At 29.3% G+C, this 72,089-nt stretch overlaps 1 protein-coding gene across 1 annotated transcript; it reads right to left on the bottom strand.

Moving 5' to 3' along the window:
• Positions 1 to 20,161: 20,161 nt before the first annotated feature.
• Positions 20,162 to 71,309, bottom strand: wgn (wengen). Its single transcript, XM_065509068.1, has 5 exons — positions 70,738 to 71,309; positions 37,359 to 38,041; positions 37,013 to 37,229; positions 26,539 to 26,703; positions 20,162 to 20,823 (listed from the first exon to the last, which is right to left on the bottom strand). The coding sequence occupies exons 2-5, from the start codon at positions 37,980 to 37,982 to the stop codon at positions 20,711 to 20,713; spliced, it is 1,119 nt and encodes a 372-aa protein (XP_065365140.1). The 5' UTR covers positions 37,983 to 38,041; positions 70,738 to 71,309; the 3' UTR covers positions 20,162 to 20,710.
• Between the last annotated feature and the right edge of the window lie 780 nt (positions 71,310 to 72,089).

Below are 72,089 nucleotides of genomic sequence, written 5' to 3'. Positions count from 1 at the left end.
ATCTAACTCGTTCGCAACCGTATAATCATCCATCGTCGGATTGTTAGTCATGTTAGCTTTTTAACCAAAGTTGCAGTTTAAATTATCACTGTTCAGTCGTGGTTCCCCCTCGGGGCATGTTTGGTCATCTTGGTTATGCCTAAAGGGAATATATGGAGCGACACCGGGGTTTCCGATTATCTAGTACTACGGCAGTTAATAGCCCCAGTACTTGTCCTCACTGGCTTTGATGAGGTCACTTAGTTGAACACCTGGTTGCTGAGGTTTAAAACCCAAATCGGGTAGAAGATCGTTGGTTAAATGATATTTGTACTATTGACGAATGTCGGGCAACCAATTGTATCTTACTAATTCCTGTTGCTGAATCAACAGGGACATTAAAAGTAGCTGTGCTCAGGAAACGTATTGGAGTGGTGGCATTCGTGATATACTGATCGTTGGGCTTGGTTCTCGGTCGAGGTATATTGTGTGGGAAGTCAGAACTACACTCTTTGACTTTTATCGACCGGGAGCTTTTCAAGTCAGATATTACCAGTCCGGATGTTGCTGCTTTGATAAATACTCTCGAGCAAGCAAGTCAATGTGTGTTCCTTGCAAGTCAAACAATGGCGGCGATAGTGTTAAGAACGAGGTGCGGTTATGACTACGGAGCGATCCATGTTCCCTGTTTTCAGTTTTGTATTATCTGTTCTTTAGTATATATTTCTTCAAATGATTTCATTCTTTTAACGTACAAAATTCACCAAGTTTTTTTTCTCAGTAAATAAAAATGTTTTATTCATGATATTTGTTTGGATAGTGATTTTATAGTTTTCAATTATTTGAATTGGTCAATTGAATTGGCTGTTTGGTTGGTACACATTTGCATTATAATTTGGTAATACGTAATGTACAAATTCATAAACACATACAGGCAGACAGACATATGAGGTAATTCTAATAAAGAAAATATTTTTGAGTGTGTATTTGAGTAAATTTCATTCATTTGATAAACGACTTCTGTTTGGGAATTGTACGTTTGTAAAAAATATTGAGAATGTAATGGAAAAAAGTTTGTTACCATAATCGTACTTTTAGTAAAAGCGAGGGAGGTGTTTGAAGTATTTGGTAGAGAGTGAATTATTAAGCTTAGAAAGTCCATATGTTGTCTTTTCACAAGTCTTTAAGCTTCTGTTTTTTAAGTCTTGCTACTTCTTATGTTGAGGTTCGACTATCTCAATTATCTGGCTTAAATTCGAGAACTATTAATAATTTATTTTAAACCAAATTTTCATTAAATTTAAGATATCTGAAAAGGCTTATAACTCCTTCTTTGTTGATATTTTAAGTTTTGAACAGATCGGAAGACTTGTTTAGAATTTCTGTATTATTATTTATTTTCAAAAAGAGCCAATTGTTAAAAGCAATATCATGATCATCCAAAAAAGATCAACTTAGAAACAACAAAGGGAATTATTTCTTTTGATAGTCGAAGGACCAAAATTATTTCATATCAATATTTAACTCCCACACCACCCTCCTATTTGTTTACTATATTATACTAATTTAAATAAAATACTTTATATTTAAAACTGTTAAATTTATTCCTACTGCTACTGGTTTTCATTTATTTTATTTATTACAATATTTTTGTATGCAAATAAATTTATAAATATGTAAATATTTCTTATTACATTGTAATCAATAAAGGTCTTAAGCTGGGTTATAGTATAGATAGTTATAATATGAATTGTTATTATTATAACCAACGCATTTAAACTTTTTCACGGCTTCTATTATTTTATGAACATTAAGAGGAAATCGTTTTTACCATAATTGGAAACCTTAAAATTGTAATTATATTGAATTTTACGATTTAATTTAGTTTGATGTTTAGGCCCCCAACATGTTGTGATCATGTATGATAATTTTGAAAACGTCACGAAATTGTTGATTATAAATTAATTTCAATAAAATTTATAACGATTTTGTTGTTTTCTATTGTGTTTTATGACATTGAGGAAGTCCTAAAGACCAAAATATTTTCACAGCACAACAAAAGAAATTCAAATAGCTGATCCTTAAGTATTTTCCTCTGCTTGTGACGATGGCGTCATTAGTTTTTCCCTACCAGCTCTAGTTTTAAATATTGTTCCGGCTGCTTGCAACATTCACTATGTTTATAAATATTTCCAGTAATCTACTTATCAACAATGTTGATAACACGCTGTTATTAATATTGTTTATAAGTATAACAACAATAGCTCTAGAAGTAGAACATCCTAATTTTTTCCTTTAGATAGATGATTCATGAAACTACTAGAAAATGGCACTGTATATACATATAGTAACAGCGAGATACAGATAGTTAGTTGATCATAGACGCTGTTAGAATTAACTAACATCAACTGCATTACCAGTTGTTGTGTAAATTTAAATAAATAGATGTTATAATTTTTAAACTACTGAACGCTTTTATTTGCAATTAAAAGAGTACGGTTTATTTAAATAAATAAACCACAGTTTTTTAAAGGTTATAACGTAACAATATATAGTGAGATTTATTATTTCAATAATTTACACCATTTTTTATATTATTCTGTCAGTGTTTCAAACCTTAAAATACTTTCCGGTTTACTAATCTGCACAAAAAAATCTCTTTCAGTTGAGTAGAGTCACTTTATTGAATATATCATTATATCTTACTGTTATTGCAAGGATGTTAAAATTCTTGTGTTTTTGGTTTAGTACTTAAAACTTTTTTATTGTATGTAAATTTTCTGAAATCAAAATATATTATTGTCCGCTGATTACTAATATAAATTTAGTTTTTTTCTACCACCTCATGTTTTAGAGATATTGTGCATAAATTTAAAAAAAAAATACTTTTAGTTTCCCTTTTTAACTCCATTCAAAATAATTTGGTTTTTATGTACAATTTTTCATTAATAACATATTTATACCCTTCACCACCATAGTGGGTGAAGGGTACCATCCTTAAAGTATACCGATCGACTTAGAATCACTTTCTGAGTCGATTAAACGATGTCCGTCCGTCCGTCCGTCTGGTCGGCTGGCTGGCTGTCCATGTAAACCTTGTGCGCAGAGTACAGGTCGCAATTTTGAAGATATTTCGATGAAATTTGGTAAATATTATTTTTTCGGCTCAAGGACCAAGCCTATTGAAACTGGCTGAAATCGGTCCATTATTTCACCTAGCCCCCATACAAATGTCCTCCCGAAATTGGACTTTATCGGTCATAAATGTTTAATTTATATATGTATCTCCACAAATTCCACTCCAAATAAGTTTTATATACACAAAATTCATGTCAATAAATTTTGTTACGATCGGTCCATAATTAGTCATAGCTCTCATATATGCCCGTTTCCGAAAATCACTTTAACGTGTATAAATCGCTTAAAAATGTTGGTATACACACAAAATTCAACATAGTTAACTTTAATATAGACATAAATCACACGACCTAATTTCATGGTGATCGGTCCATAATTGGTCATAGCCCCCATATAACCCCACTTCCGAAAATCACTCAAAAATATAAATTATTGAAATTTTAAAAGAAAAATGTTTTTGCTCTTTTACTTAGTGTAGGGTATTATATGGTCGGGCTTGATCGACCATACTTTCTTACATGTTTTATTGTATGTAAATTTTCTGAAATCACCGATTGCTCACCAAAGCTTATGATGAGTTTCATCGGTTTTAACGTGCGAGAGATGGTTCGGTTCAGATTGTGACACGGAAGACAAAGATCGCACAGGCCAGCCAACAAAACTTTGTAGACCAGGAATTGGAGGCATTACTCCATGAAAATTGTTGTAAAACTCAACAAGAGCTAGCAAAATCATTGGGAGCTACTCAAGCAGCAATTTCAAAATGTTTTCGAGCAGCAGGATTCATCCAAAAGCAGGGAAATTTTGTTTTGTTTACTGTAATCATATATATGGTTGATACAATCATGTTACCACAATCATGTAAATAGTTACTGTGACTATAATATAGTTAAAAAACTTGTAACAATATTGAAATGGTTACAGTAATCATGCCCAAGAATATTTTTTCTCTGCGTGTTACGAGATAGCTTCAAACACGATTTTGTATGTCTGAAATTCTGTTTGAACGCTATAAAAGTAAATAAGATAGTATGTGAATCCCGGCCAACCAGCCGAATCGACACCAAAGCCAAATATCCATGCCACGAAGGTAATTCTCTGTATTTGGTGGGACCAAAAGGGTTCTATCTATTATGAGCTGCTGAAATCTAACCAGACTATCACAGGGAACCTGTACCTAACGCAACTGATCTGTTTGAAGCGAGCATTGACCGAAGAATATTAGGCCAGACATGAATCCGTAATATTCCATCATGACAACGCTAGGCCACATGTTGCAATACCTATTAAAAAGTATTTAGAATGAAGTGGTTGGGAGTTTTTCCTCACTTTATAGCCCAGACCATGCCCCGTCCGACTACTATTTCTTTGTTGTTGGGAAATTTTGCCTTTTAATCCAGATCGATGCAGAATGCTCTCTCTGAGATACGCTTCATTTTGGAACAGAGTATCCGATACTGGCTTGATTCGTTCTCGGCCTCAAACGATGAGCTGTTCTTTTGGTTCGGAATCCATATGTTGCCAGAAAGATGGGAAAAGTTTGCAATACTTTGAATTAATGTATATTGTACAAATGTTTCAAAATAAAAGCTAAAAAAAGCTAATAAATATAACCATAAATTCCCGTTTTTAAAATAAACTAATAAACTATTTTAATTTCACACAAGAATTTTGAAAATGTTCTTCTGCCCCAAAGATCATGGCCACAATAGGATTGATCACTATAATTTAAACTTCTAGCGCCATTTATTACAAATATTCCAACAATAAAATTGTTTAAAAATAAACCCAACCCAACACAACCACAAAAGTGGAAGTACTTAAAAATGCAGCAAAAACGTAAATTTTAAATTTATTTTATGGTAAAATACTCAATTAAATTGTTCCTCTTGCGTCTTGCGCCATCCTTTCTCTTATCGCGATGCTTCATTTCAAGTCTTAACATAAATCTACTTAAACAGCGATGACTGATTAAATTTTCAAATACTTTAACATTATGCTACTTGAGAGTAGCCGTTTAATTGTTTTCTATGTTTTTGTGTTTTCATAATTAATTCAAAAATACATATTTTCCTGCTCTTCGGGTTTAATCATTATCTTTTCTTTATTCCGAAATGTGTTTACCACTTTAGTGTAGCAAGTTTGAGAGGCAACAACCGGCAGACAGTAGCAAATGGAGGGGGGAAACACTTATTGAGCATTTCCTTCCGGTTTGTTTAAATCGTTTAAAATTTCAACTTCGTTGTTGTTGTTGTTTTTGTGATTTTCATCATCAATACTTTGAATCAATTGACAACAAGAATAGACTTATCACTGGCATATAGCAAACATACGTATTAATAGGATTGTGTGTATGTTCGTTCATTCATTGGTCTACACGAGCAGTTGTAATAAAGATGCTCATAAATTTAAAGTTATATGGATGTTGCATGTTGCACCTAGTTGCATTTTTCGTTTTATAGCTACTTCTTCTTTTTATATGAATGTATTTGAATGTTTGTATTTAGTAATTTTGTCTCTGAGTGTTAAAAATAACTTTTTAATACTTTAAATTTTTGTTGCTCTTCATTAAGTTACATGTGTTGTGTGTTGTTGTTGCTGCTGCTTGGTTGCCACCGCTCAATTTTCTTTGACACTCACACTGACTGTAACATATACAACATACATCCGCAGTGTAAAAACAGACAGAATTCCAGCATCTGTCAACTTTTTATAGTGGCAACCAGCTGCTTGGGCATGTAAATGAAAATGTGAAAGAAATGGTAAATTAAAAACACTTTTTTTCTCCGGTTTATTTTGCATTTTTTGCAAGCACTATGGCTGGATTGAGTTTAATCACATCAAATTGATTTTAAATCCTTTTCATTAAACGAATTTATACTCTGTTTCGCATTCGCCGAACTAGTTCTCAAAAGTGATAATTACAATTAAAATTCTTAGTTTAGTGAATTGTTTGCAGGAAACGTTGCACTGCTGCTAGCTACGTAATTCATTCGTATAACTAAATAGTTCCAAAGTCTACAATTTCTAGGAAATCAGTGATCCAACACCAAAATAATAATTTTTACTGACCCTATTGAAACTATTTTTAGCTAAACAAATTTTTAGCTTTTATTTTGAAACATTTGTTCAATATAAATTTATTCAATGTATTATTAGTCATTGTTAGCTATGACATTTTCCCATCTTTCTGGCAACATATGGATTCCGAGCCAAAAGAACTGCTCATCGTTTGAGGCCACTAACGAATCAATATTACAGTTTCATGTCTGGCAGCTATTCTGGGCATTTTTCGGCCAAGTTGTGTTCGATACAGGTTCCCTGTGATGGTCTGTTTAGATTTCAGCAGCTCATAATATATAGGACCCTTTTAGCCCCACCAAATACATAGCATTACCTTAGCGCCATGGATATTTGGCTTTCGTGTCGATTCGTCTGGTTGGAAGGGATTCGGTGCAAGAATGATTTTTTAAAGCGCTCAAGCATCATTATAGTTCTAAAGAATCTGTACACAGAAAAAACTATTTCTTAAACCGTTTCAATTCAAATATTTGTCACATATTGAACTGGTTTCAATTATTTCATAATTAAATCAAGTATTCATTTGCTCAAAAACAAAATTTCTTGATATTTTCTATTGAATTTTGAGTTTTGAATTTGATTATTTTGACAATTGAATATACAATTTTCGTTATTGGTTGAATTTCAAATACAAAAATTATTGAATAGATAATTTTCGTAATTGAAAACACATTTTTGTTATTTTTTGTGTTTCAATTACGAAAATTATCTATTCAATAATTTTTGTATTTGAAATTCAACCAATAACGAAAATTGTATATTCAATTGTCAAAATAATCAAATTCAAAACTCAAAATTCAATAGAAAATATCAAGAAATTTTGTTTTTGAGCAAATGAATACTTGATTTAATTATGAAATAATTGAAACCAGTTCAATATGTGACAAATATTTGAATTTAAATATAATTTTTTCTGTGTATAGAGCAAACACACCTTTTTATGAACCGTTCTAGAACTAAGTCATTCATCAGTGATATTTTCCTTCAGTAACGAGTTATTGAACAAGTACAAGGAGTCTTTAATTATGTCCATCAAACTGGTATCTAATTGCAAGAATAGGCATATAAATATCACACTCTTACTTTCTAAATGTTTTTTTTTAAATTTACACAAGATTTGTATTAAATAGAAAACACAGTTTTCTTCTTCTTTATATTGTTCATCAAAGCCTTGAAGGTTATTAACGCAATGTGCTATTCCATGATCATCTTGCATAAATTATGCACAATTTCTTTGATTAGTCTGCTTTAATGTTCGTGGGATTTTGGGCATATACCTTTGACTTCAAATTATTTTATCAAAAGAAATTCAATGATGTTAAGTCACATGGTTTGGGGGCCAACTCGTATCAACAAATGGCAATATATGAATTCCGAGCCAAAAGAACTGCTCATCGTTTGAGGCCACTAACGAATCAAGCCAATATGGGATACTCTGTTCCAAAATGAAGCGTTTCTCAAAGAGAGCGGACGACTCAAGGTCTGGAGGGTGAGGCAAAACTTCCCAACCACTTCATTCTCAATACTTTTTAACAGGTATTGCAATATGTAGCCGAGAGTTTTCATAATGGAATTTTATGGTTTCATATCTGGCATTTTTTTGGAATTTTTCGGGCAATGTTCGCTTCAAACGAATCAGTTGCGTTCGGTAGAAGTTCCCTCTGATTGTCTGGCCAGATTTCAGCATTACCTTAGCGCCATGGATATTTGGCTTTGGTCGATCTCTTACACTTCGTGTTATCGTAATGGATCCATTTTTCATCGCCAGTAATGATTCGGTGCAAAAATGATTTTCATTTATAGCGTTCACATACACATTGACAACAGTCTTCCTGGAGTAATGCCTCCAATTATTGGTATTTTCTCGTCTTTCTGGCAACATATGGTTCCGAACCAAACGAACCAACAGCTCATCCTTTGAGACCAATCCAAACTCGGATACTCCGTTCCAAAGTAAAGCGTATCTCAGAGAGAGCGTTCTCAATCGATGGTAGTCTGGACTGACACAAAATTCCCAAACATGGCCTAGCGTTGTCATGATGGAATATTACGGATTCATGTCTGGCCACATTATCCGGGGGTTTTTCGGTCAATGCTCGCTTCATGGATATTTGGCTTTGGTGTCGATTCGGCATGTTGGTCAGGCTTTACATACGATCTCTTACGCTTCGGGTTATCCATAGCGTTCAAGCATCATTTCAGACATGCAAAATCATATTTCAAGGTATCTCGGCTTCAATTTATATGGTACCCAATTTTCCTGCTTTTGAATGAATCCTGCTGCTCGCAAACGTTTCAAGATTGCTGCTTGAGTAGCTCCCAATGATTTTGCAAGCTCTTCTTGAGTTTTACAACAATCTTCATTTACTAATGCCTCCAATTCTTGGTCTTCTTTTTGATTGGTCTTCCGTGTCAAAATCACCACTTCTGAACCTAACAAACCATCTCTCGCACGTTAAAACAAATGAAACACATTCACCATAAGCATCGGTGAGCAATCAGTACGCTTCACCGGCACTTTTGCTCAGAATCATTACTTGCGTTGAAAAGTGGATCCATTGCGATAATCCGAAGCGTAAGAGATCGTATGTGAAGCCTGGCCAACCAGCCGGTGGGACTAAAACGGTAATATCTATTATAAGCTGCTGAACCTGTACCAAACGCAACTGATTCATTTGAAGCGAGCATTGGCCGAAAAACGTCCAGAATATTCTGTCAGACATTAAATCGTAATACATAGATGACAACTAGATCGATAACTGAGAGCCAAAATCCTATGTATGTTGTCCAATTCAGCCTTAAGAATGTATTGCCATGTATTTTGTTATTGTATTACCCGTATGTGTGAAAAGAGAGTTTGATATTTCTCTCTCCTTCCGTTCTATGTGTCTATTATATGTCGTAATATTCCATCATGACAACGATCACCCACATATTGCAATACCTATTAAAAAGTATTTAGAATAAAGTGGTTGGAAAGTTTTGCCTCAACCGCTTTATTGTCCAGACCGTGCCCCGTCCGACTACTATTTGTTTCGATCGATGCAGAACGCTCTCTATGGTATACGCTTCACTTAGGAACAGAGTATCCGATATTCGTTCTTGGCCTTAAAATATGAGCATTTACTTTGGCTCGGAATCGATAAGTTGCCAGAAAAATGGTAAAAGGTCATAGCTAACAATGGCCAATACTCTGAATAAATTTGTATTGAACAAATGTTACAAAACTGCCAAATTGTTTTTTCGTTTTTGGTTGGCAACATTAAGTGGCTTAAGTGGCGGCAAATTAAAATAATGCTTCAATTTTTCACACCATTTATTTACAATATTCCTCTTACTCATTTTATAAACAAATTTAAATTTTTATCACCCACATTTGCTCCTTTTTAAGCCATAGTGCATGAAAACCTTGATCTAAAAATAAAGATTTCAATTTCCAACAAAAATAAAACAAATCAATGCAATTCTTCTTGCAACATTGTCATTTGATTGATGGACATCTTAACATTGACCCCCGAAGTCCTTTTTTAATTTTTTTGTTGGATTAGTATGTATTCCTTGTAAACAATAAACAAGAACAACAATCTAAATCATTAATACTAAAAACAACAATAAAATACATTGTTGTTGTGTTCATACATCAATAGACTCATACATCTACACGCAACTCTCCTCATACTTATATTGCAACACATTTTAAGCATAAATTAATGTTGCATATGTGACTTTTGCCTGTGTTGTTGGTTGTTAGTTGTTGTTAAATAAAATCTATTTCCACATTGTATTAAAGAAAATCGTTTTTTTAACTTTTTCCATATGAACTGTTGTTTTTTTCTTTAAAAAATAATTTTTTCCTTTTTTTCCATATTTAAACCGCGTGAAATTGCAAATGTTTGTTTGGCTCGTTTGCATTTTAAATTGGTTTGTGCCTCCACATTTAGTGCGCAAAGTGCGCAAACGACATACTGCAACAGCAATAATAACAACAACTGCATTTGCCTCTATATTAGTGGTACGATCGATCGATGGATGATCCAGTATGTACGAGTTGTTAGTTGCAGTTAGTTGTACGCAGTGCACTATTGAACGAGTACATCCATCCATACCCAGGCCCATACATTGTAGGCTGTATGGCTGAACTGAGCTGAGCTGTATCGATGGAACATTAGATTTTCTGTCGTAGTTGTTGTTGTACAAACTACGCATGTGTTTTTGTAATATAGGAAAAACAACTACAACAACTATATGATGTGGTGTTAGTATTGTTGTTGTAGAAATAGTCTCTCTGTTCAAGTATGAACACGTGCCTGGAATACCAAACTGACTTGTGTAAATTGTAAAATTGACTTTAACAAAAACAACACCAGCAGCAGCAGCAGCAACAACAACAAAACCAGCATGGTATTGGTAATAAATGTGGTTGTTGGTAAAAAAAAAGGTTGCTGTTGTTGGTTCTCTTGTCTATTTTAAACAAAAATTATAAATTATTGTGGAAAATTTCAAAATACAGGGTGTTTGTTTTAGAGTTAAATTAATGTTGCACACACATGTTCTTGTACAACTCTTTCTGCACTACACTGGTTAACACAACATCAATTGAATCGTTTATTTCAAAAACCAGCCAAGCAACAAATTATTGATTTTGAGTAAATCAAAGAGAACTTCATAGCAACCTTGAAATTATTTTCACATAGATTTATGAGAATACATAGATTAGGGCCTAGTATTACATATTATAAAGCGAGTTATGCTTTGTCACTTGACTTCTTTCTACACTACCGTGTTTCTAGGCTTTGCTTCACCATAATATGGGGGCATTATTTAATTTGTTTTGCATTAAATGATGCATTTACCTTTACAAAATAGTAATCACCCAGTAACTCAATTTTGGGTTTTTTGTTGCTTGACTGGTTTTTGAAATAAACGATACAATTTACAAATAAAATAATGAAAAATCTTTTTATGGCAAGGTAAAAAACTTATAAAGGGTGTTTTTTAAGCACGATATATCTTGAAATTGTAAAATATTACACAAAAAAGTAAATTTTAGTCAAACAACATTTTTTATTCCAAAGATCAATTACATGGCATTGACATTTGTAAATGATTTGGACTGATCTTGACGAAGCGTATTCTGGACGTCTAATTTTGGGCCACTTTTTCGAAAGTTACGGCCATGTCACGAATAACACGATTGTTGCTGGTTTATCAGCATAAGTCAGTAAGTTCATGTGGCCGCACAGGAAATAATCATCCATAAAAAATCATTGATCATAGCGTGAGCTCCGGCATTTTTCAAGAGAAAAGACCGATGATGCCACCAACAGCGTAGGGTTCCTATGCGAGACAAATTTCCCGACAATATTTTTTTGTAACTTTCAGAACATTTTTGTCCGGAATTTTTTATAAGAATGAATCACATTGAAATTGTATGTTCTTAAAGCAATTATAAAGGTGCCTAACATTACAACTTCTTAGAGAAAATAATGACAATAATTTTACAATTTTATTTGAAAAATGTCTCTTTCGAAACGAACTACACATGTTTTCAAGATTTAAAAAAGTCGGTGTTGTTAAGTTTTTTTAAATATAGTTATTTTATACTTCTTTTAAAATGCTTTAATTTGGTATTAAACGGCAATGAAACGATTTTTAATTTCCTCCCGGGAAGGGAAATAGTCCGGGAAATTAGGAACCCTACATCAGCGTGTAAACAGCACAAAACTGTTCATTTTTCAGGGTGGAGTCTGTAAGCAGTGTTGCCAGGAGCTGGCGAAAAAAGAAGCTATATTGGCTTCAAAAAAAGGCCAGAAAAAGCTAAACCGCTTTAGAAAAAAAGCCAAAAAAAAGCTAAAATATTATAAATTAAGAATTTTGGTTTATATTTATTTTTAAATAAAAAATTAGAAAATATGTTCATAAAATTCATCTGCTTTACTTAAAGGAAGTACTAAAAAGTTAAATACTAGATTAACCATGTCAGAAAATGGACATTGTTGGTTCTATATTTGTCCATTTGTAGTTTAATATATTCTGCCCCTGAGCCTTAAGCTTCGTAATTTTATTAGCACTTTAATTTTTCACTATCAATATGACATAATATATTTTTTTTGGTTTTACTACTTTATTATCAACGGGAAAAAAATTGATTTTGCTTAGAGTTTTCATATGGTAATCTTTGTCGCAATTGCTCAATTAGTTTAATTTGTCGTATTATTTTTGTCATAATCTTCACTAATTAAAACGTTCTTTATTTTATCTCTCATTCATCAAACTAGTATGAAAAATGTGTCAAAAACATTAAACAATTTTCAATTGGCGACGATAATGAATCAAATTCCTTGAATTTTAAATCAGAAAACAGCAAATGATTTATTTACTTTTTGTACTTTGTGCAATACTGGTTTTAAAAAAAGATGGTACGCCAAATTAGAATTGCTGGTTTGACGAAATTAAAACAAAATGGGTTTTAACTCGAAGCATAGATCCACAAGACGTTTAACGGCTATTGATCGCCATCGAGTATCACAAGCCTTCAAGAGTTTGTGCGGCTCTTGTCCATTATATAATGATGAATATAATGTGTAATAACAATTTTGTCTTGAAAGAGAATTTGCTAGACATTTAAGCTTTCAGATATAAAATACTCTATTTCATTTTGAACCACTTGACATTGGCAATTGTTATTTGTTCTTTTAATACTGCACAATTCTTGAGTATGTTGAAAAGCTAAATGAAAATCAGTAATGAATTAAAATGAAAATGGTTCACAAATATAAATTTAGCCTTTTTATTTACTCTTTAGTCTCGAAATTTTTAGCCTTTTTTAATTTCAAAAAAGGCTATTTTGAAATTAAGATAAGGCTAGAAAAAAGCCACGAAGCTAAAACCAAAATTTCGAGGCTAAAGAGTAAATAAAAAGGCTAAATTTAGCCTCAAAATGGCTAAACTGGCAACACTGTCTGTAAGGTATGTTGTGGATTGGTCTCATTCCATATGGCAATTGTGCTTATTAACAAACCCAAAAAGATGAATTAAAAATGCGGAATTTACAATACATGGTATTTACAGTGTAAACAACAACGTATTTTTGCTCCGAAAATCCCCAACTCATATGCGGAATGTTCTGAATCTGTTTTCTCTGTGTATCATACACAGAGAAAACAGATTCGTGATAGCAACCGAATTTGTTGCCAATCGAATGATTCTACCTTAATGACCGAATTTTACAGTTGTGACTACCAAATTTTAGAAGGGGTAACAAAAGTTTGCTTGCTTCAAGCGAAATTCTTCTTTGTCAACTGACTTTCTGTTGATAGAACCGAAAAATTCTATGTATGCAACCGAATCATTTGATTAGCAACAAATTCGGTTGCTACTACGAATCTGTTTTCTACGAATCTGTTTTCTGTATGAATTAAAACTGAGAGAAAATCATTTTTGCAATGAATATTCATTTGCGATTAAAACTCCATGATACATTACGATAATCCGAAGCATAAGAAATAGTAGGTGAAGCTCGTCCAACCAGCCGAATCGACACCAAAGCCAAATATCCATAGGAAATTCTCTGTATATGGTGGAAGCAAAAGGGTCCATTCTATTACGAGCTGCTGAAATCTGACCAGACCATCGCAGGGAACCTGTACCGAATGCAACTGATTCGTTTGAAGCTAGAATTGGCCGAAAAACGCCCAGATATGAAACCGTAATATTTCATCATGACAACGTTCAGCCACATTATGCAATACCTGTTAAAAACTATTTAGAATGAAGTGGTTGGGAAGTTTTGCCTCACCCGCATTATAGTCCAGGCCTTGCCCCGTCCGGCACTCTCTCTGGGATACGCTTCACTTCAGAACAGAATATCCAATATTGGCTTGATTCGTTCTTGGTCTCAAAAGATGAGCACTTATTTTGGCTCGGAATCCATATGTTGCCAGAAAGATGGGAAAAGTTCATAGCTAATAATGGCTAATACTTTTGAAAAATTTATGCCATGCTCCCAATATTTTATTATTCGAGGAATCGGTTTAAAAGTTGTTCGATTATTTAAACAAATAACTAGTAGAAACTATTATTCGAACAATTTAATAAAATACATTGTTACGTTTTCACCTTTTAAAAACGGTGGTTTATTTCCTTTAAATAAACCGGAGTTATAGTTAAAATTCGTAGTTCCAGTCTGGATAAGCTGATTCTGTGGAACGTGGTTTCGTTTAGTCTAATTTTTTTGTAAATTTCCTAAATTTCTACAGTTATAAATAAAAACACATTTTTCTATATCTTTGTTTTTTCAGATTTTAATAGTCTCTTTATTTATTATTATTTTTTTTAATAATAATCATCAATTATTGTTACAGTTTTACGAGTACGAGTAGTGTGTTGTAGTACATTAAATAATACTTAAAAAAATATTATTTATTTAAATCCATTTAAAAAAAATAAAATTATAAAATTACAAAACAAATGAAATGTATAACATTTTATTTAAGGTTTTGAATTAAAATTTATAATTTTTATGATGTTTATTCTTAATAATTTCATTAAATAATAGTAATTATTTATTTAAAATAATGTGATGACAAAATGATGTTCTTCAACTGTAAAGTTTGGGGGGGGGATACAGATGGCAGCAACACCTTCTTAAACGTTAAACGTTTGGGGTTTTTTTCAGTTTTTTTTCTGGTTTTCAAATCTTGTTTTTTTTTTGTTTTAAATTTATAATATTAATAATTATTTAGCAAATATTTACATTAAGTAAAATTATTTGTGTTTTTTTCTGTGTTGTTTAAGATTAAATATGCTTTAATGTTAATAATAATTTGTTAAAATAATTTAAAAGTAATATTTAGACATTAAAGAAAGTTAATTAATTAAATGTTTTGAGGAAATCGGGTAGGCTCAAAACGGAAACCAAAACGATTTTAATGAATTCTTCAAGTATTTTTAAGCTAAATATATTAAGCTTAATATATTTATTAAGATATGTTTATTTACACTTAGATAGTTTTTGTCAACGATTTTTTTCTGATAAAATTTTCGATTTTTTTTTTAAATTTTTTGAATAATTTTTAATATTATTTTTTATTTATTCTTTATAAGAAAATAAACAAAAGAAATGAAAGAACAGCAAGAAAATAGTACAACAAGACAACAAAGTTTATTTATTAAATACAATAAATTAAGAGAGTTTTATAAGGGTGTGTTTTGCAGATGTAAGGCTAAGCTTTAGAAGTTTAAGCTATATTTATTATTATTTAACTAGCTCTTAACAAAATGGCGAATTAATCAAAAGTAAACTAAAGACATCAGCTGATATATCAGAACTTTTAAACAATTTGTTAATTGTTTTATCTATGTTCGTTTAATTTTTCTTTAATCATAATTTAACACTCCGTTAGTCGGAATCATTTTCAATAGAGACTAGTCGCAATGTATGAAATTGATATCAATAAAAAAAGCGCGTTTCAAAAATAATCTCTTCACTTTTTATTTCGAAAACATAACAACATTAAATGCAATTTATTTAAAAGAGTAATACAAAAAAAATTGCAGTAAAAATATTATTTTATCAAAAAATAGCTTAAAATTTCGGGAGTTTAAAAAAATTTAAATGTTTGCCTGTATCAATAGATAAGTTGCGAGTAACGGAGGTTTAGATAGAAATATTACTTACAATTGCTGGGCAATTAATTTTGTATTTAATTTTAGTTTATATGAGACTTTAGATTCTGTTTATTTTCCTAGTTTGAGTGCGTAAAAACTAAACCTAGTTTAAAGTTAATTTAAGTTTTCTTATCAAATTTGTTTAAACTGATCCCAAACTTATGAATATTAGTTTAGCCTTTAAAATAGTTTACAGTTAAACCAAGTTTAAGTTGTAGCCTTAAGTTTCGTAAAATTCAATGAATAAATCATTTATACATAAAACTCTTAAACTTCAAGTAATATTGCTAAAGTAAAATTGCTGCTGTTTAAGTAAGACCTGTTAATTTAATAAAGTTTGCTAAAAGTTAATTTTATTTAAGGTTAAGCTTTAACCGTGGTTTAAAGTAAGTTTAACTTCTCATGTTTTGCATATTTTATGTTTCTTATGCATCTTTCTAAAAACTCTTTATACAAACTTATTAATTTAGTATTTTAAGCATTTCCAGTTAAACCATGTTTAAATTTTAACTTTAACTTCTATAAGCTAAAGTTTTAATTTAAATTTGATAACATTTCTTGTATTAATTAAAATTACCGAAAACCTTTAAACCTTAATCAAACTTTGTGAAAATAAAATACTGTTTTCTGTATTAAACTTAATATTTTAAGTCCATTGCTTTTAGTTTAGCTTAGGTTGCAGGATTAAATTTTAGGTATCGTATTTTAATTTCCCCTAATCTTGTTATAACCATAGTTTAATTTAAATAATTTCTAATAATTCGCTTTAAAGTGTTTTGATTTACACTTTTGCAAATATTTGTTTCAAAATTTAGTTTAATGTTTTAATAGTTTTTGTGTTCTAATCAATTAAGTAAGGCTTTATATTGTCCATATTTATTCTAAGCTTAAGCCTAGATTTTGGAAAATATAGACCTAATGAAAATGTTTGTGAAAATCAATTAATATATTCTGATTATAACAATTTTGCTTTTAAACTAAAGTTTAATCATCAAAATAGGCGAATTAACAGCATCCAATTTATAGTTTAGTTAAACTAAGATTAAGTTTTATCTTTTAAAGTTTACAAGAACACAATCTTTAGTTAAGTTATATTTACACCAGTGTTCTGAACAAGCTTTTCTTAAGTGAATGAGTTTCCTTTATTAATCTTAAGTAACATAACTACTGCTTGTGCTGTGTTTAACTTGAAGTATTAAAGTTTGAGAAGCTATATGTGATATAAACGCAACTTGCTTAAACTAAGTTTAAACTATAAGGCTGCATCATTCAAATTAAATTATAACAACCATATTCATAAAAAAAATTAAATTTAAACAATGTTTTAAAGCAAAATTTCAATACAAAATTTGTTTAAATTTAAAAATTGTCTATGAATAAGTCCTTTAAGTTTTAATATAAACTTGGTTTGGACAAATTAATAAAACTGTTTACAAATATGTACTAAGGCTTAAAGAAATTTATATAAAGAATAATTACACCACTTAGACCTTACTTTTTACATATACTTCGGATTTAATCAGTAAAAAGTTGAACCACTTTAAAAGTCACATAATTGAATGTTTAAACTGTAGTTGTATTTTAAAGGCTTTGGCTGTACTAGGATCTGGGTTTGATACATGACAGCTTTAACTGTCAATTGTATTAAAAAATTAAAGTTTAAATTTCGAAACATAACGATTTCTTACCAGTTTAAACTTAATGTTGCCAACAAACTAGAAAAGTCTTGTACCAGAGTTTTAAAACTTTTGCTATGAAAATATTTTAAAATTTAATTGCTAAACTTGGTTTAAATAAATTTTTAATAATAATTAACACAGTCAAGTAATACTACCTATTTAAATTGTTATATTAAAACTCAAAGTTTTTCCAGGTAACATAATGTCTACTAAAACCTTGTGTTTTCCTTAAGCTCACGTTAAACTGTGTTTTCACTTAATATTTGTAAACTAAACTAGTGTGTTTACTACAGAACATTCATTTATACCATTAAAGAATTTCTAAATTAAATTGTGGTTTACCAAAACTTTATTTAAATTAAACGTTAAAATCACTATTTTAGTTTAGTCAAATATTACAAATTACAATTCATGTTATATTATAGGCCATAATTTCCTTGATTCCTGAATTAATTCGTTGTTTACACTAGTTAATTTAAACTTGCTGCAAATAAATATTTATTTTAAGTTCATATAGTACTTATAACAGAAATAATTCTTAAATTCTGCTTAAATATTATAATTCGATTTAAATAAAGTTTAAACTTCCTTTAACTACAGTTGTTGATTATGAAGATTCTTAATCAAATACCTAACTTGTAATTAAATTTAGCCAAAAAGTTTATTTTGGTTAAAATTTTATAAAGCTTTTTTTAAATAAGATAGTTAAAGCTAACAACAGATTATTTATTGTTTATCATACTAACCCCCACTAACACGAAGTCTGGTTATGTGTTAACTAATAGTTATACTCACAGTTTTCATACAAAAATTATTTTAAACGACAGTATAACTATTTGTTAGTACCTTACCAGACTTCGTGTTAATAGGGGTAAAACGATAGCAAATTTAAACTTTGATATATTTTGAACAATTTAATTTGTTTTTAAATCAAGTTTAACTTTATTATTTGTTGTAATATTAATGAAGATACCGAATTATACGAAGACTTTTAATTTGAAATTAAATAATTAGGTCATGTAGTTTAAACTAAGTTTAACTTCAGTTTGATTGTGTAAACTATATAAACGAAAACACTATATAGGAAAAAAATTATTGTCAAAATATTTTCTTTTAAATCAAATGTTAGAATTTAATTCAAACTCCCTTTAACTAAAAATCAATTTTATTTAAACTCACTTTAACTAAAAACTGTTTTATTTTTTAGTTCGAAATTAACCACAGGTCTTAATTTTGAAAACTCAACTCTGTTTATTTGACTTAAACTCTGTTTAATTTAACTGAAACTATGTTTAATTTAACTGAATCTCTGTTTAATTCAACTTTCACACTATTAAATTTAACTCAAACTTGGTTTAATTTAATTTAACTTAAACTTTGTTTAATATGATTTAACTTAAACTCTGGTTAATTTGACTTAAACTTTGTTTAATTTGTCTTAAAATCCGTTTTATTTATTTTAAACTCAGTTTAATTTATATTAAACTCGGTTTAATTTAACCTCTGTTTAATTTAACTGAATCTCTGTTTATTTCAACTTTCACTCTGTTTAATTTAACTCAAACTTGGTTTAATTTAATTTAACTTAAACTTTGTTTAATATGATTTAACTTAAACTCTTGTTAATTTGACTTAAACTTTGTTTAATTTATCTTAAACTCAGTTTAACTTAACTTAAACTCGGTTTAATTTAACTTAAACTCGGTTTAATTTAACTTAACCTCGGTTTAATTTAACTTAAACTCTGTTTAATTAAACTGAAACTCTGTTTAATTTAACTGAATCTCTGTTTAATCAACTTTCACTGTTTAATTTAACTCAAACTTGGTTTAATTTAGCTTAAACTTTGTTTAATATGATTTAACTTAAACTCTGGTTAATTTGACTTAAACTTTGTTTAATTTATCTTAAACTCAGTTTAACTTAACTTAAACTCAGTTTAACTTAACTTAAACTCGGTTTAATTTAACTTAAACTCGGTTTAATTTAACTTAAACTCGGTTTAATTTAACTTAAACTCGGTTTAATTTAACTTAATCTCGGTTTAATTTAACTTAAACTCTGTTTAATTTAACTGAAACTCTGTTTAATTTAACTGAATCTCTGTTTAATCAACTTTCACACTGTTAAATTTAACTCAAACTTGGTTTAATTTAACTTAAACTTTGTTTTATATGATTTAACTTAAACTCTGGTTAATTGGACTTAAACTTGGTTTAATTTATCTTAAAATCCGTTTTATTTATTTTAAACTCAGTTTAATTTATCTTAAACTCGGTTTAATTTAACTGAATCTCTGTTTATTTCAACTTTCACTCTGTTAAATTTAACTCAAACTTGGTTTAATTTAACTTATATTTTGTTTAATATGATTTAACTTAAACTCTGGTTAATTTGACTTAAACTTTGTGTAATTTGACTTAAACTTTGTTTAATTTATCTTAAAGTCAGTTTAATTTATTTTAAACTCAGTTTAATTTAACTTAAACTCGGTTTAATTTAACTTAAACTCGGTTTAATTTAACTTAAACTCGGTTTAATTTAACTTAACTCTGTTAAATTAATCCAAAACTCTATTTCATTTAATTCAAACTCTATTTCATTTAATTTAAACTGTGTTTAATTAATTTAACTCTGCTTCACCTGTAATTTGCTATAAACTTAAACTTTGCAGTAAACTTTACTTTAAACACACATATTTACTACAATTTTAAACTGAGAACTTTGAGTTTCCTCTAGCTTAAGCTTAGTTTAGCTAAACTTACTATTCACAGTAACAAACTTAAACCAACAAATCCAATTAAATTATTTTTGCACTCCACAAAATTAAACATTTTTTTCTTCAAATGATTGTCTTTGACCTCTTAAAACTTAACCTTACAATATGCAAAACTGACACCCTTTGTTTTTGTTGATGACATATTGTTACTTTTTTCATCTTATACATACTCGTATTAACAATTAATATTGTTAAGTTTGTTTTTTTTTTTTGTTTGTTTTGTTTTAAATTTTAATTACATATTATAAGAATTTGTTTGTTAATTTTAAGTATGTTCCAGTTTCGTCGTTTCGTGTAAGAGTTTAAAATAATGTTTGTTATTGTTTTTGTGATTTCAGCCCCAGCCTGGCAGGCAGTTCGTCAGTCCGTCAGTCAGCAGCCATCTTTAACATTTTGAACTATTTTCCTCAATATAAACATTTCCAGATTTCAAGCTTGTCGTATTAGTGAATAAACGACGATCATGTTGTAGATTTTGTTGATGTTTATCCGATTTTTCTGAAAAAAAGAGAGAAAAAAAAACACACACTCATAAAATAAATAAATATAAAATGCATAAATTTTAAGTAAGAACAAAACTAAAAGAAATAAACAATAATTTTTTTTTTTTGAAAAAGAACAACACTCTGATAATCGAAACGTGCACCATAAATTGCACCTCAATAAACATTTGTAGACAGACGACTATTTATTCATACTTTAGGTTTTCATTTTTACTTTTTATTATTTTGATTTTGTTAGTTGTATGAAAGTACAATAATAAAAACATAAATTTTATCTACAACCTTTTTGATCCTTTTTTTAAAATTCTATAAATGATTTTTTGTCTCGCTGACGGACATGTGAAATGATTGGCGACGTGTGGCCATAATCATAAAAAAAATTAAATTATTTAACAATAACAAAAACTACACCTACAGTCAGTCCTACATTATTTTTTCTTTATTTTTTTTAACATAAAACCCAAACAGAAATACAAAATACAAAATACAAAATACAAACAAATTAATATGTTTTTTTAAAAATAAATTTATGATGAGATATTTGTTTGTTCAATTTCATTGTCAGCGAGCCAGTGACGTACTTCTTCCATTCACATTTGATTTAAGATACGCGTTCGTTTTTTAAATAAATATTTCAATTTTATGGTTTTGTTTCAATATTTAATTAACTAATGGGCATATTTGTTTGAAAATATTTGTCAGCAAATAATTATCCAGCAATCATGTAAGTGTTTAAATAATGTTTATTATATATGGTCACGAACAAATTATACTATGGTCAGGCCTTGAAATTATTTTTGGGTTCATAGAACTGGGCGTTGATTACTTAGAGCAGAGAACAAAAAGTTAGTATTTAATTTAATCTGTAATCAGTTAAACCACAGTTAATCTCATATAATTTAAAGATTAAACTCTATTTATATTTTAACGTTTTTTTGGATTCGACACATGCCAGTTTAAACTGTCATTTATATAGTTTAAAAACTAGAGTTTAAACCTACATGCGCTTTAAAACAGAAATATTTTTAAAGTTATTAAAAATTATAAAATTATTTGCTATAATTTTGTAATTATTCTATATTACATAAAAAAAATTATGAAAAACCAGAGAACCAAAATAACTGTTATTAAATTTTTTGAGACTGAAAAAGTTAGGCATAAATCAATGAATAATTTTTACGTTTTCAAATAAGAGTTATTCATAATAAATATTTTTTTACGTTGCTCATAACTTTTTTTTTCAATTTGTATGTTTTTAAGTTGCCTAATAAGAGTTATTCTAAAGAATATATTTTTTTAGTTGCTCATAATTCAAAAGAAGTTTCTTTCGCCACCTTGATTGCATTTTATTAGTACATATGTACATTGAATTTAACCTTTAAAGTCGCAAAAAATAAGCTTGGTATGAGATTGATGGTTTTTATTGTGTGTTTTTTTAAATTATGAAGAATTTAGTTTCACAATCAAAGTTTTAGCAAACGCATTGTCCGCCAAGTTCCACCTTTTCTCAGTCAACAAAATACGCAAAGCAGAAAATGCTCTTTCAACAGAAAACGTTTAGCCGGCAGTGCATAGACAATATGAACCCATTTATTTAAAAATTGTAAAAGTATCATTTTTCTCTTCCTAATATTGCAACAAATCGGCTTCTACGTCCAGTCTCATAGGTTTAAAGCTCTCTATTTCAGCTATAGCTGCTAATAACTCTCGCGATGTATTGCCTTTGTCATCATCTAAAGATAAATCCACTTCAAGTTCTCTAATTGATGTTCCGAACAACGATGACGTATTTAGATTCGTCGATTCGTCAATCAGAAAATCGGATATTGGTTGAAGTGGAGATACTTCAGGTGAAGTTAAATCGAAAATAAAAGTTATGAGTAATGAAAAAAAATATTTATTATTTATTTCAATAAGTGTTATGAAAAGCAAAACTTATTTTCATTGAGAATAACTATTATTTAAAGAAACAAAAATTTATTTCTACAATATAACAGTTATGGCTAAATTTTTTTAGATATTTCTTATAACAGTTATGTCTCTGTGAAAAACACTTTATACATTTCTAAAATTAACTTTTTTCCAAGGTAAGAGGTTGTATGTGAATATCCATGAAGCTAAGGTAATGATCTGTATTTGGTGGGAGCAAAATAGTCATATCTATTATGAGCTGCTAAAATCTGGCCAGACCATAACAGGGAAACTGTACCGAACACAACTAATTCGTTTGAAGCGAGCATTGGCCGAAGCGAGACATAAAACCGTAATATTCCATCATGACAACGATCGGCCACATATTGCAATACCTATTAAAAAGTATTTAAAATAAAGTGGTTACGAAGTTTTGCCTCACCCGCTTTATAGTCCACACCTTGCCCCATCCGATTACTCTTTGTTTCGATCAATGCAGAACGCTTTCTCTAAGATACGCTTAACTTTGAAACAGAGTATCCGATATTGGCTTGATTCATTCTTGGTCTCAAAAGATAAGCAGTTCTTTTGACTCTGAATCTGTATGTTGCCAGGATGATGGGAAAAGGTCATAGCTAATAATGGCCAATACTTTGAATAAATTTATATTGTTTCAAAATAAAAGCTAAAAATTTCAAAAAATCCTGGATTTTTAAGTTATACACCCAATACTAAAATTTAACTATTGTTGACTTAAACTTTAGTTTGACTAAACTTTATTTATTTTCTTGTAATGTTAATGAAGAAAACGAATTAGACAAAAACCTTTAGTTAGAAAGTAAATTATTAGGTCAATAATTTTAAACTGAGTTTAACTGCATCTTAAATATTTTAACTATTTAATAAAACTATTATATTTAACATAAACTGATTTTAACTAAAACTCAACTTTGGGTTTTAGCTCAAAATTAATTAATTCATTTTGAGATCTATCCAAAAAGTTTTTATTGATTAATTTTTTTTACTAATTATAGCAAATTTAAACATCGACTATGACGTGATTTGAAAAATTTAACTAGAGTTTGCTTAAACTTTGCTTCAATATAGTTAACTTTATGTTTTTAAATGTTAAGGAAGAAACTAAATTATATGAAAATTTTTAGTTAGAAAGAAACTTTTAGTTGTAGTTTAAATGTGTTAACTTTTACTATTAACGTAAATATTAAATTAAACCCCTTTTAATTTAAACTCATTTGTATTTAAACACACTTTAACTTAAACTCCTTTTTATTTTTTAATTGGCAATTAATTACTGTTCTTAATTTTGAAAATTCTTAATAATTACATAAGCTGTATTTTAATTAGACAAACACATTTTGTTGGCTAAATTTTGTATTCATTATTTTTATACCCTTCACATTCGTGAGAAGGGTATATATAAGTATGTCATTCCGTTTGTAATTTCCACAATATAATTTTCCAACCCTATAAAGTATACATATATTCTGGATCCTTATAGATAGCGGAGTCGATTAAGCTATGTCCGTCTGTCTTTCTGAAGACCTCTGATATCTTTGGAATCCAAATCTTCAATAATTCAGTCAGACATGCTTTCGAGAAGTTTCCTATTTAAAATCAATAAAATCGGTCTACAAATGGCTGGAATATGAGGAAAAAACCAGGACAACCTCGATTTTTGACCTACAGTGGTGGCCAGGAATTTAAGACAAAAATTGTTTGCTAAATTCCACGTGATTGTCAATTATTTTTTCAAATATTTCCACAAATATGTATGAATGAGGACTGTTTTAACACACAAGTTTGTTTTATTCGACTGTGTCAATTCACACATATTCACCATGAACACATACAATTTTTCTACAACTTGACCAAAAAAATTTTTTTTTAAATAAACATATTTTCTCACATTTATATCATTATAATTTTATTACTATAAAATATTCGGACCAAATTTCGTATTTTTAGTTCCATTAGTTTCGCTCATATCATGTTATTAACACCGGATGTTCGCTGAGGTGGGTCAACGTATTTCCACATATCTTTGTCCATATATGTTTTACCGATTTTTCCAAACATTTTTCAGAAACTAGAAACATTAATAATAAATTTCATACCCTTAGAGGTCCTTTTATTTTGGCTCTATCGAACTTAAAATTCAGTTGATGAAAAAAATTCAAGTATTTGTATTAAATTGGTGGCAACCACTGTATATCTGGATTACTAAGTCATTAATATAGACAATATGAATATCTAATGAAAGATATTTCAAAGACCTTTGCAACGACGTATATAAGACCATAGTAAGTTGGACCTGCAATGGGTCAAAATAGGAAAAAATATTTTTTAACCCGAATTTTTTTTCCCCAAAAAAAATTAAAAAACAAAATTTTTTTTTTTAAATTTAAAAATAATTTTAAAAAATAAAAATTTTAAATAACTATTGAAAAAAAAAATGTTTTCCAAAAAATTAAAAAAAACAACTTTGGAAAAAAAAATAAAAATTTTTTACCTAAAAATATTTAAAATTTGTATTTTGAAGTATAATTTGGTGAAGGGTAATATCGGCAATTTAAATTATTAAGGTTTAGTTAAGCGTTGTTTCAATAATAATTTTGTTAGAAAGTTAATAATTGGCTCACAAATTTTAAATCTAGATTTATTACAGTTTAAAGGTGTTAACTATTAAAGCAATAAACTAAAGGCTTGTCAAGTTTTTGACTAGCTAGCAGATAATCGAAATGACATAAGTCAGGAGCAAATCAATTTTAATTTATTTTCCAAATATTTCTGTTCTATAACAATCTCATTTCCTTGTATTTTGCTAATTCTTTATTTTTTTTAAGTGGAGTATATTTAATAAGTTCTTTTGCCCTAATTACCTAAAGCAAAATATTTATATCGATTTCTTAAAAATTCTAATTTGAAATAAAAAAAACGAAGGAAATCTCTCTAAATTGTCTCGTTGTAATTTATATGCAACTGCAACAAATGTTTTAAAACACATCATTCTCATGTTTATCACAACCACTCGAAAATATATTGTGACAGCCAGATACATGTATGTCAGGCTCATCATGTCATTCCATACCATACTCTGGGCTGCACAACATGCTGGGTTTGGTGACAATTTTACAATTTACCACAACAAGATGCACACACACAAAATGAGGCACTAGCACTAAAACTCAAGTGAAATAAAAAAGATTTTATTTTTGATTCTTAGAGAAAACCTTGAAAAAAGATTAAATTTGAAATTAAGAAACAACGAAAGTATCCCGCCAGGAATGTACACAGACAGATGGATGGACGGACGGACGGACAGACGGAAGGACGGACATTGTTACACCCCAACGAAACTCATTAGACACTTTTTATTTATGCATTTCTTGCTTTTTGAGAACCCACTTGAGTTTTCGTTGCATTTGTATGTTAATCTTATTGTAAATAAACTATACACAAAGTTGAAGTGGCTCTTTTATTTTAGCTGTTTTTCCAAATCTTTTTCTGAAGTGCTAAACAATGGTTTTTGTTAAAAATAAATACACACCCATAAATTTTAAACACATTCTTGTATTTCCTATTTTTGGGTTTTTCAAAATCGTACTTGTTGCATGTTTAAATTGTTGTTGCAAGAAATGAAATACCTGACAAAGATTTATTTGCAGATAAATGCAATGATCACTTTTAATTTCAAATAAGGATTATCTTTAGTTATTACTACAAAGAAATTATTATTTCTAGCTTAAGTTATGATTAATTTATAAATTATTATTTTTACCTGGCAACATAACATGTTGTGGTTGATGAAATGTTGTTGCTGTTGTCATTGTTGTTGTCGTTGGTATCCTTAAGGCATCTGCATTACCAATAAAAAATGTACCTCCCTCTAAACTTTGTACCTCGGCCAATTTGGCCATGAGTTTTGTTGAAAGTTCTTCGACATCTAAAATAATAAAAAAAAACAGAAAATAAACAAAAATATTAAAACAAATATTTCAATAAGTCAATATTATTTATAGTTAAGTAATTGCAATTAAACAAAAAATACAACATCTATAAATATTGTTAATAGAGTTTAACATTAAACATATGTTTCATGTATTTTTGCATTTATTTTGTTTGCAAAATGCCGGCCTGTCTGTCAGTCAAACAGCCAGGGGCTGGCTGGCTGGCTGGTAGAGACCATTTTCTATTTTTTCTGGCATTTAATTGGTGTGTGTTTAATTTTCGCACTTCATGATGTTTGATGTTTATTTGTAAGGTGCCAGGTTAAAATAGTTCCTTTTAAAAATTTAAAAAGAAAACAAAATAAGATTGAAAGAAACCATAGAACCCCAGGGGCATCATTCGATTTTTGTAAATTATACTCTGCGGTAACGAAACGATTTATTAGGAGAAGCCATAAGACCCCAGGGGTCATTATTAGCCATTTTTAAGTTATCCTAAAACCAAATGAAACTGAGGTCTTTATGCTAAGCTTACTGTGAATTATATTTTAAATAAAATTGAGAGAAAGCATTGGATCCCAGGGGCCATCATTAGTTTCTTTTTTAATTATACTATATGATAACGAACAATACTGAAGAAGTCTTACTAACAAACTTATTGCGAATTAAGTTTTCAAATATGATTAAGAGGAACCACGGCAACCCAGGGGTCATCATAAGCCCTGAAGTTTTAATGCGATGCTTATTGTGAATTAAGTTTTGAATACGATTAAGAGGATTTGAAATTATCCTATAAACAAATGACCCTGAGGTCTTAATGTGTGCTAAGGTTATTATGTATTATGTGTTAAAATAAAATTAAGAGAAACCATAGGACCCCAGGGGTCATCATTAGCCTTTTTTAAATGATATACTCAATAACGAAATTATTCTGATTTCTTAGCAATAGTCCGGAATGAAACCATGCTAAAATAAACCCAATAAAGATAAGGAATAAATAAAACAAATTTTACTGTGAAAAATAACCCAATTTCTAGGTCACTTATAGTTAAGCTAAGTTTCAAAATTTGAGAGATCATGATCGGGAGAGATCACAGTATGATACGGTATTTATACCTCCCCTTACTAGCAGTCACATGATCATATCATATTGATAAGAAAAGCCATAGGACCCCAGGGGATAACTTTAGCCATTTTTAAATGATACTACCAAATCTATATATATAAAAATGAAATGGTCCATGTGTGTAATGTCATCACGTGAGAACGGCTGGAACGATTTGGCTGATTTTTTTTTATTCGATTCGAAATTTGGAGGAGAATTGTTTTGTAAAGAAACAAAATTAAAAAATTACGGCTAAAACCAGCTTTTTTGAGTCCAGTCAACTGTAATAAAAACGCTCCCTAAAGTATGCAGTACAAATTTTGATATTTTATTTGCAAATAAATAAGAACAGGCTGGTGTGCGTGGGTTGGAGAAACTTGAAGAACTAACATTAGTAAATGCTACCGGGCGAAGCCGAGGCAATCAACTAGTAATGAAATAAATTATACTGAGTTCTTAGTAATAAATGCTTAAACTATGTTGAGTGAAATTAATATTTTGAAAAACAAATATTTAATCAAGGGATCATTGGTCCTTTTAAGCGAATTTATTAAATGAGAGATTTATTCAGACCACATTAATTAATTGTTCTTTATTTTTGTATTTTATTAAAAAAAATTCATTATTTTTCCTCTTATTGCTTTAAATTTCGATGCTCTGGCACCCTGTTTTAACCAAATAAAATTATTTAAAAAATTGCAATTTCATTGCACATGTTTTTCCTCCAACAGATGATTGAGAATATTGTATACGATTTGAATTGGCAATTTGTTTTAAATGTTTACGGCAAATACAGATACGCAAATGAACATTTAACTGCTGCCACTGCTGATCGCAAATTGCAATAAAATACATATAAAAGTACATAAAAAAACGAAAACTAAATCACAGTGGCCTTAAAAAGGTGCAACTTGCAAACAATATTTTCACGGAAAATAGCAGAAAAATCTGCCATTGTTTGCTTAAATAACAAGGGATGTTTAATAAGTTTGCATCGATCTTTTAAATAGCCCTCAACTTTACCACAACAGATCTAGATTTCCTATCAATTTCATGAAATCATGCATCGCGATTCATAGGATCTTTTGGACAGTTCCTAACTTTGTCAAATCCGCACGATTTCAACTCTATATAGCCCATAGCAAATTGATGGTATCTGAAAGTAAGTGCCCTAAAATCGCTCTTTTCTAGAAATTTTCCACCATGTGGTTTCTGGCTTATTCGCATAGACCTACGACTTAAGAAAACTCCTCAAGAAAACCGATCTTATAAGCAGCCCTCAACTTTAATTTTTAACGGTCGCACGATGTCAGTGGCAAGTTCACATCCAGATGACCATGCCCTCAAATCGCTCGTGCAGAATGTCCAATGTGGCATAAGCTGCGAAACCACATGTCGTTGGTATCCATATCATTTCTATTTACTTCAAAAATGTCGAATTTTGTACCAAGAAAGCATCATATGCTGGAAGTTTAGCTTTACTTCTTATTTAATTTGAAAAAAGTGACGCTGAAGCACACCGATTCTTATGGTGAATGTGTTTCATTGGTTTCAACGATTCAGAAGTTGTGATTTTGACACGGAAGACAAAAATCGCCCAGGCCAGCCAAAAAAGTTTGAAGACCAAGAACTGGAGCCATTACTCCATGAAGATTGTTGTAAAACTCAACAAGAGTTTTACAACCTCAAGCAGCAATTTCAAAATGTTTGCGAGCAGCAGGATTCATCCAAAAACAGGTAAATTGGGTATCATACGCATTGAAGCCGAGAGATGATTTTGCATTTCCGAAATGATGCTTGAACGCTATAAAAGAAAATAATTGTTTCACCGAATCATTACTAGCGATGAAAATTGGATCCAGTACGTTAACCCGAAGCGTAGGAGATCGTACGTGAATCCAGCCTACCAGCCGAATCCACATCAAAGCCTCATATCCATGGCGCTAAGGCAATTCTCTCTATTTGGTGCAAACGATCGACCTGTTAAAAAGTATTTAGAATGAAGTGGTTGGGAAGTTTTGCCTCACCCGCTTTATAGTCCAAACCGTACCCCTTTCGATAACAGTTTGTTTCGATTGAAGCAGAACACTCTATCTGGGAACAAAGTATCCGATATTGGCTTGATTCGTTCTTGGTCTCAAAGATGAACAGTTTTTTGGCTCGGTATCCATATGTTGCCAGAAAGATGGGCAAAGGTCATGGCCAAAACTTTGAATAAATTTGTATTGTACAAATGTTTTACAATAAAATATTAATAATTTGTACATCATTTTTGCTCGAATTTTCTTTATTTATAATTTTCTATTGATCTTAAAAGTTCTGTTTACAAAAATCACATTTGGTACTTTTTGCAAAAAGTACCAAAATTTTTGGTACTTTTTCGAAAAAGTACCAAATTTGCAGAAATACTACCCACAGAGTTTTAAGCCATTTAAACTTAAACATTTTAGCAAAACTTGAATAATTGTTAGTAAAAAGTACTTATTTCTTACATATTTCTACATAAAAAAGTACTTTATCGTAAAAAATGCAAGACTTAAATATTTTTAATTGATTACTAAACACAAAACTACATAGGTTAAATATTTAAAAAAAAAATGATAAAAAGTACCATTTATAATACAAAATTTTAGTGAATTTTTCGTAAAATTTAGAAGAATATTAAATTTATTTCCTACTTTGCTATTGCTGTTTCTTAGTTTTTTTATATTTCTATTGATGGCCTGATTTCCTCTTTCTGAAATTTTCTCAAATAACAACATTTATAATAAATTGAATTTATTGTATACATTAAAAAAAAGTATTCTTTATAAACCGAAATGAATTACAAAGATCTAAACAGAATATTATTTTTAAAAAAAGAACACAAATAGCTTTTAGTTTATTTTTTTAGCTGAAGTTAATAAGAATAATTATTGTTTATAGCAAATGTTGGCCACTTTATTATTAATATAGATTTTGTTTTGTTGTTTTGTAGTTTTTTAGTAATTTAGAAAAGGAAGTTTATTTAAAGAAATAAACTCTTGCGTACATGTGAGTTCAATCATAATGTATATATCTTTTGAATACGTTCTAGTGTTGTATTGTATATTTGTATGGTTAATAAAAAAAAAAAAACGATCTGTTGTTTACACGTTTGAATTCATTGAATTTTCTATAAAAAAAAATAATAATTTTTCTTACAATTTCATTATAAAAGAAATTTTATGAATGGCTGGCTATATTTTATACAGCAAAAAAGAAAACAAAAATAAGCTGTAAAGGTAATTTAAATGTGTTGCAGCAACGTATAATTTCCAAAATAAATTTTTAAAGTCTATAAATCTGTATATGTCAAGGGATTAATGTATTTACATTAATCAAAAATGGCATGAAATACTCGTAATTTGTATAAAACGTATACAACGTAAATTGTATAAAAACCCCTTAAGGTGGTTTATATTTAGCTGTATTTTGTTTATTTATACAAGCTTCAAATATAGCAAAGTCATCATCATGATCAGTCATTCATTCATTCAATTCACACATTCCTTAAATTTATGACAAATGTGTACAAACTTCTCAACATTTGTGTCACTAATTTTGAATATTTTTTTGTTCAAATTTTTTTTATACAAAATCTTTTAAATACTTTGTTTGGTTGTTGTTAATTTTACCCTTATTAGAGTCTTTTTTTAGGATACCGGAAGTTGTTATTTGTTTTAATAGATTTTGGTTTTGTTTTTTTTTATACATGTTTTTTTGTATTGTAATAGTTTCTTGCTACCTTAAAAGATGTTCTTTAATAAGTACGTGACATAAACTACCTGTTATAGTTTTCAAAATTTCGGATTTTTTTTTTAAAAAATATTTTCTTCTTAAGCATTTCCTTTTGCTCTTTTTATGGTGTTTAATCAGTAAATATAATCAAACTGTATTTCCGGTTTAACTTATTTCTCGTGTAAAACTCGGAATTTTTTTTGGAGTCCAGTGAACTGTATTAAAAAATCTCCCTAAAATATGCAGTACAAATTTATATATTTTATTTGCAAATAAATAAGAACAGGCAGGTGTATGTGGGTTCGAGAAACTTGAAGAACTAACATTAGTAAATGCTACCGGGCGAAGCCGGGAGGGTCAAGTAGTTTTGTAATAAAATTGAGTTTTTTTATGACATTTTAAATCATGAATTATTTTTTAATATTCCATAATGACAAAGCTCGGCCACATGTTGCAGTACCTGTTAAAATAAAAAGCTTTTATCGAAAAAGAGTGCAGCAAAATTACATTTTTTGTTGCCTTAAGAAAATGCCTAAAGTAATTATGACTTTTTTTTTGTTAAAAATCAATTTTTAGTAAGAGATGTTGTAATTTTCTTTTAATGAATATCAATAAATCACACACAAATTTAACACAATTTTTACAAACACAAAAAAAAACCTTCAAAATGTCTTTAAAACATTTTCTTAAAATGCCATAAATTTCTATTAAATTTACACAAAATCTGCAACACAAAATAAAATTTAAATTTAAAACCAATAAAATATTGAATTTAAGATACAAATCTACACTAAAGATTACGGCAATCACATCAATCATTAAAAGTACAATTCAACACACACCCGCTCGCTAGCACATTAAAATGTCTTGAAAACATTAATAATTCTAAAGAAAAATTCTAATCAAAAATCCAAAACATCGAGCACACAAGTTACAAGATAAAACATGTGTCTTCAAAATGTCATAAATTTTTATTTGGCAAAAACGAAGAAAGGAAAAAAAAAACTGTTGAAAAAATAAGACTAAAAAAAATAAAATTGAAAACGTAAACGAGAACGACAACCAAACAACAAAAACAATAAATATTGTCCAGGGATTTATTCAGTTGTCGTTGTTGTCGACACCCATAAAATTTGAATACTAAAACCAAAAAAAAAATTGACAAGAAAAACAAACTGCAATAACAATGTCAGTCCAAAAATGCCTGCCTGTGATCTTTATGATGTTTTTCTTTTTAACTAGATTTAGTTTGTAAAAACATTTAAGACTTTTAATTTTTTTTTATCTAGTGGTGAATGAGGAAGAGAAGGAGGGAGATGATTTTAGTAATTCTTTATCAACAACAGACAATTGGGTTTATATTACCACCCACAACAATCCACCATGGAATGATGCATTTATGTATATTCTCTTTTAAATACTTAGATGTGATCATCTCAAGTATTTCCAACATAATTTATGACCCTAGTTTTTTTGTTTCAGTTTTCTTTCTTTGGTGAATAGTTAAAGTGGATCAGTGGTTTAAAGGTATTCAAACGATGTTGGAGAGGAAGAGAATAAATGTTTAAAATTTAAATTTACTCATTCCTTAATGTCTGAATACCCGAAACCCTCAAAGTCTGTTACAATATTGCTTCAGCGTGGAAGTTACACTCAAAAAAAAAAATTCATGACAAGTTACTTTTGGTTGACCCTTTACTGACCCCAAATTGTCGTATATAGTTTAATAAACTATTAAGCGTTGTGCTCAATTTCTTCCAATAACGTTTACAGGTTTGAGGGTCTAGCAAAATTATCAGTAAAGTAACCTATGGTGACTCCATTAAGCTAGTCAAGTATCTAGTCCTCTGTTAGTATGAGAAGCATTCATATGTACTTTCAAATTGCACTAAGTAATACATGTCGTGTTGGTCTTGTTTTTTAAAATATATTTTCAAATGTTCTATTTTTAAAAGCCAATTGTTACAAAACTTTTTAAATTGTAAATATTTTGTTTTAACATATTTTCTCCCATGAGTATTAAACATTTTTAGATTTAATACTTTTAGATACTGAATGAGGAAAGACAAGACAAATTTATGATATAAATTCTTGAAATTTTGTGATTTGTTTTCAAGGAAATAGATCAAAATATTAAATTAAAGATTTCTAATAATAAATAGAAAAATATCTTTAAAAAATAAAAGGTGAAAACGGAAATATATGTAGATTGAACGCACTTGTCTACCCAATAACAAAAAATAACCAATAGCAGAAAATATCTGGTACAAACATCATTTTATATGAAACAATAGCACTGTTCCAATACTACCCAGATTCCTTGATTTTACAGGCAAATTTTCATTGAGTATCTGATAGATGTCAGTTTCCCTCTCCCGTGATAACGACATGTCAATACTTTCTTATAAATGTATAGAACGAGTCCCTATTCACGAGAGACCAATCACTTGAATAGTCTTGTTTCAGTTTTTTTCCCGTTAGGAAATTTATTTAAACTGTTAGTTCAAACTTTTAACTGACTACACTCTAGGTTACTTAGGGTCACTAAAGTAAGAATTGACAGGGATATGTAAATAACCTAATTGAAATAGCGTATGGGCACAATATTGGTTTTTCAAGGATGATAACCCAAAACACACATCCTGCTATGTTAAAGATTGTTTCCGTGAAAATGGTATAAATCTCCTAGACTTGGCAAGGATCTAAATCAAATGGGAAGCATTTGGGGAGAATTGAAACTTGAGTTGTCATATGACCTTGAAGGAGCTTGATTGTTAAGTGATTTTTAAGCTTGTCAAGTTACAAGCTAAAATGCAATTTGTCAAGGTAAAAATATGTTTTAATTTAAAAGCTTTGCGACTAATGATTTCTTTTCGACACATTTGATGGAACGGTTTTGAACTAGTTCTTTATTTAATGATTTTTACAACATCCAGAACAACATCTAGAAGTCGCTATATTATTGGTTTCAAATGCGTTATTAACAAATTTGATCAAGTTCTGCAATAAATTTAAGTCAAATTCAGTTTTAAACATGCAGAAGATTATCTTTTTATTTAAAATGCTATATTTTCTTCGTAAATATCGAACTAAACTTTGATTTCGTTTTTAAAAAATTTAGAAAATATTGGGTGTATGATTTAAAAATGCGCGATTTTTTCAAATGTTTAGCTATGACCTTTTCCCATCTTTCTAGCAACATATGAATTCCGAGCCAAAAAACTGCTCATCTTTTGAGAACAAGAACGAATCAAACCAATATCGGATACTCTGTTCCAAAAAAAATAGTAGACGGACAGGGCAAGGTCTAGAGTCTAGACTATAGAGCGAAAGAAGCAAAACTTCCCAACCACTTAATTCTAAATAGCTTTCAACAGGTATTGCAACATGTGGCCGAGTGTTGTCATTATGGAATATTACGGTTTTATGTCTGGGCGTATTTCGCCCAAAGCTCGCATGAATCGAATCAGTCAGATTTGAGCAATCGGTGTGTAAAATGTTCGAATAATTGAGACCCCTAGTTATGATGCTAAATTGCTAAATCTCATCTGCCATAAAGCATGAATAATGGGAGCAGATTAACTAACAATACTCAGATATTCAATAGACACTTTGCTTTAGGTCCTTTGTGGCGCCATCTTTAACCTTATGACTCCCCTTATTTAACTTTTTTAGTTGAATCTTTCTAATTTCTGATCTGATTTAGTACCTATTCCAAGTTTAATTATTTCTCATTTTTCCTCTGCTCACCCTGTATTGGAATATTCATATTTTTTCGTTTTTTTTTATATGATTTTCTGTATAAATGTGTCTGTATATTTTTCTATGTATTTTTATTGTTGTTTTTCTTAATGTCATGTCAGGCCCAGTAGTAGTCCGTCTCCTCTCATTTACAAATCTTTTATCATCAATGGCTCATTAGTAGTCTTTAATAACAACCAAACAGCCAACAAATGAACTCTGCAAAAAACATATATTTTTATTATTTTAGTGTTGTTTTTATTGTAGTTAATGTTGTTATTATTAATGTGTATAGTGAGTAGTTGTTGTTATTGCTGATATTTTACTGTATGTTGATGAAAAAAAAAATCTGTTGATAGAAAGAAACACTTGTTTATAAAATAAAATTCTTATAAACAACGCATTTTTTCTCTTTTTTTCTTCATTTAAAACATTAAGCGACAATACAGAAATATTAAAATGTGTACAATTTATAAAAAAATTGCATGAATATTTATCAGTTCCAAGGACAGACTGATTAGAATTGATAGTTTTTTTTATGGTTGTTGTATATGCAACAATTTTTTTCCATAATATGCATTTAGGCGGGAATGCGAACAGAATAAATGTGAAAAAACACATAAAGAAAAAGAAGAAGAAAAAACAACAAATTTTGGAAGTAAACATATTTTTAAGCTTCTTGTTGTTGTTTTTGGTAAATCTGAATTTCATTTTGTATGCAGAAAACACACACAGTAGCACCCATCTCATCCCAAAAAAAAACAAACAAAAACAATTTATGAAATGCAATGACAATAATATTCGTTTATAATCGTATTCGTATTGTGTCGTGTCGTGAACGTGTTGCCTAATATTTCAGAGAATTATGCCGACCGACCTGTTTGTTGTTTTTATTAGTTGTTCTGATTGCATTTCGTTGCTTTTGTTTTTGTAATACTCGTTCTCAATATATTTTCACGAAATTAAAGAACAACAACTATATATTACTTCTTATTATTGTTATGTATTTGTTGTTGTTCTTATCAGGTTTGTTTTTAACAGTGATTGATGGCACTCGCCATGCAACTGTTATTAAAATGGCATTTTGTTGTTGTTTGGCATTAAGTGTTGTCTACATTGTGGTTACTTTTAAGTAGTTAAATGTCTCAAGTAATATAAATGACGAATAATTGTATTTTAAACCTTAAATAAGTTAATTTTCTTCAACAAATATTCTTTATATGTCTCCTTACTTATCTTGAAACAATTATTAAATATTTTTTAAGAAGAAATCGCCAAAAAAAAAACCATTTCTTTAACAATAATATTTTATTATCCATAAACCGATTACTCTAAATATGACTTCTTAATTTCTTCTACATACATACATGCATTTTTCTTAAAATTGTAAGTATTTGTATTACTGTTTGGAATTTCAAATAATACCATGTTCTTTCATAACGTATAAAACGTGATCTTTATAAAGAAAAAAAATACAAGACACAAGGCTCTTTTATATTTCAACGAAAAAAAAATAAAGATTTTGTTCCCAATGCACAAAATAAATCGTAATCATGATCGTAACGAAAGAGAAATACTCCAAACACTCACATACTAAGTACATACTACTGTGGTATGGGTATAAATATGCTTAAGGAATATTTAATTATGTATTAGGGATTTCATAATAACACTGATCAGTTTGCCTTCTCCTCACTTACCTTGATCTAATCTACGTTCCATGCGTCGCCATTGTCGCATGTGATGTACTAGAATACAAGCGGCTACAATGAAAAATAAAAGACATGCCAAAACAGCCAAGAAGAGAGCAGCCGTTTGCCAATCCATTGGATCGGCCTCATCCTGTAGCTGTTGCAACTGTTCGGCGGTTAACTGGTGGTGGTCTAAGCCATAATCTAAACCATCAAACTTTCGTCGCTGTTAAAAAAAAAGAAAAAAAAAACAATGCCAAAAAATTAATTTTAAAATTCTTTAAGGGGATTCACAATTGCTTGTGATTTTCGTTAACTTATTTCAGTTCAAATCTTTTTTATTTTTTCAACTCACCTCCTTCCAATTGGGCTCCGTCTTGGACAGAACGACCCAATCGATTTTCAAATCATATATTGAGCCACATACAGTGTCTCGATGCATTTGACATGGCCTCAGTGGTATCATATCGCCCTGGCACACAGTGCAAGCTATACATTTATCCTTGTAGGGATCCCACCAACTTTGCGATTCGCATAGGGAGGCAGAACATAAGGAACATGTCGTTGTTAATATTAAAAGTGTAACACAAGCCGCCGCCGCTGATGGTCTCAGACCGCCGCACCACCATCTGGTCATCGGGCCGAAAGCCATGCTATTTGTTGTTGCAACGCTGGTATTATGTGTAGTATAAACGGATTTCTTATCATTATTATTGCTATTTGTATTACAACTAGATTTGTAACTGTTATACACCGCCGATTGCTCCTCCGCCTCTTCCTCCTGCTGTGAAGTGCAGAGTGTGTTCGATTCTAGTCTACTTCTGGCCGAACTTGCTAAATACAGCAAGGAATCATTTGTGAACGTGGTCGCCTCTGTTTCTGTCGCTGTTGTCTCAAATTGTGTTCGGCTGTTGGAGTTTGTATCGGGAGGTGTTATTTTAAGATTTGTTAAATGCGCGGGTGTGTGGTTGTTGTTCATCGTTTGGTTGTTGTTGTTGTTTTGTTAGATGTCGTCGTTAAATTTCGTTTCGGCATTAACTGTAATAAAAAAAATTAACAATTTATTAAGTTTTTCCCACGTTTTCTATTTTTTTTAAACAAATTAGAATTTAGAAATTTTTTTCCATTTCTATATGTTTGTAGTAAACACGCACAAACTCTTTTTATTTTAATGGTTTCCAGTAATTTCAAATGCAACGTTTTTCCCTGTAAATGGGTGCCTGCATTTTAAAATAAATTTAATTTCCCTGTGTACTTGGACTCCATAAATAATGTATAGTAAGTAGAACCCTTTAACTGTACATTAAATAAATGGATAAATATGTTAATGTTTATGCAAAACCGCCAGCATTTGATTTAGAGTTGAAGTTGTGCTGAAGTTTTTCCCAGTTTAAGTTTTAGTTCCCATCTACTGGAGACAGTTTGTGTGAAAATAACAACAAAAAAAATAATATAAAACGTTTAAAATGAATCTAAAAAATATTGTGCAAATATGTATAATGATGGTGTTTAGCCTTGAGAGAAAATTTGCATTTATTTACTTATTCATTTTATTACACATTTTTTATCTAGAAAATTATAATATAGTTGATCTATACATATTTCCGTTGATTTTTTATAGCGATTGATTAGCAATAGCAAAAAAAATCATCAAATCAAATAATTTTTAGAGAAAATCGGGCTTTTTTTATGTTATTCGTAATATAAAATGTTATTCAAGGAATCCTGTTTAATCCGGCTTAAACAAAATGGCTAGGGGATAAATAAGAGCAGAGAAGATATTGTGGGGCTTGTATAAGTTGTTCTAAAATCTTTAAATGACGACTTAAAGCTATTGTTGGGCTTATATCATTTAAAGTTACAAAAGTTCCAAATATGAAAGCTAGGAACAATGTTATAATCAGAAAGAGAAAAGCTGCTGCCTCAAAATATACATATGCATATATTTTTGAAAACTTTCTACATTGTTCATTGTTTACAGTTGTGAATATGCCTATATATTGAATAGTCGAGAAAACATTTCAGAACAGAAAGAACCTAAAATCAAATAAAAGATATTGGAATATGGTCACAAACAAGCTGAAGAAGACTGCAATAGTAACCAAAACCTGTAAAAATTTTAATAGAAAGAGAGAGCAGACACTTACAAATCTTTTCACAGCTATTAATTGAGAAGCAACAGACGAAAAGGTACTTTTTTCGAATTCTTTTTTTTTCAAAAAAAAACCTTTTGTTCTACGGCTCCTCAATTCTAAGATATTTATGTCATATGCGGAAAGTTTTGCTTTACTTCTTTAATTTGAAAATTAGAGCCGCTGAAGCACAGCGATTGCTTACTAAAGCTTATGGTGAATGTGTTCCATCGGTTTTAAAGTGCAGAAATGGTTTTTGCGGTTCAGAACTGGTTAATTTATCACGAAGATGACAAAGATCGCCCAGGCCAGCCAAACAAGTTTGAAGACAAAGAATTGGATTCATTACTATATGACGATTGTATTCAAACTCAATAATATCTTGCAAAATCATTGGGAGCTACTCAATCAGCAATTTCAAAATGTTTGTGAGCAGCATGATTCATCCAAAACTAGGGAAATTGGGTATCATACGAATTGAAGCCAAGAGATCTTAAAAGACGATTTTGCATGTTCGAAATAATGCTGGAACGATATAAAAGAACATAATTTTTCCACCTAATCACTACTTGCGATGAAAAATGATTCCATTACAATAACCCGAAGCTTAAGAGTTCATATGTGAAGCCCGATTAACCATGCCGCTAAGTTAATGCTCTGTATTTGATGGGACCAAAAGGGTCCTATCTATTATAAGCTTCTGAAATCTGGCCGGACCATCACAGGGAACCTGTATCAATGGCAACTGATTCGTTTGAAGCGAGAATGTGCCGAAAAACTTCCAGAATATGAAACCGTAATATTCCATCAAGATAACGCTCGTCCACATGTTGCAATACCTGTTAAAAACTATTTAGAAAGATGTGGTTTGAAGGTTTTCCCTCAGCCGCTTTATAGTCGAGAACGTTCCCCGTCCGATTACTATTTGTTTCGATCGATGCAGAACTCTCTATCTGGGATTCGCTTCATTTAGGAACAGAGTATCCCATATTGACTTGATTCGTTTATGGCCTCAAAGGATGGGCTCGAAATCGGTGAAAGTGTTTCATCGATTTCAACGTGCGAGAAATAGTTTGTGCGGGTTAGAAGAGGTGATTTTGACACGGAAGACAGAAGATAGCCTAGGCTAGCCAAACAAATTTGAAGTCCAAGAATTGGAGGCATTACTCCATGAAGATTGTTGTCAAACTCGACAAGAGCTTGCAAAATCATTAGGAGGTACAATTAGCAATTTAAAAACGTTGGCGACCATCAGGATTCATCCGAAAGCAGGAAAATTGGGTACCATACGAATTGAAGCTGAGACATTGAAGTCCGGCAAACCAGCCGAATCGACACCAAAGCCAAATACCCATGGCGCTAAGGTAATGCTCTGTATTTGGTGGGACCAAAAGGGTCCTATCTATTATCAGCTTCAGAAATCTGGCAATACTATCACATGGAATCTTTACCGAATGCAACTGATTCGCATTGGCCGAAAAACGCCCAGAATATGCGGCCAGATATGGGACCGTAATTTTCCATCGAGACAACGCTCGTCCACATATTGCAATACCTGTTAAAAAGTATTCTGACTAATATTTGTTTCGATTGATGCAGAACGAGCTCTCTGTGATACGCTTCACTTTGGAACAGAGTACGTAATATTAGCTTAATTCGTTCATGGCCTCAAAAGATGAGCAGTTCTTTTTGGTAGGAATCCATATCTTGCCAGAAATATGTAAAAGGTCATAGCTAACAATGTTTCTTAAAATTGCTCAATTTATTTGAAATAATTATCATTAAAACATAAATTCCAACAAGCAATTAATTTGAGGATATGTGTTCCCTTAAAAGACTTTATTTAAATTTACCAAACATATAAGGAAACATTTGTACTCTATTGGCGCTTTAGAATTTAGAAATCCAATAGACATTTTTGGCATAACCTAAAATGGACAAGCCGCTCAAAATGACTTAGTTAGATTGTGAATAGAAAAGCCATATAAAAAATCATGCCCTTTTTATTGCTTAATAAAACTTTAACTACATACTTGAAATCTTAATAAGTCTCAGTTGGTTAATAAAGTTTTGCTTTAAAAAAATTTAATATTTTTTTATTAAATTATAAAAAGCTAACATACATACAACATATGTATATGAAAACCTAGCAAAAATCCACAAAAAAGTTTAATTTTATTGTTAAAAAAGCAAAAAATATGAAAAAATATGGTCATAGAAATAATAATAAAATGAACGAGAAAGAGTAGCAGCAGCAGAAAAAAAACAGCACGCATATTAAAACAAATTAAACCTAAAACAACAAAAACCATAGTATAGCACAAAACAATATATGAAAAAAAAGATATATAAAACAACAGGAAGGAATATTTAATTAAAAAAAAATCAAACAACCACACACACAAAAGCATTAGAAATGAATCGTGGACGGTCAGCCACCGATACCGCTTTAAACAAAAAAAAACTACAAATAATAATGATACTACTAATAAATACAACATGGTTATTTTACTACATACTACTAAATTTACAACATATGTATATAGTACAGGGCAGATAGCAGCAGTAGTATTTATTGTATGTTAGATATTTAACTAAGTATATAAACTGATATATTTTATATATTGTATGTACATTTAAACATATTTAAAATTGTAGGTAGACTATGACATTTAAGTATGACTGACTGACTGACTGACCAACCAAACACTCAGTCACTCACTAACTAACTACATCATCATCATCATCCTACAAAATACTAAATATCCAAATGAAATTTTAACCCACGAATTGTATAAATTAGAAAAAAACCGCATTTATTTTTTTTTAAATTTTTGCGTAATGTTGTGTAGTTTTTAATAATTTCTTTTTTTATTTTCTACATTTACTCATTGTCATTTTACCATGACTTACCCCAACAAAAGTCATGTTAGTTTTCTTTAAACATTTCCCCCGTTTTTTTTCAGTTCTTCCTCTTTTATTTCCAATTGCAATCGATAAATTTGAAATCGCTAAAGTTTCGAACGCCAATCAATTGACAAAAACATAAAATAATAAAAATAGAAAAAAAGAAAAACCCACTTGCCATAAATAGTTAGCATAAAATTAAAAACGAACTAAAAAAAAAACAAATGCATTTCTAAGCACTTGTATTGTACTCTGTACTCCAGCCACTAAATATTTACGTAGTTACATACTTAGTTACTTTGTAAACTATTAAAGTGTGCGTTTAAGTGCCAATGAACTGGGGTTTTGCGTTTCCCAAATGCATTAAGCCGTTCTTTTTATTTTGGTGTCTATCAAACACTAGAGTTAATAATTAAAAGTGCACTTTACTACTTAAACTATAGTTAGCGTAAAGCAGTGGTCGGCTGATACAGCACACGCCATTTTAGTAATGTTGCTTAAAACGAATTTTCCAATTAAGTTTTTGATGAACAATTATGTTAATTTCAAGAATTTTCGCTTACATTCGTTTGGTGCACATAAAGAGTGAGTCAGAAAAAACTTATCCTTGATCCAACAAATTATTATTTCTTCAATCAAGTTAGCTTTTAAAAATGTGTCAGATGTAATCTTTTCTAAATCATTAATTTTCAACTGTTATTTCGGCCAAATGGTCTATCAAAAAAATTGCAAAAGATCTGAAGGTTCATCGTCACACTATTTCAAAAGCCATTAAAATTTATAAGGAAGACTTGAATATTGAAAGAAACCCTGGATCAGGAAGAAAGAAAGGTCTAACAGATATTGATAAGGCAAAAGAGGTTGAACAACTCTTTCGAAGAGCAGCGAACACTTCTGATTCTTTTTTGGGCAGAGCCAAAACTAATGCTGGGTTAAAGTCGTATAAAGTTCAGAAAGTTCCAGATCACAATGGGGTAAAGAACTTAGAAAGTATTGGTCATTGTTAGATATGACCTTTTCCCATCTTTCTGGCAACATATGGATTCCGAGCCAAAGGAACTGCTCATCATTTGACGCGAGCGTCTTTGGAGCAGAGTATCCGATATTGGCTTGATTCACCAAAAATCCAGCATAATCTGAATTTTTCCACAAAAAGGAGTAATAATACAATTTTTTTAAAAAAAGGAGTAGAAATACTACTTTTAAAAAGGAGTAGAAATACTACTTTTTTTAAAAAAAGGAGTAGAAATACTACTTTTTTAAAAAAAGGAGTAGAAATACTACTTTTAAAAAGGAGTAGAAATACTACTTTTAAAAAGGAGTAGAAATACTACTTTTTAAAAAAAGGAGTAGAAATACTAATTTTTTCAAAAAATTCATAGAAATACTAATTTTTTGTAACGCCAAAAAATACTGGTCCAAAACATTAAGATTTAATCATGTTTAATTCCTTGGACGATTTATTAATGAACGTCCGTCCATTGAATCAATGTAATCAAACTACAGTTTGCAATTTTTAACATATTAGCCCAATGTGCCTAAAATTATTTTAAACACTGCACATCCATATCACATTGCATGCACGAAATGAAATGGAAGAGAGGAAAAAACAGAGCCCTACAAATTACTTGACTTCTGACTTGCTGGCGATGGCTTCATATCAAATTTTATGCACGCGGTCGTTTGGACGTTCAATCGGTCGATCGTTCAATTTGTTTTTTTTTCTCATTTTTTTTTTTGTAATTTTCGTTTATTCTTTTGCAGCCATTCAAATTTACCAAACAACGAGTTAGACAGTTTAGCCCCGCCAAGCGATCATGTATGATGTTGTTTTTTTACATTTTTACGCATTTACACTATTATTGTTATTTCTATGTGTTTGAATGTATGTATGTAAATATGTATAGATAAATGTATTTATGTTGTTTTTTCCTGTTTGATTTTGATGAGCTCTTCCACCATCAATACATTCAAATCATTCAAAATGTTCATGTTATTTTTTCAGTTTTTTTTTCTTCATTTTCATACACACAGTAAAGTAAATTGTGCGTCTGTATTTGAGGCAATTTGTTTTTGTGTTTTTCAGTTTTTCAGTTTTTTTTTATTCATAATTAATTCCAATCGGAAATAGTTTTTAATGGCGGATTTACATTAAAACCAAACATTTATTTACTTCATTATGAGCAGCACAAGTTTAAAGTACTTGTACCTTTACATTTTGCTTTTTCTGTTTTCGTTTAATATTTTTCAGTTTATTTTTTTGTTTGGATTTACATAAAATTGAAATCTACATACATAATGTGGTTTTTCTACATGACAGTCAAGTCAAGTCTGTACTTGGATTGAGAGGTGTTCCGCCAAACAAACAACAAATTTAATTTTCAAACACAATTGCTTAATGTTTTAAATTATTACTACCTATTATTATTTTTTATTATTGCTGCAATAATAAAGAGTTGTTTGTGTTTGTTATTATAGGTCTTATGAGATCATTGATCTTTTCTAGGTAAAGGTCAACTTTTGTCTATCACTGTAGTCTATCTTAGCTGACCTTTAAAAAAAAAGCCACCCTAGTTTTCTTTGGCGTTTTAAAATAGAAATTTTTCAATGAATCTAGTAACGACAAAGACATGTGCGACAAGTGCATGTCTTGTATAGAAGTATAAGCATTTTAGCGGGTCTTTAAAAAAGATAGAGGGTGAATTTTTAAATGTTTTTTATAGCTCAATACAAGAAACTTTTAGTACAATTGATACAAACATTTAAAGAGGAAGAGTTAAGCTGTCAGAATATTCTTTAGAGAGATGCCAGCGTAAAACGAGGGTTTAAAATACTCTATAACTTGATTCATGATGGATATAATTTTTTGTGTAACCAGACTAAAATAGTTTTAAATATTGTCAAAACAAAAAATTTTTAAAGTATTTTCACTCATGTCTGACAATTTTGAAATGACATTTCTCTATTTTACTTTTTGTAAAATTCAGATTATTGCTGTAAAAACAACAATAACATGTAATGACTGTAATAAGTTGAGTGAATGCGTATTTATGACGTGATGTACAAAAATTTACTTGATGTCTAAACGATCATCAGAGATGGAAAATTAAATGTTAAATGTTTGTGAAGATCAAATTGATCTTCAAATACATATTACTTTTTCTATACTCATTTTTTTTCTTTAGAAATTTAGTTATGCATATACAAAATGGTAGAAAACTGTTATACACAAAATTTTCTACGAAAAAAAAACTTTTATATATAAAATTTTCTACTGAAAAATCTGTTGTACACAAAGATTTCTACTGAAAAAAACAGTTATACACAAAATTTTCTATAGGGAAAACGGTTATTCACAAAATTTTATGTAGAAAAACTGTTATACACAAAATTGTCTACAGGGAAAAGTCTTCTACACAAAATTTTATGTAGAAAAAACTGTTATACATAAAATTTTCTGCAGAGAAAACTGTTATACATAAAATTGTATACAGAGAAAACTGGTATACACAAAATTGTCTGTAAAAAACTGTTATACACAAAACTGTTATACATTTCTGCAGAGTAAACTATTATACATAAAATTGTATACAGAGAAAACTATTATACACATAATGTTCTTTAAAAAACTGTTATACACAACATTTTTTGTAGAAAAAACTGTTATACATAAAATTTTCTCCAGAGAAAACTCTTATACATAAAATTGTACACATGGAAAACTGTTATACACAAAATTTTCCACAGATAAAACTGTTATACACAAAACTTTCTATAACAAAAACTGTTATACACAAAATTTTCTCCAGAGAAAACTGTTATACATAAAATTGTACACATGGAAAACTGTTATACACACAATTTTCCACAGATAAAACTGTTATACACAAAACTTTCTATAACAAAAACTGTTATACACAAAATTTTCTACAGAAAAAACTATTATGGACAAAATTTTCTACAGAGAAAACTGTTATACAAAAAATGATCTACAGAAAAAACTGTTCTATAACAAAAACTTTTATACATACAATTTTCTATAACAAATACTGTTATACACACAATTTTCTATATCAAAAACTGCTATACACAAAATTTTCTACGAAAGAACTTGATACAGAACATTTTTCTATAGAAAAAACTGTAATTTTATAGAAAATACTAAGGGTATTCATTTCAAAAAAATGGAAAATTACACTTTTACACAACAAAAACTAGAAAAAAATCCAATTTTTTTTTTTTGTGAAATTTTGTTTAATTTTTTTTAAATGAAAACCTTACTGTTTTTTAAATAAAAAACAGATAATTTGCAAGCATTAAAACGTGCGATCATTTCAACTTTTCCATTTCTGATACAAAACCTCCTCCTGCTTCTTGTAAAGAATAGTGATCTGATCAAACAAATGAACATACCAACGAGGAGAACCTAAAAACGAAATGCACTCTTTCGCTACACACACACACCTTCATACAAATGCATTAAAATTTGTTAGAATGCATGTGTGCAGCAGCACAGTGTATGGTTGTTGTCTTCGCCAATGTTTGTTTGCACATTCAATTAGCAAAATGTATGTAAAATATGCAAAAAAAAAATAAAAAAAAACGAACAAAAAATACAACAACAAACATGATTTAAATTGCTGTCACTGCCAAATTGAAACTGTAATAAAAAAAACAACAACTACAGCATGTTGCTGATGCCGAAGCTGCTGCAACCGAACAACGACGATGATGCTGCTGGCGAGGGACAAACAAACAAGCACATTGTCATTACAACAATGTTGAAAACAACAAAAAAAACATCTGTCTAACAACAAACTACAGCAAAAAAAAAACTGAAATATAAAAAGCATAGAATTTAAAAAAATAGCAATAAAAAAGTAATGAAGACAAAATTTGTTTCATGCACTTAAGAATAGAAAAGAAAATAGTCTTTTTAGATTTGTTTTTTTTTGTTGCTTAAAATAAGGAACAGACAAAACATTTTAAATGTCAGTAAAAATGTAAATAAACATGTTGTTGCTTTTATTTACATATGTGTAAGTATGGGTGGGTGTGTGTGCGCCTAGGAGAGTGAGTGCATAATTGTAGGCAAATAAAGTTTAAATCAGGTATGGATAATTGAAATAAAAATACAGTGCAAGCTCGGTATTCTACCCATTATCGCGACGGCTTAATTTTTAACATTGCAACATCGCAACAGTTTACGAAAAACGGGTTCTATTTTCGCGACTTTTATCTGTTTTCATTTTAAATTGATTACAATGTCTATAACCAAGACAGGAAAATCACCGTCATTTGGTATATTAACCTTTTTGGATGATTTTGATCTTCAATTTTGTCAGCTCATAATATGAGAAAAGTTCAACATATTTTAAAGCCAAAGATTTCTCCAAAATTAAATACAGTGCAAGTTCGATATTCCCGACAACCCATTATCGCGAAGGCACGGTTATCGCGACGGTTTAATTTTTAACATTGCAGGTTCTATAATCGCAACAGTTTACGAATAACGGGTTCTATTTTCACGACTTTTATCTGTTTTTTTTAATTTGATTACAATGTCTATAACCAAAAAAAAGGAAATCCCCTTTTGGTACATATATTAACCTTTTTCAATAAAATTTAATAGTAACCCTATTATTTAACAAATTATGTATGTATGTATGGTCGTTATTCTGCATAAACTCTCAGACAAGAGGCATTTCCTCTTCGTCAAATGATAGCATTTGCTTCTTAATTAACTCTACGCAATCTACTGCACACATTTTTTCTTTAATCCAAAAAATTGGACCGACGCCAGTTGACGAAAATTAACCCCACCGTGAAGGTAATTTTTGTGTACCTGGAGTCAAATTCTTTATTTTTTTGGCCTTCGTACAAACATTTTACCATCAGACCCAAACAAATTAATTAATTTTGGTTTCATCCGACCATAGTATATTTTTCCAATTTCCCCGACGGACTTGATGATTGGCGAATAATAACCGTCTTTTTATATTTTGCTTAGTTAATAAAGGTACTTTTCTTGGACTTCGTCCCTTAATTCTAGCTTCTATAAGTCTATTCCTACATTGAAAACTTTATTTTTGGAACACTTTAATATTTCTGCATTTTCATGAATAGATTTTCTATCTTTTTTAAGCTAAGAATAACTTCTTTGTGAGATTGAGTAGTGTGAGTACCTCGATCCATTGTTAAACAATAATTCAAATAATTTGATTTCAAAAGTAAAATCGAATTACAAGAATTAATTTTGTACCGTTATAATTTAGTACTAGATACATACGTCCTATTATTTTAATTATAAATTTGAGTTAAAATATGTTCCAATATACACCACAACTTCAAAAGTGTGTGAATTTTTTGATTTTTTTAAGATCATTAAAATCATTATAGTCCGAATCTATTATTAAGCCCAACAAACCGAAACTTCTAAATTTTAGTCGATGGATTTAGGATGTGGCAATTATAAAATGTAACAAATTTAATAATTGCCACACAGAAAAAGTTATAATTAAATCAAAATATCAATTATTGCTTAGAAGCTGTAAGAAAAATAGGTGATTTTTTTGATTTTTTTGGGGGTACATACAACTTTAACAATTCAAAAATTAAGCCGATGAAGTTCTCAGTCAGTCATACACTCAGTGACTTTACGAGTATTTTTGATGTTGAAGTTTTGAAGTTTATTTATAATAAATGTCTACTAAAAAATGTTCAATAGTACTAAATTTTCCAGCTCTGGTTAATATTAAGATTACTCTCTCAGACTTGTTGTTGTTTTCTTCTTCTTCTTCTTTTTTAATAATTTAAAAAACAAAGTAATGACATTGAAAATTTGAATTTTAATAAGAAAAGAATCAAAGGTTTGGAATTTTTGATGAAAAACTACAAAAAAAGTTGTTGAAATATGTCAAATAAACCTATATTTTGTGTTAAAAAAGACCACAAGTAAATTTCCTTTAACAAACTATTTACATAGAAATAATTAAAAAATAATTTCTGACATTTCTAACATTATTTATTTAAAAAAATCTAATTCGCCGGAAGTGCTTGTTTTTCTTTAATATTGACTTTATTAAAATTGAATTATTACATATTTATAAGCAAACAAATCATTTTCTTACAGTGTTTTTTTTAAAAAAAAGTTGTACATATTTAATTTAATTGAACATTTGGCTTATTTACTTACTTTACAAATACCTCTAGATATTAAAATAAATTATTCTACAAGCACAAAATGATTTATTATCATTCTCCAGTATCTTTTTTGCAAAAAATAACTAAATACGTGTTGGTATTGATAAATTATAAACAATTTAATTAAAATGTTTAAACAAATAAGTAATAATAATAATAAATGTGTTGTTGTTGCTGCTGCGACAAAATTCAAATTTTAAATTTAAATAAAAAATAATAACAATATGTATTGGGAATCGTGTTGTGCCCACCTCATGTGGGTGATTGGAATTTCAAATAATTAACCTCATAAAATATTCCAAAATATTTTATATGTAAACCAAAAACAGAAGAATGAAATTCATAATAAATAATACAAATATTGCTAAATATTTATGACCACATACATACAATGAACGCATTTAATCGCATATAATTATTTTTTATTTCATTATTATTGTTAACAGACTTTAACAGAAATGTTTAATTCAAATTTGGTATATTGCGTTTGTTTTTTCGTACTGTGGACTCGCAAAAGCTAAAGTCCATGGGATAGTTATGGAAAATGCTATTTTTCTTAAACAAATATTATTCAAATATTTCTGTGGATATTGTTAATTGTTTTTGGAAATTTGTTAGATATTTTGGCAGATAATAAAAAAAGGACATTTCTTGAGATCTCGCACACTTAATAGGTCTTAACTTAGTCACTTCTTAATCGATTTGAAATTCTTATAAATATATTATATTGGATTTATGATAGATGGTATATCTTTTGAACACTGTTTTTGTTTTTAATATGTTATATGTCATTTTGAAGGGTACATATCTGTCATTTATTCTCACTTAGTTATTGAACATTATAGTGTAAACAATTAAGTCCCTAATTTTGTAAATCACGTCACAAAGTGATATTTATATGGAAAGCAAAAACAAAATTTGAAAAATTTGTTTTTGTTTTTGCTTAGAAAATGTCGAATTTTATACCAGCAAAGCGTCATATGCGAGAAGTTTTGCTTTACTTCTTTAATTTGAAAAAACAATTGCCGCTGAAGTACATCCATGCTCACCAAAGCTTGATGTGAATGTATTCCATCGGTTTCAACGTGAGTGAGATAGTTTGTGTGGTTGAGAAGTGGTGCTTTTGACATGCCAAACAATTTTGAAGAATTGGAGGCATTAATCCATGAAAATTATTGTCAAACTCATTCGGAGCTACTCAATCAGCAATTTCAAAACGTTTGCAAGCAGCAGGATTCATCCAAAAGCAAGGAAATTGGGTACCATAGGAATTTAAGTTGAGAGACCTCGAAAAACGAATTTGCATGTCCGAAATGATGCCTGAACGCTATAAATGAAAATCATGTTTGCACCGAATCATAAGTTGCGATGGAAAATATATCCATTACGATAACCCGAAGCTTAAGAGATCGTCCGGCCAATTAGCCGAATCGACACCAAAGCCAAATATCAATGGCGCTAAGGTAATGATCTGTATTTAGTGGGAGCAAACGGGGCCTATCTTTATGAGCAGCTGAAATTTGACCAGACCATTTCAGGGAACCTGTACCGAATACAATTGATTCGTTTGAAGCGACTATTGGCCGAAAATCGGCCAGAATATGCTGCCAGACATGAATTCCATCCATTATTCTATCATGACAACACTCGAAAGAAGTGCACGCAGAAAAAAAATATAGTTGGGAATGGTTACTGTAACCATTTCAATATTGTTACAAGTTTTTTAACTATATTATAGTCACAGTAACCATTTATATGATTGTGGTAACCATAATATGGTTAATTTACGATTCACATGATTGTATCAACCATATACAAATATATGTTTGTGACAACCATTCATATGATGAAGGTCTTATCATATTATGGTATCCTCGGCTTAAGGCTTGTCATAATCTGAGAACAACATATGATAAAATTATTCATCTTAAATATGGTTGCCACAAACATGTATTTGTTTACTGTAACCATATATATGGTTTATACAATCATGTGAATCGTAAATTAACCATATTATGGTTACCACAATCATGTAAATGGTTACTGTGACAATAATATTTTTAAAAATCTTGTAACACTATTTAAATGGTTACATTAACCATGCCCAATTATAATTTTTCTCTGCGTGTGGTTGCAAAATTTTGCTTCACCCGCCATCCGACTACAATTTCTTTCGATCGGGGTACGCTTCACTTTGGAATAGTTTATCCGATATTGGCTTGATTCGTTCTTGGCCTCAAAAAAGGCCATTGTCAGCCTTTTCCCATCTTTCTGGGAACATAATCTATATGTTCCCAGAAAGATGGTAAAAGGTCATAGCTGACAATGGCCATTACTTTGAATAAATTTATATTGTACAAATGTTTCAAATTAAAAACTAAAAATGTGAAAAAATTCCCAATTTTTATGATATAAACCCAATAATAGAAAAATTTTAAAAAAAATATATTTTTTAAACCGTGATTTTACAACGGGTTTTACACTATCAATTTTAATTTAACAGTTTGTTTATATACATTTACAGTGCTTGAAACTAGTTATCAACAATGTTGATAAGGCACTGTTATTAACATTATTTATAGGTATAACAACATTAACTGTTAAAGCTGCTAAAAGCTCTAGAAATAGAACATGCTAATTTTATGTGTTAGATAATTATTGAAACTTCTAGAGGATGGCAATGTGTATATAAATAGTAACAGCGAGTTGCAGATAGTTAGTGTATTGTAGGTGCTATTAGACTTAACATCAACTGTATTACCAGAGTGTTTTTAAAGTGTGTGTCTTAACAGACAGTTGTTCTACTTATTAAATTTTTAAAATTTTTGAACCCAATGTTGCAAGGTTGGATACCGATTCGTAATTTGGATTATTTCGGTAAAAGTATTTTGGGAAACGGTAGCTTAGCGCTGACGGTAGCCAGCCAACCTTTGCCAATTTGTGCAATTGAATCAGAAAAAAGCACTTAAAGAAAATAATGTTCACACCCTGTAAGTAATTTCATTAAAATGTTTACACTAAAATGTTAAACAAACGGATGGGGTTTCTTCCAATGAAGTAAAACACAAAAAACTTGTTTATAAATTTTCACAAAAAAACATTTTTTGTTATTTTATTTTTATACATTTTTCAAATTACTGCTACTGGTTGAGAGAGAATACAATGGAAATCTACTAAAAACATCTGGGGCAAAAATAAAATTTAAAACAAAAAATAAAACGAACTATTTTTGTTTAGAAATCTAAGGGTCTTTACGTTTTTTTTTTGCCTTGTGTTTCGTTTCACAATTTCTTCATGCTAATGTTGTATTTGATGATCTTGTTGCCGTAAGATCAGGGGGAAAATTAAATTGAAATCAAAAGCAACAACAACAACAACGAGTAATTTGAAGATCATAAGGAAATAAAAATGATGATTGTGATGAAGATGACGACTACTGCTGTATCTACGAGTACGTACATCGGCCAAGTAATGAATAATTGTACCTGTTGTTTGTTTAAGTGTAATTTTTTGTTTTTGTTCTTTTCTTTCTTTATAAATTTTATGACTTTATTTTCTAGATAACGACTTGTGCACATAATTCCGGGTTTGAAAATTGTCCAAATGTATTCATTTTTTTGTGTGTTTCTTGCAGTCATAAAATATGTTTTTCAAACATTGTTGTGTTTCAAAAATAAGAACAAAAAAACAAGTTTAAATTTAAACTTAGAAATGTTAGGGAGTTTTATTTTTATCATGAACATCATCCATCCACCATGGAGGATGTACTATGTTGGTTATGGATGGCGTTGTCTGTTGCATTTGCAACACATAAACAATAATTTCAATGACTCCATAATGAACTTTTTAATATTTAAACATATACAGGGTGAGAGATAAATGCTAAATTTAAAGAAATTTAAATATTGAAAACTCATAATAATAATTTAAATTTAAAAATTGATTATGAGAATAATAGCCTTTAATAATTGTAGAGTTGAAACTTTTTAAATTTTATCAACTTTATTTTAACGTATAAAAGAGATTTTAAACATTTATAAAAATCAAAATGTTAGTTACTATCAGTGTTGCCATAAATTTTTTGAAGAAAACTTTTTATTTCTAAAAAAAAAACTTTTTTTTCAACAAAAAAACTTTTTTTAACTACATACATACTAAAATTTCAAAACCCAATTCGTACATATAATTAGACTGAGATAATTTATGTGAATTTAGTGGTGGAGACACTTCAGCTCCTAAATAAATCAATTACCATATTTAGTAAATGAATTTGGGAACATCATTTTGAAATAAACGGTTCAACTTATTGATATCATAAATTTACAATTTTCCAAAAAACTTTTTTTTAAAAAAATAAAACTTTTTGCATCTCAAAAACCTTGCAAAAAAAGGGAAAACTTGACGTATGGTAACGCTGGTTACTATGAAAACAAATATGTATAACAACAACAGCATTAAAATCATTATCGAGCAACCAACCTCATTCATATTTAATTTAAATAACCATTATTTTCAATATACACCAGGTATGGAATAGTTAATACGATCGCAATTTGTTTTGTATTGTTAAAAAAACCGTAATGCTCGAATACAATTTGCAAAGAATATTTAAACTGGTCGAAACCTAAATCGAATACTGTTCTCTTTTCGGATGAATTCAATTACATACAATTTTGGCCAGATCTCAATTCCATAGAATACTTATGGGAAAGTGTGGATCGCAAAATACGGATGCATTATCAGATCGTGTTATAAGGAAATGACAAAATATTTCAAAGATTGTTGTAAAACTCAACAAGAGCTTGAAAAATCACTGGGAGCTACTCAAGCAGCAATTTCAAAATGTTTTTTAGCAGCAGGATTCATCCAAAATCAGGGGAATTGTGTACCATACGAATTGAAGCCGATTTTGCATGTCCGAAATTATGCTTGAACGCTATAAAAGAAAATCATTTTTGCACCGAATCATTACTTGCTATTAAAAATGGATCGTAAGAGATTGTAAGTGAAGCCCGGTCAACCAGCCGATTCGACACCAAAGCCAAATATCCGTTGTGACAAAGTAATTCCCAGTATTTGGTGGGAGCATAAGGGGTTTATCTATTATGAGCTGCTGAAATCTGATCAGACCATCACAAGGAACCTGTACCGAAGGCAACTGATTCGTTTGAATCGAAGAATATGATACCGTAATATTCGATCATGACAACGCTCGGCCACATGTTGCAATTCCGGTTAAAAACCAATTAGAATGAAGTGGTTGTGATGTTTTTCCTCACCCGCTTTAAAGTCCAGACCATGTCCCGTCCGACTACTATTTGTTTGGATCGAAACAGAACGCTTATGCCATATTGACTTAATTCGTTCTTGGCCTCAAAAGATGAGCAGTTCTTTTGGCTCAGAATCCACATGTTGCCATAAATATGGAAAACGTCATAGCTAACAATGGCCAATACTTTGAATAAATTTATATTGTACAAATGTTTCAAAATAAAAGCAAAATATTTGAAATAATTCGGGATTTTTATATCAACCCAATAAATAAAATTAAAATAAAAAAAATACGAATTTCATAAGAATTTATGTATTTCGATTTTGAATCATTAATTAAATATTTGAAAAAGTATCTAATAATAAAATTTGGTGTATAACAGTTTTCTCTATAGAAAATGTTGGTTAAAACAGTATTTTCTAAACAAAAGTATGTGTTTAACAGTGTTTTTCCATAGAATATTTTCTGTATAACAGTTTTCTCTATAGAAAATTTTCTAAAGAAAAATAAGTGTATAACAGTTGTTGTATACAAAAATTTGTGTATAACAGTTTTCTCTGTAGAAAATTGTGTGTACAACTGATTTTTCTTTAGAAAATATTGTGTATAATAGTTTTCCTTAAAGAAAATGTTGTGTATAACTGTTTTTCATTAGAAAGCTTTGTGTATAACAGCTTATCTATAGAAAAATTTGTGTATAACAGTTTTCCCCTATAGAAAATTATGTGTATAACAGTTTTGTTTAGAGAAAATTGCATGTGTATAATAGTTTTCCTTAAAGAAAATGTTGTGTATAACTGTTTTTCTTTAGAAAGCTTTGTGTATAACAGCTTATCTATAGACAATTTTGTATATAACAGTCTTTTCTTTAGAAAGCTTTGAGTATAAAAGTTTTTCTAAAGACAATTTTATGTATAACAGTATTTTCTATACAAAATGTTGTGTATAACCGATTTTTCAGATATTGACAAAACTGTATACTTTTTGCGTCTAACAGTATTTTCTAAAGAAAATCATGTGTATTACAGCTTTCATATAGAAAAATGTATGTATAACAGTGTTTTCTGCAGAATATTTTCTTTATAACAGTTTTCTCTGTAGAAAATTGTATGTACCTATAACAGATTTTTCTTTAGAAAATATTGTGTATAACAGGCTTTTGTAAAGAAAGTATTATGTATAACAGTATTTTCTAAAGAAAGTTTTTGTGTACATCAGTATTTCTATAGAAAATATTTTGTATAACAGTTTCCCCCTCTAGAAAATTGTGTGTATAACAGTTTTTTTCTTTAGAAAGCTTTTTGTATAACAGTTTTTCTAAAGACAATTTTGTGTAAAATTATTTTTTCTATAGAAAATGTGGTGTATAACAGTTTTTTATACCAGTTTTTTCAGAGAGTGATACCAAAATTTTATTTTCCATCGCTGATATACATCACAATATAATTTTTATTTTATATTTTTACACACTTTCTCTCTCTTTTACACATTGCCTTCATTTTCCTCTCAGTTGTTTGTATTAATTTTCAGTTCAACACACATCAGTCAGAGTCAGTCAATCAATCAACAAATCCATCATCATCATCATGATCATCGTCGTTCTCAACATTTTTTTTTATTTTTTTTGAAAAACTCAACAGAAATTATGTAAGTTTTTTGGCGTACTCAATAGTTTATTAAAATGTACACACTGTGTGTAAAGAGTAGCTAAAACTACAGAAAATGCAAGTACGAATAATGCAGGTTGTGTACGAATTTCTATAGTGTAGGAGTCTTGTATGTAAATAGAGAGTAAAATTTAAAACATCATCATGAGTACATCATAATTCCTTTAATAAAGATCATCTATCTCATCCATGTGTAGATGTGACAACATCACCCTAAAAACAAAATTATGATGGTTTGGTTGCAAGCAAAAAAATAAATAAATAAAAAAAATCGTAAAATAAAACTAAATAAATAACAAATACCATCATCATGACATTAGCGTGGCCTCACCAAGCAACAAACAACACCAAGCAGCAGCAACAACGTGAGCAGTTAAAAACAAAATTTATGATTGTATGTTGCAGAGTAAGTTGAATAAATTTCTACATATTTTTTTTTATTTTAATTTTTTTCGTATGTCTGTTTAAATATTTCCCTGACATCCATCCATCTAGTTTTTCTACGTACAGAGATATGTACTACATTTATATTTAAATACTACCACTATATACTACATTCACTCTTTTGTACATAGATACACTCATACCAATTTACTTAGGGTACATAAATACATACATATGTATGTATGTATGTGTGCTGCATATGTTCGATATGTTTTGTATGAGGAATTATTTATTATTCTTGCATACAACACCAACTACTAGACTGCTCCATAAATATGAAATGTAGGAAATTTTTAACAACATAAATACACCTGCAATTGTTCAATATCAAATTCAAATAAAAATATGACATAAATGTCAAACTGGTTTTTGGTTGGCAACGCTTTTTTTGTATAAATGGCGCCAAATTCAAATTTTGTTGAACTTTGGTACACCCTTTTCAGTAATAACTTGAACCGTTTTCGGATTATATTTAACAAACGGGGCCTTATACTAACAACAGTTGCAGGCCATAATTTGAAGTTACATATTTTGATCTCCACAAAATTTTGCAGCAGTCTAATGCAACACGCGTTTAACTGCTACAATTTATTTATTTATATATGAATCTACATACATATGAATGTATTATATTATGTATTTAACTTATGTACTTATATGTTGTATGTAGATCGCTTTTTTTATATATGTATATTTTTTAAAACTCTGAACAAATGCAGGAAAATAATATTAAAATGTTTGAAAATGTTTTTGGGGTCTGTTAATGTTTGCTACACATTGAAATAAATAAATTCAAAATAACGGTGCGTGACACAAAATATGCCGGTTTAATGATGAGAAAGAAAGAACTTTATCTCTGGAACAAGTTGAAATTCTAGGCAACACAGCTCTTTTAGAAATTAAATTAATTTTAAAGTTGGGTATTTACCCTTAAAGTTAATCATTTTGATACAGTTTTCTGTCAATAAATTTAAGTTTTTGCGTTTAACTAAGACAATTCTATGGCGAATTTATTTACAGGCTGTCCCATTTCTTCAACAAATACAACTCTGCAAAAAACAACATGGATTTAGTGTTTGTAAAAATATTTCCTAACTGTCAAACAGCTGACTTCCAAATCTGAAAACAGGGGTGAAAATAAATAAAATCGGAGTACAGCAACTAATTTTATTTATATTTTTATATTGGGTGTATGTCTTAAAAATGCGGGATTTACAATGTTTTTTAATAACTTATATGTCCGTAATTCTCACTTAGTTATTGAACATTATAGTGTAAACCATGATACAATAATTGTAGAAGGTAGAATTACTTCGGAGAGTTTTCAATATTTACCTCTATAACGTCAAACTTTGATTTTGATTTTTTTCATATTTTCTATTGTCTGACGTTACAAGAATTGTACAATTGAGAATTTATTTTCTACTGAGTATACCTTATATTGTTGTGTCATGGTGTAAACAACAAAGTTTTTTTTTTGCTTCGAAAATGTCGAATTTTGTACCAACAAAGCGTCATATGCGGGAATTTTTGCTTTACTTTATTAATTTGAAAAAAGTGTCGCTGAAGAACACGGATTGCTCACCAAAGTTTATGGTGAACGTGTTCCATCTGTTTCAACTTGTGCGATACAGAAGTGGGGATTTTGACACGGAAGACAAAGATCGACAAGCACAGCCAAAAAAGTTTGAAGACCAAGAATTGGAGACATTACTCATGAAGATTGTTGTCAAACTCAGAGAAGTAGGATTCATCCAAAAGCAGGAAAATTGGGTACCATACGAATTGAAAACGAGAGACCTTGAGAGTCGATTTTATATGTCCGAAATTATGCTTGAACGCTACAAAAGAAAATAATTTTTGCACCGAAAATGCCTGCATAGTTTCGATGGACATCGAATTCGGGTGGTAGGTAATTTAAAAATTATAATTCTTATCTAATCATAGAAGTTTTATGAACTTATTTAGAATACAGTAAATAAACTTTTTCCATCTAGATTAACTGTCAAACGGAAAACACTGACATTAAAACTGTTTAAATAACCTGATTTTTATTTAGCAAATTGTCATTTATAAAAAAAAGCCAAAATCGATCAAGTGACTTAAGTAAATTATGGAACACGATTTATTTTAATATGTACAGTGGTGGCCACCAATTTAAGACAAATACTTGCATTTTTTTCATCAACTGAATTTTAAGTGCGATAGAGCCAAAATAAAAGGACATCTAAGGGTATGAAATTTATTATTAATGTTTCTAGTTTCTGGAAAATGTTTGGAAAAATCGGTAAAACATATATGGACAAAGATATGTGGAAATACGTTGACCCACCTCAGCGAACATCCGCTGTTAATAACATGATATGACCGAAACTAATGGAACTAAAAATACGAAATTTGGTCTGAATATTTTATAATAATAAAAATATAATGATATAAATGTGAGAAAATATGTTTATTTAAAAAAAAAATTTTTGGTCAAGCTGTAGAAAAAGTTTATGTGTTCGTGGTGAATATGTATGAATTAACACAGTCGAATAAAATACACTTGTGTGTTAAAACAGTCCTCATGCATACATATGTGTGGAAATATTTGAACAAATAATTGACAATCACGTGGAATTTAGCAAACTATTTTTGTCTTAAATTCGTGGCCACCACTGTATATGTATATTGATTTATTAAAAAAGTACATGGACCGATCGTTGAGATTATACACCCGACCTGAGTTTCGAAAATAAAGATTATTCACTAAAATGAAGAAATTTCGAAATAAAAATGTTCGAGCAAACATCGAAAATTTCAAAAAAATTTGAATCCTTGATAATTTATCGATATACGTTTTTTTTCGTTAAAATTTCGAAACAAAAATGTTCGAAAAATTATCTGTGCTTCAAAATTTCTCGAAGGTTCGTTGTACAAAAAAAAACTTCGCTAGCTCTAGGAGCATATTCTCTTGTCGCTTTCGATAGCCGTTTTCGAATGTTTTACCCGAGAAATTATTGAGAAAACTTCGATGGTGACAGCCGTGGTCAAGTGGGTAGTTCCATAACATCTAATGTTCAGAAATTCCCCCACACAGTATATAAACTTTAAGAACTTTGTATAAGCTTTAAGACCTAGAACTGATCTCTATTCCACAAGAACCTGGCAAATAACTAGTTTTGTGTCAATATCCTTCCTATAAGAGATAATTTATAGTAAAATTCAGTTGTATTTAATTATCTTTTGAATTTTTTTTCTTATATTTTATTAGTTAGTTAATAACGTTTATTAACTGACCAAAACTTCACGAATTTCATTTCGTAAACAATTTACAACGTGACAATGAGTTAATGGAGCGTGATATTATATTTTTGATTGTGTTTTCTTTTTGTTACGAAAATATTTGTGTCTGACAGAAAATAATTTCAAACAATAATGTGTTTTTGAACCACATATGTAGGTACATACCTATTTGGAAAAGTTAATAGCGAACTTTGTCGTTTGATGTTTAAATTGAAATTTCGTAAAAAGTGAAACAATTTTAAGTTAATTTATGAGTAAAAGATTATTACCTAATATTTGTCTACATATCATTTTTTTTTATAAAAAAAGAAATCTAGTTATTCGATATTATACCTATGTACCTATAAAAAACATGAACAAATTTTGTAAGTTTAATAATGTATTTTTATCAGTTCTCATTGTTTTAATTAAAGGTTTCCAATTGTACTCATTTCTTCCAACTGTTGTAATTCATTTTTCGCATGTCAATTCTCCAAAACACCATAAATCAATCAATTATCAATCGATAAATAAATAAATTTATTTTGTCACTTACTGTATGTGATGTGTGATGTGCTTGCTTTGCTCTCTTTTTAATCTGCTCAATTTTTTTTATTATTATTATTATTGTGTTATTGTTGTTGTTATTTTGTTTAAATGTTGTTTGTGTCTTCCGTTTTATACGAGAATCTGTTTGCACACGAGTACATGTACATATGTATGTGACACAGTGTGTGCAAGTATGTTCGTACTAATATAAAAAATAAAAACAACAAAATAGCAGCAGCAACTAAAAAGTATGTATGATGGATGCTGTTGTTGTTGTATATTTTGCGACCTGCACTTGTAGATCACTGTTAATTTGTGTATATTTTTTGTTTGTTTGTTTGCTTGCTTTTTTCGTACATAAATCTACAATAATATTTTCGTGTTGTTGTTGTGGTTTAATACCGTCGTCATAGTCGTCCCCGTCGGTCATTTGTTGTTGGCTTGAGTTTGCTACATACTATGATGATGATGATGGTTGTTTAGTTGGATACTTTTTTATTGGATTTAATTTAATTTCGTTTAAAAAAAGCTTGAGTTTCGGCATTTTACACTACATACACACAATCACAGAGTAGAGTACATGTGCCTGAGGAAACCCAGCAAACACAAAGATTCCAATTGTCAAATTTATAGGTACATACTTGAGTAAGTTTTTATGTCTTTCAAATTATTTCCAAATATTTGAACCAGGATTTGTTTGCCAAGCATACTCAATAGTTATAAGCAGGGAAACCAAAATATGCAAATGCATATTTTTTCTGGTGAGTCTAATGAGCACATGAATAAGATATTTACACGTTTCAGAACTATTTAAGAATTTTGGCATCGATTTGTTAGTGCATATTTTTGCATATTTTACCCTTAAATGCATTTTTTTGCATATATTTGTTTAAAGCGCATATTTATGTCATATTTTTCAGTTTTGAGAGCATATTTTACTGTTTACTAGCATATTTTGACTTTATCAAAAACAAATTTTGTCTTACTTATTTTTCGCTGTTGCGTTACAGGTTTTTACTTCCTTTGTTTAAAATTCAAAATTGAAAAATAGATTGCTTTTTTTAATATAAAATAAGCACTATTTTAATAACAGCGCCATCTAAATATAAAATTTTAGTTCTATTCAAACTTAACCGTTCTAAGTAGGGTTGCCAGCCTGGCTGGACTTGGCTGGATTGTCCAGCTTTTTTGATGCCTGTCCAGTTTCAAGCTAAAATTGAATTTGTCCAGCTAAATAGAAATTTTCGAAAAAAATATCCATATTATTTATTACTTTAAATTTACTTACTAATAATTAGTATACTTGTGCAAATACGTCGTAATTTTCATGTTATCTTTGTCAAATCATGTTAACCAACACTGATTGTACATTTGTTATACAACTATGTTAACAGGTGTCACCTCTTTTGATTTCCCTTTTCTATCATCAATGACAACATGTCTCAACACTTGAACAGCTGATGTCATAGTAATTGTTATTGCAAGCGATAGTACAGCTTTTATTTTTGTTGTTCATGAAAATAATAAAAAAATAAAAATTATCAAAAATTGAATGAGACATCAAAGCAAATTATTAAAGCAAATTGTAACTGTCATATTATAAACAATTGCGTAAAAAAATCACTGAATGCATTATCTGTTGACATAGAAAACATTGTTATAAAAATATTCAATGAGTTTAGTTCATCGGCTATGACCACTGAAAAGTTAAAACAATGTTTTGAGTTTGCTGGTATCGAGTATAAGGAACTATTAAGACATATTCCAACGAGGTGGCTCTCCCTATTACCAGCTATAGATCGTCTTTGTTTTTGCTGGCCTGCAGTAAAAATGTACTTTTTGAAGAAAGGAAAAAAGAAATGCCAAAAAGTATTATGGGAATTCGTGTCACATGGAATTTCAGATAATGATGAGTTCAATGAAGAAGAATGTCAAAGTGAAGGTGTTTCAGAAGCATATTTATATTTTGTGCAAAATATAATGCAGGAATTTCATAAAACTATTTCAGCTCTTGAGAATGATTCTTGTACAGTTTTAGAGTTGCACGATATAATGACCGTACCTTAAATGAAGAATAAATGACAAATTTTTTGGTAGCAAAGTTAATAGCATTTTGAACAAAATTTCGCCCACTGAACAAAAAACTTTTAAGACTGAAGCAGAAGACTTTTTAAAAACAGCGGTCAGCTATTTAGAAAATCGCTACGACTTTGGTGATGACTCCTTTTTTAAAAAAATCGCATTTTTAAATTTAAAAAAAGCTCTATTTTCTTGGGAAGATTTACAAAAACTTCCGCAAAACCTTCAAATATCAGAAGATATTGATAACGATAAACAATATATTGATTACTGTTGCCTTCGTGAAGCTTATAATCAAATACCAAAAGATTTGTCAAATGAGCAAATATGGTGCTATTTTTTTAAAAAAGGTGAAAGCAATGAATTCGAGAATTTAAGAAAAGTTGTATGTTTCATATTTTCAATACCAGTAAGCAACGCTTTTTGTGAAAGAGTTTTTAGTATTTTAAACAATCTCTATACTAAAGAAAGAAACCGAATGTCATTCGACCTGATTAGAGCTGAAATATTAATACGAACAAATTTAGAGGAATCTTGTAAAGATTTTCAAAATTTTTTACAAACCACTAAAGGTTTGGAATTAGCCAAGTCCGTAAGCTCAAACACAAAATATAAGTGGCAAAAATAGTAATTTAAAAGAGCAATTAACAAAAATGCAAGTCGCCTTGGTTATTTTTAATTATAAATTATTATTTATTCATTAATAATTAGTCTACTACAAACGTTTTTTTACCAAAGTACAAACTAGTATTAACAAAATCAAACTAGACTGAATTGTTATTTTTTATTGTTTTGTTTATTTTTTGATTTTTTGTTTATTTGTTTTTAGTATTTAATTTTAATTCTTACATATGTAAAGAATGCAATGAATATATTTAAATGTAATAGTAATTCAAAAGAGCTATTGACAAATATGCAAGTCGCCATACAGAAGAATTGATTTTTTTAATTATAAATTATTATTTATTCATTAATAATTAGTTTATTACAAACGTTTTTTACCAAAATACAAACTACACCATTTCCAATTGTATTTCAGAAGTTTCTAAATGTATTTCAGAAATTTAAAATTGAATTTCAAAAATTTCTAATTATATTTCAGAAAATTCCAATTGAATTTGAGAAATTTCTAATTGTATTTCTGAATTTTCCATTTGTATTTCAGAAATTTCCATTGGTATTAGAATTTTCTGAAATACAATTGGAATATTCAGAAATACAATTGGACATTTTTTGAAATACAATTGGAAAATTCTGAAATACAAATGGAAAATTCAGAAATACAATTAGAAATTTCTGAAATTCAATTGGAATTTTCTGAAATACAATTAGAAAATTCTGAAATACAATTAGAAACTTCTGAAATACTATTGGAAATAATGTAGTATAAACAAAATCAAACTAGATTGAATTGTTATTTTTTATTGTTTTGTTTATTTTTGTTTTTAGTATTTAATTTTAATTCTTACATACATACATATGCATATGTAAATATGTATGTGAAGGACTGAACCGAAAAATTTAAGTTTAATTAAATAAATTTTAAAGAATGCAATGAATATATTTAATTGTAATATTTTTAAATAATAAAACATACATACATATGTATATATGTTGATAACAATGGATATTTTAATAAAAATTATTTACACAAAACTAAAATTAAAATTTTCTCAGCAATTTTTTTATGTACATCTTTTTTTTGTATTGTCCAGCTTTTTAAAACCCAATGTCCAGCTTTTTGCGAATCTGAATCTGGCAAGCCTAGTTCTAAGTGTTAAAAAAATATTGTCTTTTAAATTTGCTCCTAACATCAGTTGATGTCGAAAGAACATTTTCTATGTATAAAAATGTTTTCAGATCCAATAGACAACGATTATTATTTGAAAATTTAAGACAATATTTTGTAATTTATTGCAATAATAACCAAAATTGAAGAAGTGACTTTATATTTATATAAAATATCATCAAAAAATACCTCTCGAATCCTTTTCATAACTTATTGTTTTTATGTTGTATTTATTATACCCTTCACTTCGTGAGAAGGGTATATATAAGTTTGTCATTCCGTTTGTAATTTCTACATTTTTCATTTCCGACCCTATAAAGTATATATATTCTGGATCCTTATAGATAGCGGAGTCGATTAAGCCATGTCCGTCTGTCTGTCTGTCTGTCTGTCTGTCTGTCTGTCTGTCTGTCTGTCTGTCTGTCTGTCTGTCTGTCTGTCTGTCTGTCTGTCTGTCTGTCTGTCTGTCTGTCTGTCTGTCTGTCTGTCTGTCTGTCTGTCTGTCTGTCTGTCTGTCTGTCTGTCTGTCTGTCTGTCTGTCTGTCTGTCTGTCTGTCTGTCTGTCTGTCTGTCTGTCTGTCTGTCTGTCTGTCTGTCTGTCTGTCTGTCTGTCTGTCTGTCTGTCTGTCTGTCTGTCTGTCTGTCTGTCTGTCTGTCTGTCTGTCTGTCTGTCTGTCTGTCTGTCTGTCTGTCTGTCTGTCTGTCTGTCTGTCTGTCTGTCTGTCTGTCTGTCTGTCTGTCTGTCTGTCTGTCTGTCTGTCTGTCTGTCTGTCTGTCTGTCTGTCTGTCTGTCTGTCTGTCTGTCTGTCTGTCTGTCTGTCTGTCTGTCTGTCTGTCTGTCTGTCTGTCCGTCTGTCTGTCTGTCTGTCTGTTGAAATCAGTTTTCTGAAGACCCCAGATATCTTCGGGATCCAAATCTTCAATAATTCTGTCAGACATGCTTTCGAAAATTTTGCTATTTAAAATCAGCAAAATCGGTCCACAAATGGCTGAGATATGAGGAAAAAACCAAGACAACCTCGATTTTTTACCTATTTTTTTACCTATATCTGGATTACTAAGACATTAATATAGACAATATGGATATCTAATGATAGATATTTCAAAGACATTTGCAACGACGTATATAAGACCATAGTAAGTTGGACCTACAATGGGTCAAAATCGGGAAAAAAAATTTGAACCCGAATTTTTTTTTTTTTTAAAAATTGAAAAAACAAAAAAAAAAAATTTTAAATTTAAAAAAAAAAAAAAATTTAAATTTAAAAAAAAAAAAAATTTTAAATTTAAAAAAAAAAATTTTTTAATTTAAAAAAAAAAAAATTAAAATAACAATCGAAAAATTTTTTTTTCCAAAAAATTCAAAAAACAACTGGAAAAAAAATTAAATTTTGTTTACCTAAAAATATTTAAAATTTTGAAGTATAATTTGGTGAAGGGTATATAAGATTCGGCACAGCCGAATATAGCACTCTTACTTGTTTTTTGTTATACTTGTTTTAGTTTCCCTTTTTAGAAATGAATTGTATTGATTTTTTTAAATAAAAGTATATTTTTTGGTTAAAAATTATGTAAAAGTTTGGTTTTTTAAGAGCATATTTTTTAAATTTTAAGAGCATATTTTAAAGTTTTTACTGCATATTTAAAGCGCTTAAAACGCTTTTTTTGGAGCATATTTCCGGTTTCCCTGGTTATAAGTATGTACATATAAACAAACTCAAGTGTTTGTTGGGAAATATCAACCAAAAAAAAATAAAGTCTGTATAAAATAATTTTTACTACTAAATAAGTATGTACTCGTATTTAATAAAGCTACTTACATAGTACCTACGAGTACTGTTTGTATTTACATATTTTCTTTACTTTGCTGTTGTTCTTACTCGTTTTGATTTATTTTATTTTTTGGTTTGTTATACATTTTTACTTTTATGTTTAACTCTTAAATGCGTTTAATACTGACACAAACACTCACTCAGAGACCTGCGCCAACTAAATTTCACGGCGGCTGACTCCATAAAAGGTCGCCGGCGGCTTAAAGCCTGTATTCAGTAAACTAAAGAATAACTAGGTACACGCAGGTCTCGTTTTATGCGGATTCAAATTTATGCGGTTTTTAAATTAACGATTTTTTTTTTTGGAATTTTAATAGATTTTAGATGTTTTTTTTTAAATTCTAGTGATGAAAATGATATTTAACATCATATGATAATATCATCTAGTGATGAAAGTGACGTTGAACCAATTCCTACACTATGCCGATAATTATTCAGTCATTCAGATTAATCACACATATTTACAGAATTTCCTTAAAAAATGTTTTAGCTTATTTTTTGGATAATTTTCTGTTATTAATGAATTAATATTATATTTTTGTTTATTTTTTTAACGGGTTTTTGTTTTTACTGTTTAAGTATTTGCTTTGAATTTTAATTAAAATTTGAATTTATGCGGTTTTTCAGAATTTTGGAACGAATCATTAGTTTTTATATGAAGCTAGAGTATCGTTTTATGCGAATTCAATTTATGCAATTTTTTTTTGGAACGCATCTATCGAACTTTTATCAAATACGGCGGCTATTTTAAAGCCGACTTAAGTCGCAAACATTTTCGGCGGCTCGGCTCAGCCGGCTTTTAGCCGTCCGGCGCACACTCCCACATGAACATTAACAGTGAGAATAACAATAACATTATCATTAGCGACAACAACAACATCATCAACATTATTCAAATGAAGAACAAGAACAATGAGAGCATTATTAACAACCAGCGTTACCATATGTCAAGTTTTCCCTTTTTTTGCAAGGTTTTTGAGATGCAAAAAGTTTTATTTTTTTAAAAAAAAGTTTTTTGGAAAATTGTAAATTTATGATATCAATAAGTTGAACCGTTTATTTCAAAATGATGTTCCCAAATTCATTTACTAAATATGGTAATTCATTTATTTAGAAGCTGAAGTGTCTTCACCACTAAATTCACATAAATTATCTCAGTCTAATTATATGTACGAATTGGGTTTTGTAATTTTAGTATGTATGTAGTTAAAAAAAAGTTTTTTTTGTTGAAAAAAAGTTTTTTTTTAGAAATAAAAAGTTTTCTTCAAAAATTTTATGGCAACACTGTTAACAACCATCATCATCTATCTCCTCATCAGGCATATTTTATTAAAACATCATCATTCATAACTACTCTACATACATACAGTGCCGGTCAAAATAATAGCACCACAGAACATTAAAGCAATCAACATGGAAAATATTTTTATTTTCATAGTAATTTTAATTAAATATTTATAGTATATCGTTAATTAATCTCTATTTCTTCTATGAGTAAAGAAAAATTAACCTTTCAATCAATTATATGGTATTTTTGAAAAATACCCAGATTTTGTGCAGTCAAAATAATAGCACCATCGTAAGAAATTGTCGAAAAAATATAGAATATTTATGTTTTCGATTTAAAAAATCGCCATAATATTATAATTTGAATTAATTTATATCGAAATGAATAAAATTAAAAACAAAAAAATTAATTTTACTTTTCAAATTTTTTTAGTAACAAAAAAAGTGGTGTATGTGAGTTCTAGTTTCAAAAATTATGATTTCTGAACATACAATTAGCTTAATTCAGAAAAAAAAACTATTTATAGATATTTAGAAATGGTTATAAAAAACATTGCGTTGAAATAAAAATATAAAATTTCAGGTTGAGAAACCGCTTATCGCTTTTAATCATAACACTCTTGGCCCACCGTTTCTAAAAACAGGTATTTATGTTCTGCACGGTGGTCAAAAGTGGCGACTAGTGTTGCAGTTATTCGCTGACCATTACAAGAACAATATTTAAATCCTAGAAAAGTTTTATCAATAACAACTTCCTCTATTAACGGTAAAATTTCCAAAGTCACATTACGATTTTTCAACATTCAAGTACCAAAAAACTTCTTGGTCAAATAATTAAACAAATTATATTGTTTGATATCAGACTTCTATAGAATGTCCTCCGAATCCAATTTCAACTAAAATTTAAGATAATATATTCATCTTTTCTTAAAAACACACAGATTTTAAAATTATAATTTGATCGTGGTTTTTCTACTATAACATTCGAAGAATATATTGAATATGTGAAATAAATATATCAATATTATATGATCAAATGCTTGATAAAATCATACTCAGCTATAAATCAAAGAAATTATGACCCTAGAAATGATCTATGGAATGATAAATTGATATAAATTTGGGTTTCAAGTTAAAAGGTCAATGTCGTGGCACAGGATGCGATATCCCCAAACATAATTTTATTAAAACTAGATGGCCAAGAGTCAAAAAAAGGGAAAAAGGAAACCAAAAATATTTAAGAATTTATTTTGGGGAATGAAAAAATATATTTGGCATACAAGTTGGATACAAAATTTTAAAAATTTTCGAATCTTTATCGGTCTCTTTTTTGCCAAAAAATACGAAAACAAAAGGCAGCAATATTTTACTTTTAATAATAACGTGTTAAGAACGTTACAAACCATAATAATTGTTACTAAATTAAATTTTGTCCTGGTTAATTTATATGTTATGTCGTTTTTCTTTAAAATTTGCTCCTAATTTTCAAAATTATTTTTAATGTTTGAAAGTTTATTGAATTAAGCATAAATTAATATAAAAACAACAAAAATGAATTTAACTGTTTTTACGTAATATTTTAATATAACAATATGAATGTCATGGTGCTATTATTTTGACCGCAGCTGTATGTATGTATATTGCACAGTAACACAACCATATTTACATACAAAATTCATATAAAATCAGGCTCAGTGTGCTTGATTACAGTGGCGGTTTAATGTTTAGGTGCATGCAATTTTTAGTTATTAAAAAAGGATTAAAAAAACTGCATATGAGCATTTCCACCTAGAAGTCCACCCAGACCGAAAAATTAAAAGTTAATCAATACAAATCAAATTTCGCTCCAAATCTTTCCCAATTCGCAGAGTTATGCAATTTTGTAATGCAAGGCAAACTGTACTTCTGTTTTTGGTAACGTCACGCAATCGCATATTTTTGCTAATATGTATCTCCAACTCCTTAGGGTATATTGTTGCAATATTTTTTCTGAATAAAGTGGTACTTAATTACTTTGCAAATATATAAGAAAACTTTTTACAAATTTGACTTTTTCACGTCACACCATAATGGAAATGCCCACATGTATTTAAAATAGTATATACGTAAATATGTATCTGTACATTAATAAAAAAGTTAATTTATACTATTTGAGAATGATCTATTATTATATTATTATCTATTCATTTGATCGATTTTGTCTTACTTTAGGTTATTTAAACAGTTTTAATGCGGCTTTAAAACAAATGTCTGTATTTTTCATTTGACTGTTAATATAGATGGAAAAAATTTATTTACACTATTATAGCACCTAATTAAGTTCGTAAAACTTCAATGATTAGATAAGAACTAGAATTTTTAAATTACGAACCATAACTACTCTTAATCAAGTAATTTCAGCCCCAAAATTTTGGGAGCAACAGATACTTTTTCAAAGTGATTTAGTTCCTGTCTATACTTGACAAATATTTATCAATAAAACTATTAATGATGTCTGTTGTCAAGACAAAAAGTTGTCTGAACAAAAGCACTAACAATTTTGTCATAACAAAGCAATAATACTAATAAATGAAGACTATACCTTATAATTTTGTATCTTGACAACCATTTTGACGTTTATCATTACAAAAATGTAACAGGTATAGACATGGGGTTACAATTTTGTGCACAATTAGATGTAAAACTAACTTTATTCCAATTTACTTTAGAAAAGTGACAAACATTTTGTTTACAATTTTAACATGCATTTAAACTTATAAGGCAGACTGTTGTACTCTGCATATTACTGGGGGTTTTGTTTTTGATACATATTTCTATATAATTGACTGACATGTTAATGATCCAACAGAGAGTGTGTAATTGTAACACAGATTTTTAAATTTATTTTCTTGTTTAACTGTTTTTTGTTTTTTTGTATCCAATACACATTTAAATAAATTCACTCACACAGATAAAATGATTACAGAAACCAACAATAAATAAAATCCTTTTATTGCAGCAAAAAAATATGTAGATTTCAAAGTTAATCAACTGTAAAATTAACTTTTTTTCTTGGTTTTAAATTTTCCTTTTTCCATTATTATTTAAACATTTCGAATACAATAAACAATAAAACCCCATTCATTCAGTCATCATTCAATTCATTTATTTTCCATTGTATTCAATTGAATTTTTAAGAGAAAAAAATATACCAAATAATTTTTTAAATCTCGATCAATGATCATAGATCTATAAAAAACATGATTTAATTTTTAAAGAATTTTAAAGTTATTTTAGCATTTTATAATAAAGAAATGAAACACTTACATTATTTAACAAATTGGTTTTTTTGTTTATAAATTTAATTTTGTTTTTTATTTTTTGAATTGAATTTAAATATTTAACATATTTTTGTGTTTTTTTCTTATTTTTTTTTACAAATTTTGTATTGCAGTTGAATTTTCACTTGGCTGTTTTATTTTGTTTTTAAACATTTTTTGTTTTGTTTTTATTTTTATAAAATATTTTAAATATTTGCCTTATTTTTTTTTTGATTTTGTGGTGGTTGCTGCTGTTGCTGTTTCTTTATACAATTTAAAATATTTATTTATTTATTTCACTTTATACATTTAATCTAATACCAACTCAACTATGTACTTGACTGTGTATAATAAGTATTATGTGTATTTATTTAAATTTAATCATAATATGTACGTATTTATTTATATTTATTATATAATTATTAGTTATTGATATTTCTTTTTTTAATTTATATTATATTTATTTGTTTAAATTTTTATACAAAAAAAATAAAGAAGAAAAAAATTAAATGGAAAAACGCGTTCGCGCTTCATTTGTGTGTTAATTTTATTCGATATCTATTGTTTCGAGTTTGCAATGATACTGAAATGTTTTAAGGAAAATTTCATATGTTTTAGATAGAATTTTGTGTTGCCCCACAACATGTTCGTGTTCGTTTTATACCAAACGCGTTAAGAAATGTTTGATTGCAAGCAACATGTTGCTGTCTGATGTCAGGGTTAGGAAATTGTATAATATTATTTGATTGAAAGTAATTTTCGTATTGGAATCATTATTTTCTTAAACAATAAGAAAAAAATGTAAACAGTCATCAGTAAGTAGTCAGGTAAAATATGTAGTTTTTGTTGAATTTCCCCGCCACATACTTATTCAATGTTTAATGAAAATTTAATGGTTTTTTTGTGTAAAAAATGGGTATTCTGTATGTGAAAATTGGATAACCTTAGAATATTTGTGCAATTTCATTTATAATTTAACACATTTTGTTTGTAAATATTAAGGAATGAGTCAGAAAAAACGTATAAACACTATTCCAGCCAAAACTTATCCTTGGTCCAACAACTTAATTTTTTTTAATCACGTTAGCTTTTAAAAATATGTCAGATATCGTTTCTAAATCATTAATTAAACCCTACACCACCATAGTGGGGAGATGTTTGTAACGCCCACAAATATTAGTCTAAAACCACCTTAAAGTATACCGATAGACTCAGAATCACTTTCTGAGTCGATTAAAAATTTTGGTACATAACATTTTTTCGGCCCATGGACGAAGCCTATTGAAACTGGCTGAAATCGGTCCGTATTATCGGTCATAAATGTTTAATTTATATATGTAGGTATCTACACAAATTTCG

The sequence above is a fragment of the Calliphora vicina genome, chromosome 4, assembly GCF_958450345.1.
Source record: "Calliphora vicina chromosome 4, idCalVici1.1, whole genome shotgun sequence".
Lineage (NCBI taxonomy): Eukaryota > Metazoa > Arthropoda > Insecta > Diptera > Calliphoridae > Calliphora > Calliphora vicina.
This window is presented reverse-complemented; position numbering and strand designations above follow the sequence as displayed.

Bases quoted from the DNA above. Each gene is read 5' to 3' on its own strand.
- wgn (XM_065509068.1), bottom strand. From the start codon at position 37,982: ATGAACAACAACCACACACCCGCGCATTTAACAAATCTTAAAATAACA. The intron at 37,230-37,358 runs GTGAGTTGAAAA...TTTTTTTAACAG, and splicing joins CGGAGCCCAATTGGAAGGAG to CGACGAAAGTTTGATGGTTT. The intron at 20,824-26,538 runs GTAAAAATAATA...TCTTTTTTTCAG, and splicing joins ACAACATGTTATGTTGCCAG to AAAAATCGGATAAACATCAA.